At 37.9% G+C, this 72,089-nt stretch overlaps 3 protein-coding genes across 6 annotated transcripts in view; 2 read left to right on the forward strand and 1 right to left on the reverse strand.

The window, feature by feature from the left end:
- Positions 1–311: 311 nt before the first annotated feature.
- On the forward strand, positions 312–34,899 carry LOC117307387 (protein MON2 homolog). Of its 3 annotated transcripts, XM_033792123.1 has the most exons (34): positions 312–374; positions 1,789–1,914; positions 2,273–2,336; positions 2,850–2,977; positions 3,279–3,410; positions 3,717–3,846; positions 4,316–4,428; positions 5,207–5,332; positions 5,731–5,925; positions 6,452–6,576; positions 6,863–6,993; positions 7,721–7,868; positions 8,664–8,920; positions 9,727–9,808; positions 10,317–10,367; positions 11,749–11,939; positions 12,269–12,417; positions 13,043–13,390; positions 13,883–14,095; positions 14,205–14,380; positions 14,864–15,026; positions 15,306–15,578; positions 16,032–16,233; positions 17,921–18,552; positions 19,286–19,429; positions 21,211–21,237; positions 23,448–23,477; positions 25,898–25,930; positions 26,752–26,880; positions 27,373–27,563; positions 28,128–28,315; positions 28,970–29,180; positions 29,364–29,446; positions 30,726–34,899. In XM_033792123.1, the coding sequence occupies exons 2-34, from the start codon at positions 1,801–1,803 to the stop codon at positions 30,884–30,886; spliced, it is 5,340 nt and encodes a 1,779-aa protein (XP_033648014.1). In that variant the 5' UTR covers positions 312–374; positions 1,789–1,800; the 3' UTR covers positions 30,887–34,899. The 3 variants fall into 3 exon arrangements, with proteins under 3 accessions (XP_033648014.1, XP_033648017.1, XP_033648015.1); XM_033792126.1 differs by lacking the exons at positions 312–374; positions 1,789–1,914; positions 2,273–2,336; ... (4 more) ...; positions 5,207–5,332; positions 5,731–5,925 and adding an exon at positions 6,089–6,092; XM_033792124.1 differs by lacking the exons at positions 312–374; positions 1,789–1,914; positions 2,273–2,336; ... (4 more) ...; positions 5,207–5,332; positions 5,731–5,925 and adding an exon at positions 6,143–6,259.
- A 3,428-nt stretch (positions 34,900–38,327) lies between these two features.
- LOC117307353 (ras-like GTP-binding protein RHO) lies at positions 38,328–56,410 on the reverse strand. Its single transcript, XM_033792082.1, has 6 exons — positions 56,303–56,410; positions 54,953–55,115; positions 53,422–53,571; positions 51,131–51,359; positions 41,368–41,522; positions 38,328–38,727 (listed from the first exon to the last, which is right to left on the reverse strand). Exons 2-6 carry the CDS (start codon positions 55,106–55,108, stop codon positions 38,455–38,457), a joined length of 963 nt encoding a protein of 320 aa, XP_033647973.1. The 5' UTR covers positions 55,109–55,115; positions 56,303–56,410; the 3' UTR covers positions 38,328–38,454.
- A 3,017-nt stretch (positions 56,411–59,427) lies between these two features.
- Positions 59,428–72,089, forward strand: part of LOC117307073 — a 13,009-nt gene continuing 347 nt past the window's right edge. Inside the window, exons 1-13 of one of the 2 annotated variants that reach the window (XM_033791725.1) lie at positions 59,428–59,543; positions 60,113–60,396; positions 61,277–61,774; positions 62,265–62,949; positions 63,258–63,410; positions 63,837–63,975; positions 64,341–64,580; positions 65,643–65,961; positions 66,494–66,696; positions 67,104–67,235; positions 68,583–68,774; positions 70,090–70,209; positions 70,962–72,089. The exon at positions 70,962–72,089 is cut by the window's right edge and continues 347 nt beyond it. In XM_033791725.1, the coding sequence (XP_033647616.1) occupies positions 60,174–60,396; positions 61,277–61,774; positions 62,265–62,949; positions 63,258–63,410; positions 63,837–63,975; positions 64,341–64,580; positions 65,643–65,961; positions 66,494–66,696; positions 67,104–67,235; positions 68,583–68,774; positions 70,090–70,209; positions 70,962–71,102 (3,045 nt within the window). In that variant the 5' untranslated portion in view covers positions 59,428–59,543; positions 60,113–60,173 and the 3' untranslated portion in view covers positions 71,103–72,089. Of the gene's footprint in view, positions 59,544–59,611; positions 59,640–60,112; positions 60,397–61,276; positions 61,775–62,264; positions 62,950–63,257; positions 63,411–63,836; positions 63,976–64,340; positions 64,581–65,642; positions 65,962–66,493; positions 66,697–67,103; positions 67,236–68,582; positions 68,775–70,089; positions 70,210–70,961 lie in introns of those variants that run through there. The other variant, XM_033791726.1, reaches the window with a different exon arrangement.

Consider the following 72,089-nt stretch of genomic DNA (forward strand, 5'->3'; position numbering starts at 1 on the left):
GCGGATGTGGATTTTTGTTAAGGGAGCGAACTTTAGGGGGAGTTTGGGGGGGGGGCCCTGGTTACGGGCCTGGGTTAGTGACGGTATTGGGGTCTTGTATTTTTAGTCATTCCCCAACAACTCACAGCGCCATAGCCACGGGGCCAGGAAGTGAGGCGATATAACAAACAACTAGCACCGTAGGCCTATCCTAGCTACATAAGGCTGAGGCTATCTGCGTCATGTCATCGGCAAGACTGGGGGACTTGTGGCCAGTTTACTAAAATGGACTTTAAACCGCGCGGTGTTCTGGGTAATTGGTGAGAAAAATGGCCGCCCCTATGTGATGACGAGGGAGGAAGGTGGAAGGGCATGATAGTAACTCTTAATTAAAGGTAAATTTCGGCCCTGATTTAAGCTATTTTTCGGTTTGATGCCTTCGATTTTAACTGAGATCTTCAAGAGTATTTTTGTTATATTAAAAATGACTGCCGATCATTTTTATCGTAAAAATTGTAAACACGACGGCGGGCGACTGCAATGCAAACCGACATTCAATTGCATTTAATTTAAAGTTTGAACTTTTTAAGTTGAAGATACGATATGTAATGTAAGCATGATGACAAGTTAGGTACTGAATCACATAGTGTGTTGAAATGAAAGTCATTTAACGGTCTGTGGAAAAATCAAGGAGTCGCTGGCAACACAGTGTGAACGATTTCCCTGAATTAAAAATAACTTAACTAATTTAATAAGTTGTTGATGTTTGTTTTGTTGCATAGATTTTAAGGATTTGATCAATCAAAGATGACAACAAGTCAAAAGTTAGCTTCTAAAATTAAACAAAATCATCATTCAAGTAATTCAATTATTTGTTTGCTGTTCAATATTGTCTTCAAAAGGGAGATACTTAACACTTTATAGGGGCAGGGGACATAATTATTAATAATTATTAATAAAATGATAGTTTTCAATAAAAAAAAATAAAAAACTGGATTGTCAATTTGCCCATCATGTGGCAAAGCCAAAAGGACTTGTGTGTAGTGCATTAATAAATAATATATGCATTCATGACGAACAATTATGATAATGTTTATGCTAGGATAGAATCCATTGTTCCTCAATAGTTTACAAAATGCTTGTATTTTACAATTATTCACACACAATATAATTCAAACTTATGGTTTTCAGATGTGATCATTACTTCAAAGTCAAACATTGATACATGTTGAGTATGCCCATGGAGTTCTTATTCTACCTCCATAGTATGCCATACTGAGTTTCATCCAAGTGTGTTGCCACTGGGCAATAGCTTTGAAATGTCAAGTATGGCACTCTCAATTTGTGGCACATACTGAAATTCACATTTCCTTTATCCACCGCATCCCCAAATAATTACCAATGCCTTCAATACTGAACCATCCCGTCATTTTGCAGTCCAACCTCTGCTAATGTTCTACATTACACTTAGCAAATTAAATTTGTTCCTTGCCTAGGCAGCCTAAAGGATTTTTTACTGTGGGCATTTTTTATAAAAAGCCTTTATACAACCCTTGCTAAATAATTTAAAAGAGCTGTGCAATGTATGACCATAGACTATTCCATTAAAGTTCAAAGGTAAGTTGAACTTAGTCAAAGTTCAAAGTTGAGATAATTTTGCAAATAACACTGTTCCATTACAGTTAAAAGGTAAGTTGAACTTAGTATCGAATCATGTTGTACACAGGTAAATCAACACATGTAACTGTGACAAATTGAGACAAGTCTATTTGTTGAACCTGAAACCTATTAATTGAATTAATTTCACAGCAGATCTAAACAATGGCAGGCCGAGCCGGAGAGACAGTCGTGACTAAACGTCTCGTTGAGAACCTTCAAACCGATCTACGTGGTCTCTCCAATGAAAGCAAAAGAAAATTTCCGCCTGTGAAGGAGGTTTGTGTGTTTTGTGTTATGAAATATCATTGTTGTTTTAGATCCACTTCAAAGTCATTTTTGTGTAAGGTAGAATGATCTAAAGTTACCATAACTTATATAGTATGTACAGGTCATAGAAATTTGACTTACATCCTTTAAGCGTTGACCAATCACAACCATGAATGCATTGCAGAACAAGTGGGCGGGGCTTATATGACCAGTTTATTGACCCCTGGCACAAGCCCAACCTCGCTGAGGTCAAAGTAAGACCTAGCATTGGCTGAAAGTTGTGCATGGTGGCGTTGCACTGTACATGCAAGGGGTCTTATTGTACATATCACAAAACTCATTGGTATTTTTATTATGATTTAAACAGGCTGCAGAAGCGGGAATACTCAAGATTCGAACCATCGCTGCACGGAATAAAAACATTTTGCCCGGTAAGCTTGATTGGTAAATCATAGGGGGTGCTACCTGCACATAGTTCTTCCATGTGAGTTGTATAATTTGCAAATTCTAGACCTGGATTGTTCTAAGATACAAAATTGTCCTATCTACTTTTGAGGTAGTAAATATACAGCAGGACAATAAGTTAATTAACAGAACTAAGTAGTGTTCCAAATTATCTAAAACTACCCAGCAGAAGTAGGGCAAGTTCTAACTTGGTCATGGTACTCTCCTAAATTTTATAAACCTAATCAAATAAAAATAAAACAATACAACAAACAACAACAGTTGAAGTTCTTATTTGAACTGATTTTTAACCTACTCTTCAGCAGTAGATAAATATGTAGACAGTTCTAATATGAACGACCTACACTTAAATCTATTTCCTAATTAACCCCATGGGCAAGTTTTTTTCTTTACCAAGGCAATTCTTTTAAAATTTGACCAAAGTATTTTTGGTACAGCATAATTTTACAAAGACAATTTGTTAATTGTTTTTTTTTCAGCACTTGTAGCGTGCAGTGGTGAGATCCTTCAACCATTTCTTCTTGGATGTGACACCAAGAACCTCAAAATAGTCCAGCTATGTCTCGGTTCGGTTCAAAGGCTCATCACTCATGAAGCGCTATCTGTTGTAAGTATACATCCATCTAATAGATGCTAGTTTTGCATCAAGAATATAATTTGTATTAACCTATACACCGATACAGTGCTTATTAAAATAAGCACTGTATTCTCAGTATGTTCCTGCGTTGTTAAGGTCATGGGTTCAAATCCCATCCAAGTGATTTGCTTGTGGATTCGTTTTCACAGAACTCGGATAGTACAGTGCTAAATACATATCAGTGTATGGGTAATAAAGTACAAAGTATAATCCATCTAGTTTAATATTTGGTATACAATGTATGTGTATTGAATGAATCCGACTTTTACAGGGAGCTGCTAGCAATGTGATTAACATGTTGTGGAATCTAATGGAGGGAGGTATTGAGGATCTAAAAGTCCTACAAACAGCTGTAGTCATCCTAACCTCAAACACCATAGTCAGGGGACCTGCACTTGCTAGGGTGAGTCTGCTATTGTTTGTATAGCTCTGTTATGATTTCCTTATGGTATTTCCCCCATCGGTATACTCTCTAGCCCAACTGACAAATGATTCTTTGTGGATCCCACCCGAGTAATATGCCTGTGTTTTTTTCCACAGAGCTTGAGGAAAGTACTGAGTATTCAGTGCTAACACACATTGATGTATATGGGTAAAACCAAATTTAATATTCTTTATCCCCAATGCAAATAAATTCATCCATTGAAGATAATCAAAGCTGTACTTGGTAAGGGATCACTACAATAAAACCTGACTTGTTGTTTTGCAGGCAATCGTGGTGTGTTTCCGACTTCACTTTTCAAAAGACAATACAACAAGTAACACAGCATCAGCCATAGTACAACAAGTGATCTCAATTGTCATGGAGAGGGTATTGGCTGAAGACGATGCAAATGCAGGTAAAGATTTATGAATTCTGAATTCATGTGTGTTGCTTTGGTAGGCAGTTGCTACCTTAAACTACTGTCTGACTATGGTGAAACCGCAAAACACTTTGATACCTCACCATGCAATGCCTCAAATCCCAAATACGTATGCTTCACTAATGGACCTGCAGACAAGTTCTCAAATGAACATAATATACCCAGCAAGTAGATAGACACATTGTGTTACCGCAAACCAAATAGTGATACCTCACTATGCAATGCCTCAAATCCAATATCATCCACTGAGATGGATAAACTATGCCAGCCTGCAATATGATGGAATCTAGTGCCTGCATCTACACAATCCATGTACCCAATTGGTTCAGTGCACAGTTGTACCAACGAACACAACCTGTGCTGTTAAACGGTTTGAATGTGATTAATCAACTCCTTTGAGAATGGAACCAATAGTAGGACCGTTAATGTTGTCATTCTGTCTCAGATGGAGCTGAATCTGACGTTGATTTGGAGAAGTTGAAATCCAGCAGTACAAGCAGTAAGGCAGCACCCAAGTCACTCCGGCCATGTGCTACGGATGCTTACTTACTTTTTCAGGTAAAACAGGAAAACACAGACCTTTTAAAAAAAAACTCAATCCTGATCAGTTGGTTTTATGCTCCAGTAATTGTCATTTGTTTCAGGTGACAATCAGTAGATAAGATAATACCCTAATATCCATTAGCTATGTCATAAATCAAAAGGGCAGACTTTACCATGTATTTTTAAAACTTGAATGGGCTTGCATCAAAGGTAATGTCTTTCAGACAAGTTGAAAAGCTCTTGGTCAAAACAAGAACTTAATTTGGCAAAGTTTCCTATAATAAGTCAATGCTGAATTATTCGTTCTGATATAATAGGTACACAAACTGTACCACAGTCATTACTTTCTACTACTGGCATGACACTTCCATAATCCAGTATGCAATATATATCCCTGTGAAATTTCAATGTATGAAAAGGCTCACATCATACCAACCAAATAGTTATATTAGTGACACAACAACTTCTATAAACAACAATAAAGTAACATGAGGAAATTCACATTGGAAAGCAGGTTACTTAGTAATGCACTGTTGAACTTGTTTACAAGGAAGCACTAACAAGTGAATATCAAACCAAAGTGGACTCGACAGAATACTTGCCACAAGACATAGCTGGCAATGCTAGATGGAGGTAAACACCGTGGTGAGGATTTCCAAGTGATACTTGCAAAGCTGTCTGAAAACACTAATCCAAAGAGAAACGGAAGTGCCCATTGCAAAATGAAAATGGCCTTGCCCTCAAAGATGAATATCTATTGCTGATGTCAGAGTTGTGTTTTCTGTATTGACAGGATCTTTGCTATCTCCTGAATGGTGACCATCCATACTGGCTGTCTGGTATGACTGAAATGACAAGGACATTTGGTCTGGAACTCCTAGAGTCAGTCCTGAACAGCTTTCCACAGATATTCTTAAGGGTGAGTAATTCATTCAGATCATTACTCTCTGGGCTTGTCCTCAACCACTCCGTATACACACCCCCCTCATGGTTTGGCTTGAGTTTGATACATTCCAAATGACTGCACCCTAAAGGGCGCTATCTCTAAGCATGAGGCCAGGCAGACCAGTCTTATTGGTGCTGTCTCCTAAACCATTTAGAAACCAAAGCAGCTGCAAGATTTTACATCTAAGTACTAAACCAAAAGGACAAAGTAAACATTTGCCAACTTTGTACGTATGTAAACATAGTATCGACATTGAAATAACCTAACAATATCTACTGTTACAAACAACGATGCATACCTTTAAGAAGCCATTCTAATTATGATTACGTATGTATTGACTTGACATAAGTAGGTTATCTTATTCTTTTCAGCATAAGGAGTTTAGTTTCCTCTTGAAGGAGCGTGTGTGTCCTCTGGTGATCAAACTCTTCTCACCTAGTATTAAACATCGTCAGGGAATAGTTGCTCCTTCACCTCCTACTAGTCCTGAGAAACCCTCGTTCCCTATCAGTATGAGACTGCTTAGGGTGGTCTCAGTGCTTATTAACAAGTACTACACATTATTGGTAAGTACCATAATAAGACATCCTGCTTATAAGATGTTGTTATTAAACATCGTCAGGGAATAGTTGCTCCTTCACCTCCTACTAGTCCTGAGAAACCCTCGTTCCCTATCAGTATGAGACTGCTTAGGGTGGTCTCAGTGCTTATTAACAAGTACTACACATTATTGGTAAGTACCATAATAAGACATCCTGCTTATAAGATGTTGTTATTAAACATCGTCAGGGAATAGTTGCTCCTTCACCTCCTACTAGTCCTGAGAAACCCTCGTTCCCTATCAGTATGAGACTGCTTAGGGTGGTCTCAGTGCTTATTAACAAGTACTACACATTATTGGTAAGTACCGTAATTTCCAGTGTATAAGGCGCGTCTTATCTAACTTAGAAAGGGAAAAAAAAAAAACCTGCCTCCTATCTCCTGTAGCGCCATGTCTGATAACGCTTTGAGTTCATTTTGATGATCACTGCGTGCAATCTTATATTTATTATTGTTATTATTGCTATAATATGTTTTTATTTCTGTGTACAGGTGACAGAGTGTGAGATATTTCTGTCTCTCCTTGTCAAGTTTATGGAGAGTGATAAGTGTATGTGGCAGCGCATCCTAGCACTAGAAGTCATGTACAAGCTATGTTCTCAAGCTAAACTACTCAGGTATGTCATCAACCCTCATCTAGTACTCAGTCAGTAGAAAGACATAGACATTTTTTGCTTTTAATTATTTAAAACAAGCTTTGCAGTGCCTTCTTGTCTTTACTGGCACTACAAGCTGCAATATGCCAACCTGCAATATGATATGGTCAACTCAGTTCACTATAGTTATGTTGGTGATTGATTGCCATACACAACCCATGTAGTTGAATTGTTTCAAAAAAGTCTCTGGAAGTGTGTAGAGTAATTAGTAAACATAGTGTTTTGCATTTGTTATGTATTTTTGCAGGTGTTTTTGCCAGAGTTATGACATGAAGCCTCACTCAACCAAGATCTTTGCTAATATCGTCAACGCTCTTGGCTCATTCATCCAATCCTTGTTTGTTAACCCTGTAGTGGAGAGACAATCCTCTCTTATATGTAAGTGTTATCTACAACTCTAGTCATGGGGACTAAAAGTTCAAACCAGTAGACGGGGCAAATACGTGTAATAATGAAGGTTCAAGACAAGACCGAGACCCGACTGTTTGAAACCTTTTCTGAGACCTGAGGTGTCGACACTGATTAAATAATTAATATAAATAGATTCAAGATGAGATTGGTACGTCAAGATTTGAGACTCAAGACTAAGATCTGCAGGGTCACGACACTTACTACATGGTTATTAACATTACATATGACCACATGAGTTAAACATTGACCTTAACATTTACTCGTTTGTCAATCCTTCAGAGATATATTGTTTACTGAAATATTATAAGTAAACACAATGAACCGAGTTATATAGTTGTTGATGCACTGCATGGTGAGTTATCAATGAATGTTTAGTTTGTGGTAACACCATGTGTATCTAATTTGCTGGGGAGATTTTGTTTTTTGGGAACTAGGGACCTACAACAAAATCTACACCGCAAAGTAGATATACTTGTGGTTTTACCGCAAACTGAAAACACATGCATAGGATTGTTGATAAAACAATCATTAAAATTTTCTGTTTTCCCTCAAATATGATGAACTATTAGATATAATTATTTTTGGTAGGTCGTATGATTGGTTAATTGCAAACTCAACTTACTCTTTCAAAAACCACTTGTGAGTTTTTATTTTTGGATTAGAATGTAATGGTAAATTGTGTTTGATTTTGAAGCTGATAAACAGGGCAAAGAGATGGGAAGTACCTCCTCCATGCAAGCTGTCAATAATTTAGGCGGTAGCAGTGTAACACCACATACAGCATTCTCATACAAAGGAGTCTGGATACCACTTCTACCCGTTTCATACTCCAAACCAGTCTTGTAAGTTATTTATAGACTGCGTGTCTCGTACATGTTCAAATGCTGGAACCTGTTAAAAAGCGCAATTCTGTTTTCTTCAGACAATAAATATATGAAGGATTCCCACTCTCACTCACAATATTTTGCAACCAATAACTTTCCTATTTACAGAGTGGGTCACATTTGATAAGAACCTCGGGTATGGGGAAGTGATGAATGAAAAGGCATACATGATTCATACAGACATTAATCAAATTTAACATTCAATTCTAAATTACACTGGCCAAGCATCTCAAAGCACTCATTAACTTTTGAACAGATAGGCAGAGGAATTATGAGACCTATTTGTGTGCACAATATAAGTGTTTGCAAGGTGATGCAATGCAATCTGCTGCAATGCAATCTGCTGCAATGCAATCTGCAAGGGACTATGCCATAAACACTGGGGCAGGTCCGTTCTCTTAACACTACGTGAAGCCGGTTCTTTTACATCATTTCCTTGAACCTACAGCTTAATGTCCATATGGTTAAATGTCTATCTCAGAGACTCAAATGTGATGACTAGAATCCAACCCTACAATTTGACAAAGTCCTGTCTAACCCAAGTAACCTTCAAACTTTACATACAAATCAACCATAGATTTTGTTTTCAAAGTTAAGCTCTGACAGGAAAGCATTTTCACTTGAAACGCTGAGTCATTAACCACCGGTTCTTTTCAGAACCAACACTACTCTAAAGAGATTTTCACATGGTGCTATCGCAGACCTCCTTCAGTTAGATGTTTTCACTCAGTTCCCCTCATTTTATTTCCTCAGTCTTGAGATGTTAGATAAAGCTGATGCACCATTGATACCAGAGGGCTATGCCATCTCAGTAGCCTTTGCGAGTCTCTTGGATGTGGTTAAAGGCGTGACGACCATTGTGACTCAAGAGATGCAAGGAGAGGAACGTCGATTGCGCAATCAAGCTAGAGACAGGGAGCTTCATGTTGTCAACTCAGAAACCAAGGAGAAGGAATCTACTGAGGAGAAGGAGGAAGATGCTAATAGTTTCTTGTTGCAGGTTGATGAAGGTATAGCAAATGCATTTGTGTCTTACATTAGAACACCATGAAAGTTTCTTAATAAAAATAAAGTGGTCAATTATAGGACAAACAAACAGTTCAAACATAGCTTTGACAGATGCCAGAGTGAAAATGGATATGGGGTGTTAAAAGGCATAGCCTACAATACTAAAAATCCCATCAAACCTTAAGTGTAAGTGTATAATACCTGAGTCTTATGTAGCACACGTATCTACAAATAAGAAACTCAAGGCACTCTGAGAAAGTGAAACTATAGGAATAATGATTTGTTTAGAAGGAATGATTTAAAAGCATCAAAACACCCACTAGGGATGGTACAACTTGCTGCTAAACTAAACCAGAAACATCGAGGCAAGCCCCTTATCTTCAAGCCCCTTCTCTTTCACGATGAGTGGTCTGGGTTCACAACACCAGACACACATGCCATGACGGGATATGAACCAACACTTTGCTACAACATCAGAACTTTCTTTACCTCCTGACTAAAATGCTACATGATTATCATTAGACTACAACATCCCATTCCAATTGGTCAGACTAGTGCGTTTAGATTAGTATCCCACACCATTGGAACAAGCTCCTGGAAATTTACCAATCTGACTCAAGTTAAAGAAACCATTGAAGACTCGTTAGAGACATTAGAGACGATTAAAGCACTGAATTCGCAGACAGACTTTTGCCATCATGGTGTCTCTGCAAACCTCACAATATCTTGAGAGCATGACAGGTTTTTGCTGCTCTGTGTTTTGTGTCTTAATCTTTTTTATTGACTGAATGGTTCCTTTTACTTGAAGGTCTTCGTCTGCTGTGGGAGGAGATTGTGAATTCATCTTGGTGTGGTGTCCTTGCAGCTTTAACTCTACTCCTTGATGCATGGTAATCAACATCAACTAATTATGCAAAGTTGCTTTTCATATCCCAATCCCTTGTTTCGTTAGATGATCAACATTAGTAGGCCGATGCTTTCATCAAATTATATAGCATAGAGAGATGTGTTATTTTGTTTGTAGTTTGCTGTAGTTTGGGCACTAGATCTTGTCATTGTTTCTACAGTTTATTGGGATTAAAAGTCTTTGAACTGTTTTCCAACCAGAGAGGAAACTAAAATATTGCACTAACAACATTGTTAGTCGATTTTGTCCAGAGTCACAAACATTGAGTCTGAGTTACAAGTGACATGGAACTTGGACTCTGCAATTGTGACTCCAAGTCTGTATCATTGACCTTCGGGACCTCGAGCCCCAAGTCCAAGTTCTAAACAATGTGACTCAATTTCACTGGAGTCCGAGTCCTAAAAAATGTGACTCGATTTAAGCTTGAGTCCGATTCATGAGTTATATACTACACTGGATTTGGTATTAAGATTAATGATGCATTTTTACAGTGAGCCTTTTTGGAGTATGTACCTACGGTCTGCTATTGCTCATACAGACAGGTAAACCTGAGGTGCCAATTGACTAGCACTTAATCAATTAGCACTTAATTAACCACGAGGGAAGAGGTTTTTGGGTTCATCACTGTGGGGTTGTCATGGTTGAAATGTTCACCAACTTTATAAACATTTTTACAATGTCATGGTAGTTTTGGCTCTTGCATGTGAACATGTACAGTTTGCGGTGAATTTAGGGGTGTTTATTTTGTTTGTCTAGTCATCCAACTTGAAAATAAGCAGTTGCTATGGATTGAATGCTGTTTGTATGTAACCTTATAACGAGTTGTTTGTCAAATTTATAGTAAAATGGCATGGTTGTAAAAGTCAGCTTTTGGTCGAGAGATCAATGTTTGTGTTAACATGGTTTAGGTGGCTAATGTCAGGGCATGTTTGAGCACTATTGAATGGTTAGCAATGGGAGACTTTTGGGACGCTTGGTGCAGCAGACTTACCAGTTAAAATCCATTTTTCTTGGTAATGTGCGCATGCTCAGAACTATGTAAACAATGAAAATTGAGCTGGTAAGTCTGCTGCCACCTAGCGTTCCAAAGTCTCTCATGGTTCAGATGGTTAGTCTGGGGATGGTTCAAAGAGCCCTCTAAAGCACCATGGTATAGTCACTGATAAATCATTGTCATCAAGCTTCCCATACCATGGTGTGTAATGCACAAATTTATCTCATGTAATTCTCATACATTGAAATTCCATCCTATTCAAACCTCATTAGTGATCTTGAGTTTACTAAATCCCAAAATCACAATGGTGTTAATTTTACTTTTTTTTTCATCACCGCATTCTTTTGAATTAGTCATTTAATATATCAAGGTTATCCAATTTATAATTGCATGAGTTCATAAACTGTATTCCAAACACTTCATTTTCGTTTTCCGTCTATAAACCTACCAAGGTTATGCTCAACAACAAACATCAATAGAAAAACAAGAAAATTGTGTTACACTGTTTGGGGGGAGGGGACCAATGACTAAAAAACATAGTTTGAATTGACCTTTAGAATGATTCCTGTACAGTCTGCCCTCTGACATCTGGGCAATCAAAATAGACTTGTCCTTTCATTCTGAGATAGAGAGTATGAAGTCCATCACTGAAACTATAGCCCACAAAGGTTCAGAGGATTTGAGGACGAGACTTAAAGGAAACTGCTACCAAATTTTCAGAGTACTTTCACATCCAGCTGTCCTTAACCATATCCTCAACAGAGAGTTGGATTTCTAGAAGTACAAAGGGTTGATGTAAACCAACTCTAAAGGAAAATTGCTACCAAATGTTTGAATTAAACATACCCTCACCAGAAACTGATGTTTTGAATTTGAGAAGTAGAAAGGTTTGATGTAAACCAACCTTCGTTTCCTTTGACTCCATTCAGCATGGAGGAATCCGCTACTGAATCCATCTTGAAATCACAGGAGTTATACGCAAGCTTGTGTGGTAAACTGGGCCTTACAGTGCCTAGGGATGCCTTTGTGACGTCTCTGTGTAAGGCGTCTTTACCTCCTCACTACGCACTGACTGTACTCAATATAGCTGCACCACAGACACCATCTAATCAACCAAGAGGTAGGTTTTAGAAGTAGCAGCTATGGCTACGGCTGTTACTAAGGGTGTTGCCAATGACAACCTATACTTCAATGTACAGTGATGAGGTGACCAAGCCAAAGCCATAGCTGCTACCTTTGTTTAACAACCAACACTAATGCATTTTCTCATTGTATGATCCGAACCACCCTTTGAAGAGAAGAGCTTGCATTTGAAGATATTGTGTAAAGGAAGCCACGTCGTGAATACTACAGCTTTGGAACCGAGGCAGGAGTGGAACCAGTGTCCTCGGAGTTGAGGAAGAGAGATCGCTGACTAACTATTAAACAAAGTCCATCTTTCTCTTATAGGTCATATGCGATCACACAGCCGCGATAACTTCCTTCAAGGCAGCCAGGCAGCTGAAGGTGGATCTAATGAAACAGATGGTAGGAATCAAGTGGTAGCAGTAGGCACCCCTCTAGCAACGGTGGTCGGTACTCAACAAGGACCAGTTATGGTAAGGGTTATGATGCTCTCAAACAAACCCTCAAACAATGATAACATTTTTGTGTAACATTGTAAACATTTTTATTTACTTTTATGATTGATGCAAAGAATAACTTTCTTTGCATCAATCCTAAGACTGAGAGTAAATAAAAAGATTCAGATCCAGAAGCTCTTCTCCTACAATGAATTAGCCAATCTCAACCCTGACTCATCAATGTAAGACACAGTAGGTGTCTTATGTTGTACAGTAAAACAAGACATGATGTAGCTGGAACTAGGCACATGTTAACTTAGTACGGGGGATTGCTAGTCATCCTCACACAGTGTTACATAGGTTTCTGAGGTTCCCTAGTTAAAGTCAATCAATGATAATAAAACAAAATAAGCTGGCATTTATTGAGCCCCTTTTTTCATAGGATGCAAAGCGCTTGGATTTCTCCAACACAGATCAAATAAAAATCAAAGATGGCCCAATACAAATAAAAGTTACTGTCGACCAAACAAGTGAGTCTTCAACATATTCTTGAATGATTCAAGTGAGTTTGCATTTCTGATGATAATGATGGGATCCTAGAAACTGTAATCCTGTTGAATACACAACCAACCAGTTTCTCAATCTGTTATTACTGTTTCAGCTAACGGCCAAGAACATCCAGTGTATGCGTGCCATCTTGAGCTTAGCTCACTGCCATGGATCCATACTAGGCACTGCCTGGCATCTGGTCCTCACTACCCTCCAACATCTAGTCTGGATCTTGGGTCTCAAGCCAGCCGCTGGGGGTAGCTTGAAGGTTGGCAGTGCAGCCGAGGCTCCTAACACGGTCATCACGACGGCCGTCATGGCCGAGCTGCCAGTACTCTCTGCCATGTTGTCTCGTCTGTTTGAGAGCTCCCAGTACTTGGATGATGTGGCTCTACACCATCTGATTGATGCATTGTGTAAACTGTCTACTGAGGCAATGGATATGGCCTTCTCTAACAGAGTAAGGAAGACTGTGTGTAGACTTCAGAAGGGATTACAAAGTGGCTTTTTTGTTTTATCTTAACAGTTAAGTTTCTCCTAAATCCCTGAGGGGCTTAGCAAGAGACATTCCAATGCAATCACATTCTCAAAGTCAACATTTTTGAACTCACATGGTTTCACTACCTTCATCTCAAAATTTGCTTCATTTGAGTGAAATGTTATCTTAAATATCTTGTGTTATCCTTGCAGGGCATTCCTTCTGAATACAAAATGTAATATTTCTAAATGAGTCTTTGCATCGACTATGCCAAGAAGAAAAAAAACAGGGATTTTGTACCTTGTATAAATCCTGATAGAAAATCTGACTCATTGCATTTGAAATATGTTTCTTATGATGTCTTGTACCAAGTCTTCATTCCATTGGACAGTGTTCCTGATGGTACTGCATAACAATTACAGACTGGATCAAACCATTTTTATAAATCTGTAAACTGTTGCCATTGCTCCTAAGGAACCCTCATTGTTTGCGGTTGCAAAGCTGCTGGAGACGGGTTTGGTGAATATGTCAAGAATGGAGGTATTATGGCGCCCTGTAACGGCTCACCTCCTTGAGGTGTGTAGTCATCCTCATGTAAGGATGAGAGGTTGGGGTGCTGAGGCAGTTACAGCGTTAGTCAAGGCATCCCTGGGATTTAAACATGAACCTCCTGTACATCAGAATCTGGTGAGTGTTTCCTTTTAATCACTGTAGCTTGCAAGCCTGGGGAAACGAGATTGGTCTATACTTCCAGAATGTCATATTTATTGGTTGTTTTTCATTGTCCCCCTGTCAGAGACTGCAGACACTATTGTTGGGTCCATTGCAGGAGTTATCCTCCATCCCACATGCAGACATCAGACAGAAACAATTAGAATGTGTACATCAGTTACTTTCTAGTAATGGTGAGACCATGGTTCATGGATGGCCGCTGGTGTTAGGGGTGATCGGAGCTGTCACTGAAGATCAAGGGTAAGGCAGGGTTTAAGATCAAGGGTAAGGCAGGGTTTCTCCAAATACAAGGGTGTAAGAACAGTAAATACATTCAGCGCTCATAGTTATTACAACGTTTCTAAAGAGACCAAACAGCCCATGTAGTAACACACTTTTATACCTGATAATTGTTTTGTTCATAGGATCGGGGAAAGTACTAAGTATACACACCTCTGTAAGAGTTAACCAAATTATAACAATTATATGTTTTGAGAAAATCTTATTTGAAGTTGAACTGTGCAAGGCAGACATTTTCAAACATTCAAATTTGATAATTTGTTATGTATTTCTAAAAATAAATTACGCTTATTCCTTTGAGAAAGACTCTGCTAGGGTCGGAACCTAGGCCATTAACTATGCATACAATTTGGGTTTGTAGGCAGTTTGTAATAACTTATTCTTGATGTTTATTCCATTAAATGAAGTTTTTGACAGATTTCTAATTGTCTCCAAACATCTCAGGGAAAGTCTAATCAGGACGGCCTTCCAGAGTTTGCAATTAGTCGTCACAGACTTCCTTCCTATCATGCCTTGCTACTGCCTGCAAATCAGTGTCACAACGGCAGCTAAGTTTGGTCTCCAGCAAGAAGAGCTGAATATCAGTCTAACTGCTGTGGGACTCCTAGTAAGGACATTCTGTTGTTATATCTTTCTGGGTTTAGTAAAACAAAATTTACTGGAGCGTGACACGAACCAACGACTTCCAGATTAACGCACCATCTGAGTTATTCAGTCCTTTGTTAGGGGTCTCGCCAGTAGTCAATATCTTTGTTGAGACGTGCCAGTCAGAAGCCATACAATTGTTAGCTGCCATGTAGCCAGGGATCACACCCAAATTTACGATACAACCTTTTATCAAGAGAAGTATTGTGCGATTTTGACATTTGTCTTAATTCCTCCACAGTGGAACATCTCAGACTACCTCTACCAGAATAGAGACAAGATCCGTGAGGGTCTAGAGAAGGAATCTCAAGACATTGAGGCTCAGCCAGAGGGTTGTGAGCAACCAGTACCTCCCTTTGATGCTCTGTGGTTGACCCTGTATTCCCGACTGGCTGATCTTTGCGTTGACCCCCGACCCGCTGTCAGGAAGAGTGGTGGACAGACACTGTTCTCTACCATCAGTGCTCATGGAGCACTCCTCAAGCTATCAACATGGCAGATTGTTCTGTGGCAGGTAAGTGCTGCACTATGCAATAGAACTGTTAGAAATTTTATAAAAGCTATTGTAGGTACCATTTTTATAGCTACCCATTTATTCCTGGGAGAAGTAATTATAGTTCAGTGTTTTGCTCCAGGAAATAATTCCTATGACTGGGAATCCAACCGTACTGTAATGACTTGGCCACCAGAAATGACTCTGCTATTTTTGTTAATACCTTTCTGGCCATGAAACTAAGGGACCCTAAAAGCGACTAGCACTGTGACAAGATGACAAACAAATGTAGAAAAATTCACACAATAAGCTGGAGACTGAAAACCCAATCTACACAAAAGGCTTTGGTGCGGGATTCGAACTGGGTCGAAAGGCAGGAAAGAAACCACTGAGCCAACCTAAACGCTCCAAAATAGAATCTTCATATTATTGCTAATGGTTAGTTTAAAATCTCTGCTCCTTTACTCTCTGTAGGTGCTGTTCCCTTTACTGGACAAAGTGAAGAAGCTTTCAGGAACAGCGGGTCAGGATAAAGTGGAAGGTGTTGTGAGTGGTAACATTCTGATTCATCACTCTAGAGACACGGCTGAGAAACAATGGGCAGAAACTAAAGTGCTTACCCTCGCTGGGGTAGCTAGAGTCTTCAACACATGGAGGCATGCACTACTCGCATTAGGTCAGCACTCCTACTGTTATTCCCATTAATAAATACCTTTTCACTAAAAAAAATGCGGTCAAGATGTAACCTTTTGCTTTGCGTTTCTGTTGTACTTGTGTTCAAGGGCAACGTTTTACTGTTAACTGTAAGCTCTTCTGATGTAAACAAGACCATTTTGGACACACAGGTTTGTATGTGCGCACATGTTACATCAAAATTTATACAATTTTAGCGGGTACGTGCATGGGCGCAAGGTGCCAATGAAACATGAACAAACATACGATTCAATGCAAAACGAAAATACTTGTGGTATAGGATGCAATATAAGGCAAACTTAACTGCTCACACAAAATTAGGACAATTTTTTCAAACAAGTGTATCTTTATTATTTATTACTCTCTTTGTATATGTTATATTATCAATGCAAAGCTGAAGTGTTCCTCTTTAAAATGATACCACATTTGCAATGATTACATGATGCTGGACTTGACCACGTTAATGAGAATGAGACAAAGTCACAATTCAAATGTGCGAAAAATAGCAATTCTTTGTTACTGTGTGAACAAACAAGTTGGCACTAATTCAAACAAGTAAGAAATGTTACTGTTTTAATGCACTTAAATGAGACAAGAAGTTCAGTAAATACCCAAACAAGTTGTTTTTTTTCAAGAAAGTGATAATTTTGGCACATTTGATTTGTGACTTTACCTAATGGTTATTCATGTAGCCAAATTCAGTATCATGTAATCATTGCAAATGTGGTATCATTTTAAAGAGAACCACTTCAGCTTTGCATTGACAATATAACATATACAAATGGAGTAATAATTAATAAAGATATACTTGATTAAAAAAAGTTTCCAAACGTTTTGTGAGCAGTTTAGAATCATATGCTCTTTCTAATGGTATGCATTTTGTAAAGGTGTTTGTATTCACAGGACAGTGAATCATAAATGAATGTTAATTGTACGCGAGCAGCTGCGCGCAGGTGTTTGTATTCACAGGACAGTGAATCATAAATGAATGTTAATTGTACGCGAGCAGCTGCGCGCAGGTGTTTGTATTCGCAAGGCAGTGAATCATAAATGAATGTTAATTGTACGCGGGCAGCTGCGCGCAGGTGTTTGTATTCGCAGGGCAGTGAATCATAAATGAATGTTAATTGTACGCGAGCAGCTGCGCGCAGGTGTTTGTATTCGCAAGGCAGTGAACCATAAATGAATGTTAATTGTACGCGGGCAGTTGCGCGCAGGTGTTTGTATTCGCAGGGCAGTGAATCATAAATGAATGTTAATTGTACGCGAGCAGCTGCACGCAGGTGTTTGTATTCGTAAGGCAGTGAATCATAAATGAATGTTAATTGTACGCGGGCAGCTGCGCGCAGGTGTTTGTATTCGCAGGACAGTGAACCATTAATGAATATTAATTGTACGCGAGCAGCTGCGCGCAGGTGTTTGTATTCGCAAGGCAGTGAATCATAAAAGAATGTTCATTGTAACGCAGCATTGTGCTACATTGGCTTAATAGGCTGGAACAATGTAAATGGTATGGAATCTGTCGGACAGAAAAGAGTTATTCACAAATCTTGACATAAGTAACCAAGTGCAGTCAACATCCATTGAAATGAAATTCGTATTAAAGCTGGGTGATACAATCACCAACTGGATTTACAGCATGGTTACAAGTTTAATACTATCCTCCACAGGTGATTTTCCACGTGCCTGGGCGTTACTTCTTGAGCACATTGAAGCCTCGTCACTGAGTCAAAGCAGTGAAGTATCTCTAGCAGCCCTCAAGAGCTTTCAAGAAATCTTACAGATTCAACCAGCTAAGATGCCAAAGTCACTCAAGTCTTCTAATCAGGTTGCTACGGGCTTGGCTAATGACCTCCCCATCCCAGGAGATGAACACATCAAGAGGAACAACCATAAAGACTCTGTCCAAGACCACAAGAAGCAAGTTAATGGCGCCACAGCAACTCCGTCTTCAACAAGCAATAAAGACACGTTTGATGACACAGCGATGTGGGCGATTGCATGGCGTGTATGGCATAGCATAGGTATCACCAGCACAACACCACCAAGCTCTCGCACGGCCAACTCACTCCCAACTCAGCCGTTCTTAACAGCGCTAGTGCAGATATTCCCACCCTTGTTTGATCACATCAAGCCAAGGTTTATCGCAGCTGATCTGCAGAAGTTGTGTACAGTGTTGCAGTGTGCGGTGTCAGTCCCAGTACAGGCTGATGTATCTGTCTTCATTATTCCATCATTGTCTGATTCAGATCTCACTCCACTACAAGAGGCAGTACTACATTGTCTCTATGTTGTTCAACAGGTCAGATATTGTGTTTTGTTGTTTGTTTTCAACAAGCCCTGGTAGATCCCTTTAGTTAACAAGCGAGTTAATTAATCCTTGTACATAGGACCTCTGGCTTAATGTCCCATCCAAAGGACAAACAATTTTAGTAAAATATCTTGCTCAATGACACTAGTGCAGCAACTGGGACCCAACACCACGCTCTGTTGAGCAGAAACACCAGAGCTCAAGTCCAGTGCTCTTTACCTCTCAACCATGACAAGCCATTCAAACCAAATCAATCAAATTCAGGTCAACCACAAGATTCCTCAGCCTACCATGGTTTCATGTCACTTATTTATGAAGCACAACTTTCCACCTGTTTCATGCACACCTAGTCTTCACCTCAGCTTTTACATCCAGAAGTGGACTTTACTGAGTACCAGCGTAGAAAGAGATAGTTTTAGACCAATATGAATCTCATCATCATTATTATTGGGCACCAGAACAACTTAATACATGTAATAATGGCATCAATAATAAAGAATAATATTTTCCCTGATATGTGGTAAGCACTGTACACTTAGTGCTATCCAGAGTCCTACAGAAAGAAAACCCACATACATACTGTGGTAGGATTCGAACCCATGACCCCTGCCAATCTAGGGTAGATGTGTTGCTACTAAGCCATTGGGTGTGCTAGGTGACTAGTTGCCCGATTGAGTCTTGAGTTAATAAAATTGCATGTTTTTCTTCCTGCTAATTCATTCAGGCTATTGGCGGTGCGTCTGAGTCTATGCAGTCCATGTATCCAGCAGTATTTGATCAACTCCTGACCTTTGTTACATACTCATGTCAAGCGCCCTCGTTTGGCCAGATTGAGACCAAGGTTGTCACTAAAGCCTCGTCCAAACAGGTCAGTTATTCTTTATGTGTTAATAATCCCAATAATTCTCTGATTACATGTATAATCTCTTTGAGTCAAGATAAGGTACAGTACTGGAACTGTTTACTGAATAGTGTGCTACTGGGATGCCTACCATCTCTGAGTCAAGATAAGGTACAGTACTGGAACTGTTTACTGAATAGTGTGCTACTGGGATGCCTACCATCTCTGAGTCAAGATATGGTACAGTACTGGAACTGTTTACTGAATAGTGTGCTACTGGGATGCCTACCATCTCTGAGTCAATATAAGGTACAGTACTGGAACTGTTTACTGAATAGTGTGCTACTGGGATGCCTACCATCTCTGAGTCAATATAAGGTACAGTACTGGAACTGTTTACTGAATAGTGTGCTACTGGGATGCCTACCATCTCTGAGTCAATATAAGGTACAGTACTGGAACTGTTTACTGAATAGTGTGCTACTGGGATGCCTACCATCTCTGAGTCAATATATGGTACAGTACTGGAACTGTTTACTGAATAGTGTGCTACTGGGATGCCTACCATCTCTGAGTCAAGATATGGTACAGTACTGGAACTGTTTACTGAATAGTGTGCTACTGGGATGCCTACCATCTCTGAGTCAAGATATGGTACAGTACTGGAACTGTTTACTGAATAGTGTGCTACTGGGATGCCTACCATCTCTGAGTCAAGATATGGTACAGTACTGGAACTGTTTACTGAATAGTGTGCTACTGGGATGCCTACCATCTCTGAGTCAATATATGGTACAGTACTGGAACTGTTTACTGAATAGTGTGCTACTGGGATGCCTACCATCTCTGAGTTAATATATGGTTTAGTAACGCTTGAAGAAACGCTGCAACTGTAGGCCTGGAATTACACACCAGCCACGGAGGCCATGCCCCCCTGGTCTTGGCCTTTCAACAATTTTCCATTGACTTTATGATTATCCTATGGAAGTGTTTTTTGTAAAATAACGGCCTTGCCCTCTCAATGATGAAATTCAAGGCCTGAACTGTTATGCTATGGGACTAATATCTAGCACATCAATGCAAACAAATGTTTGTAAATTGTTAGTGTGGAATTGTGTCTTTAAAACCAGAGTCTCAATTTGTATTATAAGGTACATTCAGTGGATTCTATTATTGTATGTCTCTTCTCTAATCATTTCATTACAAATTAAAAACCTCTTCCTCTTTTTCAATCTCCTGAAATCTTTTCTATAACAAACTTCCACCAAACAACTAAAACATTTTTTTTTTTCAAAACTTCTTTTCTCCGTGTGTGTTTTCTGTCGTCTTTTCTGTAAGTTTTCTTGGTATTTGTTGGTGCCAGAAACATTTGTGTGGTTTGTTGTGGCCAAGTAGAAATGTACCATGGGCCCCATGCAACGTGAATTTGTTAAGAAATGAGTTGTTTAGTCCATTACTGTTAAAAACAAATCATATTTAACAAGGGTGATCCTTCCAGCACAGCTGATCATATAGGACCCTCACATTCAATTTAAAAACGTCAAAGACAAAATACTAACAATGACAAGACTTTGCATACAACAAAAATTGGTTACTCAAACTGGACGGTTACGTACCCTGTCAACCAATCACAAAATTACAAATCTGATTTTGGTTTTTATATAAAATAGTAAAAATGTACACCCAATAAGTCTGAGATTCAAAATATGAATTAAAAGGAATGAGTGTATTAGGAATTTTCTTTCCTAGGAGTAACAAACAATGGTTTTTCTTTTTGTCCCTCATTCCACCTACATGAATCTGTTTAGTTTGATCGAGCAATCTTTGAGTGGAAGGTATCGTACCCATTAAACCATTATACCATCCTGCTGTGTGTCATTCCACCTATAGACTTTCCATTACTCTCAGCTGCTTGCACCCACTGTAGCCTGGTTTCACACATTATGCATGTTTCTTTTTGCCTGCCTCTCGGTAAAATGGAATTGGTTTAACTTTTACTTCCAAACCTAAAGTAAAGACTACCTTGCCAGTGTGATTAGCTGCTTTCATTTGATCGTTGTTTTTGTACTTTTTGCAGTATTATTATAATTTTTGTTTTTATTTAGTAAAGAATTGATTTTCAAAACCCCAGAATCATACTTCAATGAATGTTGCTAGAACCATCACATCTTCTGAGATATTTCTACTTGAATCACTATGATGAAAATGATAACTGTAGGTGTTAACAATTAGGTCAAGCTAGATGCATGGAGCCTCATGTAAGGCTGCAGTACACGTATTAAACTTGTAAACAAGTCAGCTTTCATGCATGTGTGTAGTTTTTAACTACCATCCTATAGCCCCACCCCCCTCCCCATCCCAGGCTTTCCTCAAGGTAGATTTCTTTGTCTGTTGTAAACAGTTGCCTTGGGCTAATAAACATTTGTGCTCGTATAGAAATTGTTACATTTATGTGTATCTTCCAATTATTATGTTTTCTTTTGCAAGAGATGTGTTATTGTTACCCCCCCCCCTTCTCTCACCCTCCTTCAACAAGATACGATTGTTAGCGTGGTTTACATTTTGTTTTGGGCTGTTAGAATCTGTGCTAGTATAGACACAATAATGTGTATCTGCAAATTATTTGATTTCTTTGCAAGAGATGTGATGTTGTGATCATTTATTTGGATGTACATTTGGTGTACTGAAAGCACTGTGGCACTTGTTTATGTTGGAAATTGCTCATTTCTGTTGTTGATAGAGGTTGGGTGACTTGATTTATGTATTTCACTGAACATAGTTGTTACACTAATGGTCGTCACTCTGTTGTGCAGTGTGGAAACCCCAAAGTGAAGACTGTATCCATAAACAGTGTATCCAATAATTCCCATACACTCTGCATGTTCCTGCTATGTTAGGCCTGGCACTTCATGAAGGCAATCACCCTCTTGCACCTCGGCCCAATTTCATAGATCTGCTTTTAAAAGCAGAAAATATTGATTAACAATTTTCTGCTAAGCAAAAATGAGCAGGAAACCACTCACAAATTGTACAAATTTCTGGTAATCATAACTTTGCTACTTACTGTGCTTAAACATGGCTATGAAGTTGGACACTGGTCATTGCCTCTATAGGTGCCCCTGTTAATGTTCTAGTACAAATTTGCATGTCCCTTAAATAGATGCCCTTTATCAATGAGAAACTGCACAGCCCATACATTTAATTTATCATTGATCATTTATTACATGTAGCTTGTAGTTGGTTCAGCAAGTTGTTTGTGTTTTTTGTAGTATTCTGAATGATAAGCATGTTGGTAAATTTGTTAAATATTCCTTTATGATTGATGTGTTTCTGTGTATTCGATGTCAGGTTAGCTCTAAAAAGTATACCTAGGGGCTGGTTTTATCTGTAAGCAGGGTTGATTTCTGCTTGCTGAGCATCCCTATAAGCAGAGTGTCTATTCAATAATCACTGCTTACCGAAAGCAAAGCTAAAGGCTTGCTAACTTGCCATCGGTTCTCATACAATTGAAGACACAATGCAAATCCATTGAAGGGTGATTGTTATGAAATCATTTTTGCTCAGGCACATAGTTCTGTTTTAGTAAGCAACAAAGAAATTTGCTTACCGGAAAACAACTCAGTGAAAATGATATAGGCACATGTGCACAGTTTTTGTATGTTTTGTACATTATATTTCAGATTCCTATGACAACCCTTTCCCCAAAACATTATGATTTTGTTAATTGATTGGTTTGTGTTAGTTTCCATGGATTTGTTTCTCTATCTGATACGATGTGTATTTGAAAAACACAAACAAACAAAAATTCTGCACACTAAGTACAGTGCTTCAAACGTTTTGGTTAAATAATAAAAACCTGAATGGTTGACACCTGATGATTCGCCCTCAAACACCCCCCCCCCCCCCCCCCTAAATTCTCAACGAGAACTACTCTAAACGCCCTCTTATATTAAACCTTGGAAGGGATCACAAAGAAGGAGAACGTTCCTTCTAATTATCAAATCTTTAAATTAACCCATGACAATATCATCACATTACAATGTAGGTACCGATGTTCAGAAAACAGCAAACAACGGTAAAAACCTTTCCAAGTTCATAAGCTTTTGCATAATTATTAAGTTACCAAAATGAAGCTTTGAATTTCTTAAATATTGTGGTTGTGGAGAGTGAAGCTAAAATGGCTCTAATTATAACAAAAAGACAGAAATATTTCCCGGGGCAACTGGGACTTTTACTAATGCTGCATTATGATTGCTTGGGTTTACTAATTGGTTTAATACTAACTATTGGTCTTGCAAACACCAAATTCTCATAAACAAACGTACTGTGGCATCTTGGTAACTGAGGTTGTTTTGCTTGCACTGCGACAGACAATTCCTGCATGGTGAAGTATCAATATGTATTTGGTCTGAGGTAACACCATCTACTAGAGAACTGTCTTGCTATATTCTGCTACCAAACAATCTACTCTGCGGTAGTGGAATATATAGCAAGACAGTTCTCTCAAGAACAAACTTTACCGGGCAAGTACATATATATACACATGGAACCATCACGATTAAGAAGAAAATTTACTGTAAATTAGTGTAACACCAAAATGAGTTAGTTGTCATTTCTCCATAGTAGCATAAAAATTAAATAATTTTGAGTTTTCAGTACATATCTCAGAAAATGCTTAAATTATGAAGAGGGTATGGTTGAATCAAAATCTAATTACTTCAGCTATGACTATTTCCATGACCTGAAGTCACTGACAACATCAAAGAACCGGCTTCACCAGCCATAGCCGCATAGCTCTGCCAGCCATTCATTCCAACGAAACTTAAAGCCATTGGACACTTTCGTTAAACAGTATTATCCAAGGCCCACACTTCGTGTATCACAACTTATATATAAAATAACAAACCTGTGAAAATTTAGGCTCAATCGGTCATCGGAGTCGGGAGAAAATAACGGGAAAATCCACCCTTGTTTCCGCATGTTCGCCGTGTCATGACATGTGTTTTAAATAAATACGTAATTCTCGATAGCGAGAAATGATATTGTTTTAATGTTTTCTCAAAAAGTAAAGCATTTCATGGAATAATATTTAAAGGGAAGTCTTTCACCATTACCTTCTGTAAACCCTGAAAGTTATATGTAAATCTGTGAACTTTTTTTTTCTTTCTGTTCCGAAAGTGTCCAATGGCTTTAAGATGTCAACTTGCTCACATCAACAAAACATGCAATCTTTGCCATCATTTTGGGCTCCAAAAACTAATTTGTTTTTAATATTTCAACTACAACCCTATAGTTTCACAGCACTTAGTGATCAGGCAGAAAAACTTCATTGCACAATTAAGTGAAAATGTCCACGATTTGGTTTGCTTCATGTCATGCTGACACTGTACGTATGCACATGGGGTCATTCACGTTTTAAGCCACAAACATGACATTTTTCATTCACAAACAGTAGCCAGGACTGAATACATGTAGGTTTGAATCAAACACCATCAGTTTTGCTCATTTCATTTTTTCACAGGAAAAATAGACTTTCAAACAAATCCTTTGAAAGTACAATAAACCACAAGGGGAAATGACTGGGTGACTTTTATAACTTTTGGATTGAACAAAGACAAATTGACCAGATTGGGACTTGAACCGGCAACCTCCAGATTAACATGCCAAACTGTGTGACTAAGCAAGTCATTGTATCAGACACTGCTCAAAATGATACGGCTTATTGGCCCCAGTTGGTTGTACACAAAGCCTGGGTGATGGAATTGCATTGTACTTATTTGAATGCTGGTATGGTTCTTGCAGTGTCTTTCTTTGTACACAAAGCCTGGGTGATGGAATTGCATTGTACTTATTTGAATGCTGGTATGGTTCTTGCAGGTCTTTCTTTGTACACAAAGCCTGGGTGATAGAATTGCATTGTACTTATTTGAATGCTGGTATGGTTCTTGCAGTGTCTTTCTTTATAACTTGGTTTAAGTTTCCCTCTAATTTAAGCTTATGGGGAGAGCTGCTTGGTTTGAACTGTTATTTTTGATCAACTAATGCACCTGAGATCATCTTCCATAACAACGATGCCATAAATGCAATTTGTTCAATTGTTTAAAGGCAGTGTCATAGATTGGTAACTTCTCAAAAAATTAACTATGGTGGAAATTTACTTGATAGTATCAACTATTTTGAGAAAGTAGTCCCATGGAACTAATATGGTTTGGATATTTGTTGACTCAAAACATAGTTTCTGTGGGTTGGCGTCTGTTCGCAAATGATGCAGCCAGAGATGCGGTTGGTACCCGCTGCTCTTAAAACATGGATGGATTTTATACATGCTTGCAAAAGTAGAGTGACAGTTTGTTCTGTTTTCTGAAGTAGACACTGTATTCAGTAATAGTTGACATAAACCAATCTATAACTCTACCTTTATAGGAATCTATAAAAAATTATTATCTAACAATAGAATGTGTCTACTTTTCTTTTGTCCGCCTTGCTTCTGTACAGGAGAAATGGGATAATTATAGAGGCAATACCCAGGTATGTCAGAATAAACATCAGAGAAAAAGAACAAAATAGAGTTTCTAGTATGTGGAGAATCAATGTAGGAAACTTATGTTTCTCAGTGCAAGATACTGAGCTTTGTAAGTCTCTCTTGTGACAGCCTGAAGCCATCATATGTTTACTTGCATCTATTAACTGCAAATTGGCAAGCAAAATGTGATGTTTGTGTAGTTCAGAAACCAGTATGATGGTCTAAACTCAGTTTGTTTTATTTGTTTGACATTTAACACAACTTCATTATTACTTGTTTTTACAACATTGTTGTGGTCATTGAACTACACTGGTTGGTGTACTATACACTTCTTTCCACATAACTTCTTAACGTTACTTTATATTCTCACAAAATTACTTTGTTGTCTTTCCCTTCTTAAAATATTGTTATCATTCTTTTGCTATTTAACTTGTCCTTTTTCCTATTCTCTTATCAACCTGTATCACTCATCAGTTACTACTTGACTACCTGTATGTGTACAATGTGCCCACTTGAGAGAATTCAAAGTTTCTCAAGAACATGAATTCAGCAAAACAGATTGTGAAAACAAAGTTTTAACCACAAAATTTCCTAAGCGTCTTATTTTATTTCAATAATTTGCTGTCTAGATGAGAAGTTTCAAAGTTGTCAACCTCCTTCCAAGAAGGCCCCCGAACCCCAGCCGCTTAAAAAAATTTGCAAATCTGCTGTGTATGTTTATAATTATTTTTGTTCATAACAGGCATTGAGATTCATTACAGTAATGTCATGCAGTTATTAGGATGATTATTATTATTTAACTCTCTAGTGTTTTTTTTGTATTTAGTCTGATTGGGTCTCCATGAACTACGTACCATTTGCTGAGAAGGCCTTAGAGATGACGACTGCTTTGTATAAGACCACAGCCAGTCATCCCCAAGTAGTTAGACTTCATGTTCTTCAGAACATACTCAAGGTACGGACTCAATATAGACCCTATACACAACACGCAGCACACATTACACGCGCGTCTCCTGTCAGCCATTTTGGGTGTCAAAAATGCACTCAAAAGGATGGTACACGTGTTTACACACCTACACACCTCCTGGGAGTCCATTCCTTTTGTGCATGTTTTGACACCCAAAACGTCACACAGAAGACGTGTATGTGCGCTGCATGTTGTGCATGTAGTAGGGTATATATAATAGGCTACATCATCACAATAATCTTGGTTGCGCTAATTTGGGAGTCTATGTTCCAGTGTCTGCCTGTTTTAATAATCTTCCAGCCGAGGGAACTCGGCAAACGTCCTAACGATTGAACTCTGACAATAAGTGCCTTGCTTCATGCCAAGATTGGATGGTTTGGAGATCACCAAATCCATCAAACTCGAACACCACCATGACACATGGATTGTGTGGACGATTCAGAGCGATCAGTGTTAATACAATTGTGATTCACACTATAGGTTCTCCAACTACCACTTGGCCTGAAATATGCTTGCCCCTCCCCCACTACATGGAAGCTAGCCATCAGCTCACTCCTTGAGATCCTACCAGTGGGCCTACCAGTCGCTAGGCAACCATCAACAGCGAGTCACTTTACAGATATGTGGCTTGATCTCGCAGCTGCGTTTGAGTTATTCCTCTTCTCTGATCAGTGAGTATTCAGTTCAAGCATTCGATGAGTTTTGTTTGTTTGTTTGTTTGTTTGTTTGTTTTTTGTTAAGGTAATCTTTCCAACAAGGGAACTCTGCAAACTCCCACAAGGGGATATAAACACCAAGTTAGCAAAAGCAAGTCTCTCTCTCATGCAAAAGTTTGTTTATGATTTGGAGTTGAAAAAAGAAAAATTTATCAGAGTGGGACTCGAACCGTATACTCAGAACTTCTTCTGTGAAAAAAAATCACAGGCTTTACTCGGGTAGGATTTGAACCCAGGACCTTTGCAATTCTAGAGCAGTCTCTTACTGACTAGGCACAATGACATGGATTGGTAAGACACTGCTCTAGAATTGCAAAGGTCGTGGGTTTGAATCCAACCGGAGTAAATGCCTGTAATTTTTTTCACAGAGCTCAGGAGAGTACCAATTATACAGTGCTAACACACACATATCAGTGTATATGGATACAAAAACAACTATTCTTTATCGTTAATGCCAATTGCCATATATTAAATATTAAAAAAAAGAGATTTAAATCTTGTGATTGTTTTGTCCCTCAGTCCGGCCCCAACATCAACATCTGTTGAAGAGCAACAGCGTGTAGAAGCCATTGATGTACAGGTTGTACAAATGGTGCGTCAGACTATATTGCCCCACTCCACAAATACACCCGAGCTGTTTACTGCTAGGATAATGACTCTATTGAACAGGGGATCAATTCATTCAGCTAACACCGCCAGCTTCCTAGGTAGGTCTATCGCATTCATATATACTATTTATGTCAATTTATTTATTTAGTTTTGCCATAGGATTCAAAGCACTGTGAGTTATGATAGGTATGCTGTGTTTGAATCATGAGGTACTTTTTCTAATGAAATTTGCAGCCAATCATCATACCAGAATGGGCAAACTTTCTCTCTTAATCATTAGTGTACTGGGTTCGTTAAAATATGCATTACACAACACACAGAATCAACGGCTATAGTCATGTTCAACGGACAACACAACAATGGATAAGGGTCTCGTTTAAGGACACAGGTGTCAAGACTGGGACCCGAACCCACACTCTGCTGATCAGAACATTGGAACTTGAGTCTGGTGCGCTAGACCACTCGGGGACCACACCACACCAATATGCTTAACGTACTGTGTTTATAATAGTACAACAAAGAGCAGAGGACAGTAATTGTTGTAAAACAATGAATTGTGAATGTAATTTATTTCCCTGATGTTCTTGCTATAATTATGTAATTTACACACAAGTTGAGATCTCAGACTTTGTCAACATTCAAAGTGGCAACACTTGGCTTCAGGGGGTCCAGATCATTGTTATTAGGCAAGAGTCTTCCTGGGTTTCCACTTTAACACTAAACGCTAACATCTGTATCTTTCCAATTATTAGATGTTGACAACCGTCAATTGAGAGAAGAGTTTGCCAAGTCCTGTTTTGAGACGTTGCTACAGTTCTCGTTCATTGCGCATGACTTGAGTAAGATGACAGATGAGGGCGGTCTAACTAAGATGGCTTTGTCTGCGTTGCTACAACGTTGCCAAGAGGTATTACAGAAGTACGTAGAGGATGAACGACTCAGTGGAAAGTGCCCTCTTCCCAGGTGAGTTATCTGGGTCTTACTTCCAATCAACACATAGCGCTCAAACCCTCAGGTTCAGACGGTGTGAGTCAGCTTTACCTGAGGTGCAATTTAACGTCATACCCCAGGACCTAAAACACACTGTGACCATGTATACATTTGGTAGCCAATTTATGATATATTTTCTGTGGCCTTTGTTTTTAGATCTAGGATGGCCGAGATGTCGTTTGTTCTTCAAGCTATAACTACTTTGATACATTCCCTAAAGAAAGCTAATAGTGGCAATGGTAAGAGTTATCATTTCTCTTAAGGATAAGTCTACTTGGTTCTTTTACACTACACAACACACAGGACGTACTTCCTTTACATCCCATTCAAAAGACACAGCAATTATAGAGCCTTGCTCGCGGACACTCGAGTGCCATGACCGGGATGTGAACCCACTTTCTGACAACTTCAGAACTTGAGTCTGGTGCACTCGGCCAGGACAATCTTGTAAAACTAATGAGCCCTGATCATATTCATTTTTAAGAGTACAAGTTTGCTTAGCATGGACAATGTTCTCCAGCACAAACTGGACACCAGCCAAAACGCTATTAATGTTGTCTGTTTTCTATGATTGCAATTCACTGCAAATTATCGCACAAGACATAAACCTGCCTCATTGATAAGTGGCAGGTACTGATGGTGACTGAAAATACAAATTGTTTGTTGATTTATGATATTTATTTCATCACACCAGTTGCCAGTGCAAGGGTCAAACAGTATAGTGATTAGGAAATGAGAAGAAATGTTAAGTTTTAGATGTGGGAGGATCACTCTTATTGGGGGAAACCCATGCATGTAGGGAATCAAACTTTACACACGTGCAAGACTCCAGTCTGAAATGGGATTTGAATCGGGGTCCACAGAGGTGAAAGGCCGGGAACAAAACCACTCAGTCAACCTGACCAGTTGTTGACCAGTGAACAAAACCACTCAGTCAACCTGACCAGTTGTTGACCAGTGAACAAAACCACTCAGTCAACCTGACCAGTTGTTGACCAGTGAACAAAACCACTCAGTCAACCTGACCAGTTGTTGACCAGTGAACAAAACCACTCAGTCAACCTGACCAGTTGTTGACCAGTGAACAAAACCACTCAGTCAACCTGACCAGTTGTTGACCAGTGAAACCAATCACTCTCAGAAAAGCAAACTTCATTCACCAATGGAGAAAAGACAAAAGAAAAGCAAACTTCATCACTTTACTAGACAAAACCCAATGGCGAAAAGACAAAGGAAAAGCAAACTTCATCACTTTACTAGACAAAATCCAATGGAGAAAAGACAACGGAAGAATTATGTGAGGGAAAACCCAGGGAATGATTCCATGCAAAAACCCACACAGTCAGGTAGGGACTGAAAACCCAATCCTTGTAGTGCCCTTGGCATGATTCTAACCGGGTCCTAGCTGTGGAAGGTGAGGAAAGATACCACTTTGCCAATCCAACCACCCTCTGAATCAAGACCTCAATCACTGTCACCCTCATCACATTTTAATTTGAATCTACCCTCTTTTGACAGTGGACCATGCTACCTGGAGCCAAGTCATTGACCTGTACCCATACCTGGTGGACTGTACCACTTGCACCTCCTCACAGGTGTGTAATGCACTCAAGGAAGCGTTGAGTCAGTACCAAGACCTACTAGTTGCCCCCGTCACCAGACTCCTTAACGGAACGTGAGGTTTGGTTTAGTTTTTCTATAAAGTTGTGCAAGGCATATATATTTCTATTGTATAATATTAATATCAAAGTTTAAGTGGAATTTTATTTGGATTAATTGGTTTCTATAATAATGAAGTTAATATTGATTGATGGATGTTTCTTATAATCAATTCTGTACTAAGTTTTGTCGTGTACCGATAAAAAGTGAGTGGCAGTTGTTTTGATCCAGTTCACCTGGTATCCTCTCCTAATCCCAAATTGGGTATGCAGAGTTTATGTTTACCAGTTAATAAATTATTCAGTTGATGCAACAACTTGAGGTGGCCGAAGCCACAATCACTTTGGTAACTGTCCATGTGAAACGTTGGTAAAATTATAGAATACACATTAGCCTTTTATTGCGGAAGAGGTTATTTCCAATTTTAACTTCAGAAGAAAAGTCAACTGCCTAACCTATCCTCCAAGTAACTCAATTATTATTAATATTTGAATTCCTAAGAACAAGTCATGCTTGGGTTGATCAAGAGAACATGTTTTAGAGACTTGATTTAATCCATTTGTAACCCGCTGATAATTTATGCCATTGTAAGTTTACAATGTTAGAGGATAAACAAAGTTACCGGTACGACTCAAAAAACAGCTGGTGTGAGCGCTGCATGAAGTGAAAGTCAATTGAAATCTATAATTTGATGGACAAAGCCCCTATAGCCTAAAGTATATAACATCAACCCAAGTTAAAGTTGCATTTTGTAAATTCCATTTTGTATTCCTCTGTTAATTTATGCCACAGTTTAAATGACCTTAGTTATAAAGTTCATCTTAAATGTATTTTCTGATAGACCGAGCCCCCTATACCATAAAATGTATTACTTTAACCCATAATCATGCCTGATTTGAGGTAAATAACCATAGATCTCTCATTGCATTTCAACAAGGGTGTAAATTTGCAATCCTGTGATAAAGGATTACCCCCTCTTGTGACAATTTGTGGCCAATTCAGAATCTGTAATTATCTCTAAGTAAAATACTCCAAGTTGGAGGCGCTTGTTTTGAAACTCAAGAGGAATTCACTTGCCATTTTTTAAATGTTTTTTTTGTTTGTTTGTTCTTCAAGTAAACAATCCCCAATCTCAGAGTACATGTATATGGTCTGTGTTGTGAAACTCAATGTGTGGTGACCTGTGTAGGTACCCACACGATAATCTTATCAAAATAGCGACACTTTACTTTTCATCAATTGTTTGAGCAATTCAAAAGTTGACGAATGTGTAACCAACAACAACAAATGTTGTTTTGTATTACTTGGAAGTAGGCCCTTACAGAAGACTAGCAAGAGGCTGGTTGAATTAATGATAAAACCCTGAAACTCAAAATGGTCCACTTTGTGAAAAATTTATACGTTTTAATAATTGTTACAAGAAGTTCAAATGTTGTAATAGTTTACAAACATCAAGTCCAAGTCCAGATGACCGAGTCTAATTTTTGGTCATTGCCGATCTTGAGTCAAGTCGGAGCCTGTGACCGAATTATCAAAAATGCTTTTGTCTGCATACAGTAAGTATTCCAGACCTTTGCTGTTGTTTGAGTAATGCGTTATTAATATATGTTTGTTTTGTATGAGGAATTCAAAAGCATGTGCCATATATACAGCCTCAGTTTATGAAATTTTATACCTTGCTTTGAAACCTCTTATTTAACTAAACATTATAACTATTTTGTACTTGCAGTTTGCTGAAACTGTTGTTGCTTTTTGCAAGTAAAAACCACAAACACTTCCTGGTGACATGTTTTTTAGGAAGTTACTAACATTTTATTTACAAAGGCGCACATTTGTGCTAACCTCATTACGCAAACTATAATTTGCTTATTTTGGTGTTTTGCTGTGACTGTTTATTTTCAAGATCACCACTGACCAACATTTCCTGGAAACTATTTATTTAAAAACTAGGTAATAGCCTTGCCAGACTGGATTCAATATTGTGATTTAATTGATTTTCATTAAATAGAGTTGGTGTAAAATCTCATATTAGAGCCAGCATAGACCGAGTTCAAATTCAACTTCATTCCACATCTCAAAGTTCACTTTTTAAGAACCATAAGGAAGACAATTTCCTTCAATGGATGCTTCAACACTAATCGACCAATAAAGACAACAGTATCGCATAAAGACTTCTAAGGTCATTGGTGCAGTTGTGGATTTTACAAGATTGGTTTTGCGTATTTGGAGTTCCTGGGGTGGATTTCAGAAAGAGTTTAGACTTGTCTTATCTTGAGGAGTAACTTTAGGAGTAGCCTTGCCTCTAGTTGTTAATAACTCCTTACGAGTCCTAGAACTTGACCTAAGTTAGGACCATCTTTGTGAAATCAACCCCTGGTCTGGATCATGACTGGTCTCCAAAGTGTTTTTATATTGCGGATATGAAATTACAATTAACGAGCTTATACCACTGAGCTAATGATTTGTGATTTGATGCTGAGTTTGGCAGGGCATACCCACTGTCTGTGTGCTCAGCAGCTGTGTGAAATCTGTCACAATGTACAATGAGTCAGTGAAAAACAGTAGAGCGGACAGTCACTGTGCAAAGTAATGGACCTGCCACTAGTGGCGGAACCAATTATATTATACTGCACTTGAAGCATCCTACAGTAAATTACATTAGGAAAGAATAGGCAGTACCTGAGAGGAAACCGATAATAATCCATTATTGGTGGGCGGTTGTGCTGTGTTTGGTATTTATCTCGAAATGCACAATATACGGATGTGTATTCCTTGTATTGCAACTCCAGCCCAATTGTATAGAACTGCATAAGCAAAAAACGGTTTGCTGCAAAGTGAACATGAGCAGGATACCATCACAGGCTCCCTGCACTATAACCAATTGGGCTCAGCCCTGTTAGCAATTGGGCACAAGCCCTGTTGGAAATTGGGCTCCCTGCACTATATCAATTGGGCACAAGCCCTGTTGGAAATTGGGCTCCCTGCACTGTAATCAATTGGGCTCAGCCCTGTTAGCAATTGGGCTCCCTGCACTATAATCAATTGGGCACAAGCCCCGTTGGAAATTGGGCTCCCTGCACTATAATCAATTGGGCCCTGCCTGATAATCAATTGGGCTCGTATTCTTCCTGTAGGGCCTACCTATCAGTTTCTTTCCGCTAATTAGATACAATCCTATCTAAACACGCTGGTTAGGATTTTGGTTAATTTCCTTTTACAAGAGCTATCCATCCATCAAAAATGTCAAGTAGTTTTATTTAGTTCAAGCTACAGTCATATTTACATGTAAGGTGTCATTTTTAGAACCATTTCCAGCTTTGATACTCAAAGGTAGTATATGCTTTAGCAATTCTATTTGAAAAGTAATTTTTGATTACTGTTTTATTTCTAAGTGGTTATCTAAATATTTGTTTTGCATTGGGCAGATGTTTACGTCATACCTTTATTTTGTTAAGCAACAGGCTTTAATATAATCAGTTATTAATATATACATTGTAAATGTGCTATCCATTTTGCCTGCATTAAATTTCATTTCACAGTCATGAATAATATTTACTACAAGTTTGACATCAAACATATTCCCCCAAAAATGGAATACTTGATATCAACCACAAATAACTTTAATCAAACATTAAACTTATTAGCAATATTTACAAGTGTGGAACTGTATTGACCTCCAAATTGCAAACAAAAGACCTTAAATAACTACTCGTAGACTTGTAAAGGCCTTTACAAATTTGTTTCAAATAAGTTCTTAATAGGTTTTTATAATTACATTGGTGTTTGTGTCACTCCTTTTCTTTAAGAAAGATTTACTGGAAACTTTTTTAATTTGAATTTAATGTGGTGGGGAAAATATTAAAATATTAAAATTTATTATTATTTTAATGAAACATTGTGAGTAATAAATTAATTCCTTTGTTGAAGGTTGGTAAGTGCATGTAATGTTGGTGGTGAGACGTTAAAGGCAGTGGACACTATTGGTAATTGTCAAAGAATAGCCTTCACGGTTGGTGTATCTCAACAGATGCATAAAATAACAAACCTGTGAAAATTTGAGCTCAATCGGTCATCGAAAATAACCAAAAAAAAAAAACACCCTTGTCACACGAAGTTGTGTGCGTTTAGATGGTTGATTTCGAGACCTCAAGTTCTAAATCTGAGGTCTCGAAATCAAATTCGTGGAAAATTACTTCTTTCTCGAAAACTATGGCACTTCAGAGGGAGCTGTTTCTCTCAATGTTTGATACTATCAACCTCTCCCCATTACTCGTAATCAAGAAAGGTTTAATGATGATAATTGTTTTGAGTAAAAATTACCAATAGTGTCCACTGCCTTTAAGTCTAGTGTACAGATTAGAAATGTATATTAACAAAAAATAGTTAAGAAATAAATTATTTACAGAGTTTATCATGGGTTATTCTCTTTTATTTCATTGTCCATGCAAAATATTTGTTTTGATGGTAATCCAAGCACAACACCTCACAACTACCTGGTCCCAATTTCATCTGTAAGCATACAAACTTACAAAATATTGCTTAACAGAAACTGATTACCTGCTGTCAAGATTCCCTAAAGTGAACATTGTTGCAACTGGTGTCCCACTCATTATTTGCTTAGAAAAGACATTTGCTCAGCAGTATTTTCTGCAAGTATTGTAATATTGAGTGTTGTGGTAGGGCGGACAAGTGAATTGAACTTGGGTTTTGGTGTTGATCAGTGGGTTCGATTCATGGTATTTGTGTTTTTATGTTTGTTTGTTTGTTTGTTGGGGTGTTTATTTGTTTGTTGTGTAGGCGATCTTCCTGTCTAGGGAACTCAGCAAACTCCCATAAGGGGAACAGCCAATCTCTCTCATACAAACATTGGTTAACGTCTATCATTATGAATTGCACAAATCGTTGTTATTGAGAAGAGGCTTTATTATAATTGCTTTGATAAGCTGTAGGCCCCATAAATGCATTTAAGTAAACCCAGTCCATTTATCATCAAGGGAGGTGTCTACCCCAGTCTAGGCTGTTTGCAGATAGCACCACATCACGTTACAAATCCGTTACAAGGTGCTATTTATAAATGGGTATCATCATTCAAACAGCTCTGCGCACCTGTTGAATTAAAACCGACTGCTTTGGCACACACATTGGGTATTCTGAAGTGTAATTAAGAACTGCAAATTATTATTCACCATTAAAATGGACGATCATATTGCGATTGCCTAATGGCATACATCATTATTCCACCTAACCAGTTGAAAGAACTGTCATTTAAAAAATAAAGGTCTCTCCATGACTAAGACATTTTCAATTTACGGAAACTTTTAACGCACAATACGAAGCTCGCAAAGCCTTTTTCCTGCCATGGGTGCATAACATAGCACATGGTCACTACACAAGCTAAGTCTGCAATGTTTATCAAGCGCTGTGCAATGGTTTATAATTATCAAAACTTATAAGAGTTGACTGATGCAAAAGCTTACCAAATGGTCAGAAATATTGACCGTCTGGCACCACATTTGTATATTTGTCACAACAAACTGCACTAGTTTGTTAATTCTGTAAATAACTTGTTCTTATACTTGTTATATTGCATGGAATTGTATATTGCAGTTAGTAACAGAGTCAATAAAGCCACCTCTGTCAGGGATGGTGCAACAGTGATTCCAAACTTCTATTGTAAAAGTAAGAACAAATAACATGTATTATTATTTGTTTTCTTTTTAACACAGATGTGTTAAAAAACATTTCTATCTGAAAGCTCATTGATTCCTAAGTTCATAAAATGTGGCAATAAAATAACTCTCCCAAAAATAAACTGTTCACACAAGTTGAGCATAAATAAAGCTCTCGCAATCTTAAAACACTCTCGCAATCTTAATATGTGTTAGAGTTCAAACTTTTGAAGTTTGAATTGGAAAAAGACAAACGCAAGCAACACACTGCCCGATATTCTATAAACATTCCTTTTAAGTTGGATAAACGTGCAGCGCTCCTTAATATACCAACAACATAAAAATAATAATAATAATACCAAAACTTATACAGCGCCAGAGGGCGCTGAACACGGCAATATGGACAAATTAAAATCCACAATTATAACAAAGGCTCCTTGCTAAAACCAGGCACTACCTAGTTCAACGCAAGCTGCTTTCAAATGATTTCACAGGGCAGATATAGTCAACATTTTACAACAAAATAGAACGATTAATAAGGTATCTCATCACATTGAATAAAACGGATCATAAAATAGAACGATTAATAAGGTATCTCATCACATTGAATAAAACGGACAGGTATCTCATCACATTGAATAAAACGGATCATTGGTTTTCAATTTTAATGGCATACACAATTCATGTTTAACAGCCTGAATTTGCAAGATGGCATGACATATAAGTTACAAATTGCTTCTTGAGTCCTTGCTTGCACATTATTCAATAAATGCACAATAAAAGAAAACAGGAAGGATTCAAAATAAACTCTTGGTTATATACACAAACTATATTACAAGTTGTTTAAATATTTACATACAGATAATACATTATTGCATAGATTGGTGACTTGTTGTAAGGAATACATGTACATGTCATTATAAATGCATCAGTAATTATTTTAAAATTGTATATAAATTACGAATACTGAAACGTTTAACATAAATGTTAGCAGTTATCTTAAATGTCCGATACAATCTGGTATAGCTGTTTAAAAGAAAAATAGTAGTGTTGTCATGTGTTTCACATTGAGAGAAAACAATTAACGAGTGATAATTCTAATTATTACTTAAAACAAACTGGATGGGTATTGAGGGAAATGGAAACCCCTTTCAGACCATGACACATTCTAGCAGAGTTAACCAAATTAAGTAATTGCAAAGTAATTGTACTCAATTTCCATACTCAACTTTAAAATACTCGTATTTGAAGTCACAAATACGATACTCAATTAAAGGTTCTCATCAAAGAGTCTTTGATGCATCGATATTGAAAGACAATAAGCACTCATCTGCAAAAAACTTTCATCAACCAATAAATGAGTTTTAGAACTCCTAATTGCACTTGTACTTAGAAACCCTAGTACTTTGTACTCAGCCAAGTACTCCGATAACAGAGTACTTGGTACTCAAAACTCAGACTCGATGTCCAATGTTCTCAAAGTCACTTTCCCAAGTACTTGTACTTGAGTACTACTCAGATACCTTTGTACTTGGCCATTCTTAGAACAAGGCTTAAAAAGCACTCGACTACAATACTGAACGTATTTTGATGGGGATCGAAAAAGTTACAAGCTTTCATTTGAGCCATTGCTTGAAAAAGTCTGCAAATTATTAGTAGCAGTGAAATAAAGTGCTCAAAATACGCTTTTGTCAGGATCCCGACAATTTATCACGTGACCAATTCTTATGTGTTTTATAAGAAACGTTTTAAATTTTTGTCATGGTTCCTGACCATTAAAAGTAAAAGTAATGTTTAATTGGCAGTTGAGGCAGAATAGAATAACTAATGTTAAATTAATTATTGGCACTAATGTGAGTAAGCCCTGCCGAAACAGCGCCCTCACAGGTGGAAAATAATTCATTGTCTCTACTCTGCGTTTAGAAGAGTCTACATCTTCTTTTCTTGGGTTTCTTGGTCATGAGAGCTGCCCTCGTTGCTGTGTCAAACACTTCCCTCACTCCATCCATGGTCTTTGCTGAGCATTCTAGATAAACGCAGGCATTTATCTTATCTTTCATTTGTCTGCCTTCCTCGGTCTTGACCGGCTCTTGTTTCATCCGGGCGAGCTCTAGCCTTGTTGCCTCATCGTTTCTTAGATCTTTCTTATTGCCCACTAGGATGACAGGAACATTCGGACAAAAATGTCTCACCTGAAAAGAGTTAATAAAAGTCCATATTTAGCATCAAAATAAATCAAAATTCAAATATAGAATTCTATATATAAAGCTGCAAACTTTTGCAGTTAGTCATAAAAGTCATGTTTTTCTATTAATATCTAAATCGTTAATCATAGGCCTACATTCCTCAAACCACATAAACACATTTAAGACAACAACCAAACAGTAAACCCACACTATAAAAAACACAAACGTAACGCAAAGAATGAAAACAAGAACCATTCCTGAGGTTGTTGTATTCAGTGATGCTTGCCTATTTTCACAACCTCCTTCACATTGTTCAACAACAAATTGTTTGCCAATTGTTATATTTACAATGAATGGTATGTGGGATGGATCTTGTATAGCTATATAGAGCCAACCTACGCATTCCTAACATTCTCAACCCTTTGTTATCTCACATACAGACAACCTGCCAATGTTTACAACTGTGCTGGTTTTTTACCTCCAAGGTTCAGTTTTACCATAGAGAAATACCACACTTCACTCTGATTTTGTTAACAAATTGTGTACAAACATAATCTACTGCTATTTGTGTAATACATTGAATAGTTGTTGTATTATTTGGTTTGTGGTTTGGATAGTTGTGTTAATTAAATTGCTAAAACTTTTGCTGATGGTCCATTTATCAAGCCATTTTATTCTGTGGTTATTGACTAAAATCAGACTTCCAAAAGTAAGCCTCACTTGGGGCCATATCAGTCTATTCATTGGAGGATGGTATTTTTATCTCTTAAAACAACTACGTGATGTTGTTGAGCATCAAAAGTGATAACTCTTGTTAATAATAATACTAATAATAGTCATTTATTCATATATATTGCGCCAACTAAACTTGAGTATGTTCAAATGCGCATCAGATACACTATACTTTTAAAATGCTGAGAGAGGGCACATTATGTGGCCGACCCAGAAACACTGCGGCAAATTCTTGCTCTTTCACAATAAGTGTGCTTGTGTTTTATGTGCATTATTAAACAAGAGCAAGGCTGGGACATACTGACTTTTAAAGTTTGGTTTTTAATCAACTTTTTATGCTTGTCAGCCGCACATGTATTGTAAGCTGAAAAGCTTTAAAATGAATTTTGTACGTACAAAAGAAAAACAGCTGATCAAAAATCTAGATGTGAAGTTTCTTGAATAAAGTGAATCAACTAACAGTTAGAAAGAGACCTGGGAGTTCTGCCTATGTCTTTTATTCCACGTTCAGCAAATTAGCCTAGCCTAAGGGTGATTCAGGTCACTATTACATGTACTACAATCCAATAGATTGTCAGGGCACGGGTTTAACCAGACACGCCTAACCAAGATCCACAACCCCGCCCATCCCCAGAGAACGTCTCAACGAGGGGTCACGTTGACAGCTGCTAATCCCTGCTTTAAATCTTAATCTCATCCTTGGAGGGTGGTATGGTCAGACTCTACATAAACACAGGGACTTTCCTCTCAACTTTACGAGACCAAACCATGGGATTTGATGGTGAGTGACTCATTCTGCTACAAATGTTTATTCTTTAATCTGATCCAATAGCAGACAGTTATTTCCGTACTGTATTCCCAAGAGTTTTGCACTCACATTTATGCAACACATGCTAAGCTCAGCCACACCTTAAATTAGGAATTTTTTCCCCATCCCCCTTAAAATGAATAGTAAAACATTAACAGTAAAGCCTGGTTCATACTTGCGAATGCGAATGCAAAGCCAATTTTGAGGTCTGTTTCTGCAGCGGAATGTTTTGCAGGAAATTAACAGCACAGTTCAACTGTTACAAATTTGTGATGTCAAATTTGGTATCACATTCGCATTTGCAGGAAGTATAACCCAAGCTTTACAATGTCCCTGCAATATTGTGAGGTGGGGAGGGGTTGTTTGAATGTAACTCTTCTACAGTATAGGGGTGTTGGTTTTAAGTCATTGTAGTTATTGTTTTGTTTCAGATAAATGTATAAGTGACTTTTTAGAGGTATAGTATGAGTGAAATCAGAACCACCTTAAGATGGCGTCTGTATCTGGATATGACGGAGCATAACACGATCAAAATCTTCCTGACCTCCTGTATCCCAAAATGCTATGCCAGGAATTTCTCTTTTCATAAGTACACATCTATATATATATTTTTTTTTTTCCATTCATAATTCACTTTTCAATTTCTAGACAATCTAGGTGACTGATCATTAAGTCTCACATGATAGGCCAGCTATAATGCCAAGTGAGGACCCCATTTGGGCGTAACTGGGTTGTCTGAATATAGTTGACTATTGTCCTGTCGTGGGTACAATCTAATTCAATCAAACCATAACCCACTACGGAGGATGGGTTACTCCCTTTTGGATTAACAATAAAACCCCAGGTGCCAAAGGTGGATTTATTGGCAAATACAGTAGGATCATGACCTTGTGCTTAGATAAAACTAACATCATGGGTGCAGTGCATACAATTGGATATGACCTGAATTGGTTTTAATATTGTCATCTGCAAATCATCAATAATTCTTTGATTTTATTGTTGCAGATTTGCCCCCTTCGATGTATCAAGGCACATGTGTTTTCCTGCTGAGCAGGAATTTAACTAAGTTCCTATGGTAGTACAAGTACAAAGCAATTGAATCTTACCTCTGGTGTCCATTTCTCAGAGATGTTCTCTAAACTGTCTGGATTATCAATGGAGAAGCACATTAGGATGACGTCTGTATCTGGATATGACAGAGGACGAAGACGATCGTAATCTTCTTGCCCTGCTGTATCCCATAATGCTAATTCAACCTGTATAACAACAAAGTATAAGTCACTCAGTTATAACTCATAAGCAGGTCATAATCTTGAAGACAAGTTGAAAAGTTGCAGAAGTGTTTGTAAATATTTTGGAGCTGTATTTAGGGCTTAGGCCTACCTGATTTTCTAGGCCTACATAACAACTTCAAAATAATGTTTTAGATAAAATACATACAAAATTGAGCATTTCAAATAATAGAATTAATAATATTCATAAATGACTTGGTTTAAAATTAAGATATTGTGTCAGATAGTTTTTCTACCATTGGAGACAGAAAATACAACACGCAATAAATATCTTTTGGATTTAAAAAAATATTCCATGTCATTTAGGGAGTACTTTACACACAATGATGCAAGCCTGGGACATTTTAGGTAAGTATCAACTTATGTATCTTCAGACATAATTTAGAAATAATAAAGTTGATCAGCAGAAATGGATTACGTGCAAAACTTGACATCTGGGTTGACTGTTTACACACAGAACAACAACATCTTGGTTTCACTTTTACTATAAAACCAGCTTGGTCTGTTTTCACTAGCTTCTTTCCAAGGTTTCTTTGTCAACAATTCTATTCTAGAATCAGTGACTCTCTCAACTCTCTCCACAGGGAGTGTGAGTCTCCATACACAGGGGATGACGTGTTGATTTAGCTTTTGGATTTACACAAATCTCTTGACCCCTACTGTCTGATCAAAGTCTGGTAACAATAGGTGTAAGGAGTGACTCATGTTGAAATATACAAGGACACCCTCCCTCTATTCTTAACAAACCCTCTTTGGTAAAGTCAAACTTGTGTCAGTTGTACCCCTGTTTGCTGGATCAATGCATGGTATCAATTTGAACTTTATTCAACAAACAAATATCACATATGATGTCCTCGGGATAAGTCGCACATTTTTAATGACATCTGGTACAAGAAGTTGCTAGGTTACAATTAAATGCACCCTCGGTTTGATTCCCTGAGAATCAAAACTTAAGATTACGATGTTTTTAAATGACAACAAGTACATTTTTAAAACCTTCAATTACATAATTAAAAACCAACTATAGTAGAGATAGGCATTGTACAATATTTCTGTTGTATGGTGCCCAACTTATGCAATAAATGTCGGCAAAGCATAATTCAGAAAACAATTCATGAAATCAGCGGCTGGGATCAAATTTGAGGGGAAAATGCACAAGCCTGCAATATTTGTTAATGAACAAAATTAAACAACATTTGTCAGAATCAAAGTCACCAATCGAACATAATTTTGTTTAAAGGCACTGTACAAGTTTGGTCATTGCTCAAAATATATATAAGCATAAAACCTTACTTGGTGACGAGCAACGGAGAGCTGTTGATGGTGTAAAACATTGCAACAAACGACTCCCTCTGAAGTAACGTAGTTTTTGCGAAAGAGGTAATTTCTCATATTAACTATGGTTTTTACCCACTAAAATTATAAAAATATTGAAATAAAAGACTTCTGGCCAGAAGCCTTTTATTCCTATCTGAAAACACACTATTTGGTACAAACAAGGGTGTTTTTTCCTTTCATCATTTTCTTGCAATTTCAATGACCAATTGAGTCCAATAACAGGCTTGTTATTTTATGCATATGTTGGGATACACCAAGTGAGAAGACTGGTCTTTGACAATAACCAATAGTGTCCAGTGCCTTTAAAAGGATTTTCCACAAAAAAAGTATGAATATTAGGCTATTCAATTGACAAACACAAAAGCTTAAAGGCAGTGGACACTATTGGTAATTGTCAAAGACTAGCCTTCACTGTTGGTGCATCTGATAAAACAACAAACCTGTGAAAATTCGAGCTCAATCGGTCATCAAAGTTGCGAGATAATAATGAAAGAAAACACCCTTGTCACACAAAGTTGTGTGCGTTTAGATGGTTGATTTCGAGACCTCACGTTCTAAACTTGAGGTCTCAAAATCAAATTCGTGGAAAATTACTTCTTTCTCGAAAACTATGGCACTTCAGAGGGAGCCGTTTCTCACAATGTTTTATACCACCAACCTCTCTCCATTACTTGTCACCAAGAAAGGTTTTATGCTAATAATTATTTTGAGTAATTACCAATAGTGTCCACTACCTTTAAATATCTGGCCTATGGCCTGTGGTGCAATACTAATTTCGAGCCTGAATTGGGTACAAAGCTTGTTTTTCACAAACGTTTGCATATTTTGAAGGATTTTGCAAGGTTTTCTTCGAAAGAAAAAGGTAATGTGCTGTCTATCTGAACCGTCTTTGCCAAAAAAATACCAGATAAGCAACAAACCCCCCCCCAAAAAAAAAAATATAAAAAAAACCACTGTTTCGGTTCATTCCTTCTTGATAAGGTTTTGTTTTTCTATCAGACTTTGGATATTGCAACTTGGACTACACCTTATTGTCAGCATAAATTTAATATTAACTTACACATTTTCCGTCGACTTCAATGTCTGCTACGTATGTCTCAAATACTGTTGGTACGTACACTTCAGGGAAGTGGTCCTTGCTAAACACGATGAGGAGACATGTTTTACCACACGCCCCATCTCCTACTATCACCAACTTCTTCCGTATGGTCGCCATTTTGTTCATAGAGTAAACCGGTTTGATAAACGGCTTAAGAAACGACTGAAAACAAAAATAAATAAATGTGTCAGTAATGAATTGTGATGAAAAACAACTATTTGTTGTTTTAAAATTATTAAGAAAGGAAAAGCATGCCTCATATATTTTGGTGTCTTAAGGTTTGTGATTTGATTTAAAATAAACTTAAACGGTAGGCCTAACTAATTTATTTAATTTTACTTGTTTAATGTTAATTACATTTAGAGTAAAGCAACTAACATAAAACTTAACAAGTTAAAAACTAATACAGTAGTGATTAAACAATTAGAGATCACATGAAAAGTCAAAAACTCAGAGAAGATTCAAGTTATACACAGTAAGAATAGTTCTGTTATCTGATAAAACATTAACTTTTAAAAACCTATACACAATAAAACACATTCACAATGAAACAAAAATATAGAGCAAGGAGATCTCACAATAAAAAGTCACACATTAAAATCATAGTTAATTTTCTGATAAAATTATACAGTTTATTTTGTTAATGACAGTGGATAGGAACTGTTTAATCTGTTGATAAAGAAAAGAGACATGCAAATAAAAAGTACACATTATTATAGTCATAAAAAGAACATATCAAACACAGAGCTAATTAATATTTCTGACAACAATATTAAAAATACAACAACCAATGGCACCATTGGGGGTTCACAATAAACAAGAGAGTTGACAAGAAAAATGTGACAAAATAGAATAAGATGTTCCAAACAGCTTAGCAAACAATATAGCATGTTATAAATGCAAACAATACAATAGTTCATGGCCTGACATTTCGACCTAGCTATCACTTTGCAGAGTCTTTCTCGAAGGCTAAAATGACAATTCACAACACACACAATTGCCATTTATAGCCTTCGAGAAAACTCTGCTTGGGTCGAAACGTAAGGCCAAATTTCTTCCTTTTTTTACGATAGAAAGTCACAAATTTAAGAATAGCCTCAGGTTTTATAAACACAAGTGTGAAATAAATGTTCAAGACATTTATTAAAGGCATAGTTTGCGAGTACATATCAATTATATATTTCATACCTCCACACAAAAAGCACATGTCACTGTCGGGCCACATGTGTCACAATTACAGGCCAAGCACATTATGTCGTCTGGTTTACACAATTTGGTTTAATTGGTTGGTAATTTCAGAATTGTACTAGAAATGACAGTAGTCCAACCACAATAATTATAAATTGACAGCATTAATTCAGGCATATGAATTGAACCACAAGAGTTTTATGACTTAACTTACCTCGTAAACTGGTGAAGAAAATGAGTCCGATGTAATCCTCGCTGCCACCACACAAGCAGCCACACGCCTACAGTTCAATTGCAATGAACAAGTGTGTGCACAACTTCGCCTCTTATACCACTCAGCGGACTGTGCTAAAAATAGACTGGAACTCCTGGCGATGATTGCATATGCAAGTTGACTGATGACGCGTCATCATTTAAATTAGCCTGTTACTGAATGATACGCCCACTGCTGAAGTATAAAAGAGACACTTTCTTTTTTCGGTTGCTATTGTTGGAAAGGCAAATCGGTAAATTGTTATTCCAAACTGGAATAATTTGTGGTTTTCTTGCTATTGTGTTGGTTTATATTAATTGTTTGTTTAGTTGTGGCTTTTTTTTAATCATGGAGGCCTATACTGCCTACTGATAATTTGTAGAACAAGTTTTAGAAAGAACTCATATCCTCAGTGACTATGGACCTAATTAATATTGGGAAATAATCAAACAATCCCAACATGACTGTATAACACAGAAGTACATGGCATATATTGGGGGGGGGGGGGGACCCCATATGAAATGTTGACTTTTGAGATAAAAGGGTTAAATTGTATAACCTAAAACCAAAGTTTTTTAATTGTTTCCCCCATTTACAGAGAGACAATGTTTTTGTATACACCAAATAATAGTTTATATGGCATAATTAATAAGCGCTGAAAATGGAAAAAGAAAATTTGTCCAAAAGTGCCCCTAGCAAAATGGTAAACCCTTACCCTAGTTTCAGCGCTGACCAGACCCCCTACCCTAATAATTCCTCTTAAATAATTCCGAGACCCACACAATATAGCCACAAGGAGTTGGGGGGGGGGGGGCGGGGGGGCTGGGGTACACCGTGCCACAAATCCAGCACCAGATATCACCATCATCAAGCAATTGTCTAAAGATGCACCCACAACTTGGTTATTTCTTAATTCCAGATTTTATGTATTCATTTAATATGTATTATTTGATTTACAACCATCTTCTTTTCCATGGCAACTACATAGGGTCATTGATACAAGCCCTATGTTTCCAGATGGTCATCCGCTCAATATTTATTCAAAGCCACTGTTTTGCGACTTGCTGTGAATACTTGAGTGGAATCAATAAACAAATAAACAATCAATCAAACAAACAAACAAAATACCACAATGATTTACAGATTTGGCAAGTTGTTTGAATTCAGCAGGGGGAGGGGGGCCGGGTAGACTTGATGACAAGGCGTTAAGCGCTGCCTAGCTGTTACAAACACACATTATGCTATTCATGCAACAGTCACAGTGCGATTATAGGTAGCGCGTGCAGCTCCACTGAATCACACACATACTGGGATCGAGGATGTGTGTACCGTCCCCGTAACTACACCACGCTTAACAATTACCAACTTGATTTCAACACTTGGGGGGGGGGGGGGCAGCCATATTTTTCTGAACTTTTCAGAATGTTCCTGCGTCCTATAAGCTATTTAATCACTTCTTAGCATTGCCATGTAATAATCCGATCATTATAAAATAAGGGACTTTCCCATACTGTTTCCCCCAAGGGAAATTAGTAGAAATTAGTACCACCTTGGGCGGTCACCATTTGCAGTTGTTCTCAGCTGCGGTTTGTTTTAGAGATTTAGGCCAAGTTAGTTTAGAGCTTGAAAAATAAGTGAAAAACTGTTTACCAATTTAAGCTTACTAATTTGTACCAGTATTGGTATGTCAAGAGAGATGGTGCCAATAGGGTGCTCCATAGACCCTAGCACGGTAGTTTAAACCGCTAGTTTTAATTCTTAACACATTTATTTATCTAAAGACAATGTATTTTATGTATGTTAAGTTTTGTACTAGTGAAGAACTCTTGAAGATAGATGTCGTTAGAATTTTGAGATTGGTGTTGATTGTATATTTAAAACCAAAATGTATTTATTTACCCAGCACAAAAAGTTACCAATAACAGGATAAGCATAATAATAACAACTGAAGAGTCAGTCTTGAAACTTGAGATAGTGTAGCTTGTTTGATGTGTAGAGGGAGATTGTTCCGTTAATGAGGTGAAGCAAACTGAAACTACGTTGACCATACGCTTTGGTGGCAACATTAGGGACAACAAGGGTGTCTTTGTAAGCAGAACAGAGGTTTCTAGAAGGAGTGTATGGAGTCAGGCCTGTGATGAATATGAATTACTAAGAAGTCGTTTAAAATGTTCGCGGAAAAACCTGATGAAAAGAAAGACCATGCAATCAATTACAGGGCTGCAAACCAAATACAATTCACATACAAGACTCTGGGTCTAAGGTGGGATTTGAACCCGGGTCCACCAAGGTGAAAAGCAGGGAAAGAAACCATTGAGCCAACCTGATCCCCAGCAGGTCCAAGTCCTAGAAAAAGGTACATAAGTTTCTTTACAAAACTAATAAGGGCATCTCTTAAACAATGGGAGATCAAAGAGAAGACATTCACACACACATGTTGGTCCCTGTTGCAATAACCAGGTAGGATACTTCACAGAGGTAACAAAGATGATTGCCTCCATTCCCCCTGCCCATTCTCTTCGTGACCTTGTAAGCTACAGTAGAAGGGTGCCCTTCACCAAGGAGAAAATGCCTTGGTGCCCTTGCCCTTTCAAAAACGAGGCAAACGGAGCTAAATCAATGACTGGTAATAAACTCTTAAAGGGAATGTATATGTTGGGTAAAGACTCCATTTGGTATAGAAGCCTACAGCAGCGTTTGATAGAATTAAGCATTGTGAACAAATATAACTTTGAAGTAATGTAGTTATGTAAAAAGATAACAGTTTCATGCCCAAACATTTCAAGCATTACCGCACAATGTTTCTTAGACTGTGTATTCCTATTTCAAGCATTACCACACAATGTTTCTCAGACTGTGTATTCCTATTTCAAGCATTACCACACAATGTTTCTCAGACTGTGTATTCCTATTAGGGTTTATTCTTCCTGCGTGGACTTACTCGTTCCGGAATTTTTTGGCTATATCTACAAAATGCAACCATTTGAAATTAAATTTTCAGATATTAGTTTTATTGTGTATATCAACATTTATTAAGAATTAAAACAATCAACGGTTCAAAAAAAAAGGTATATTTTGCCTTTAAGGAAATAAAGGACATCATTTGGGAGAGAAAGTTTTCCTATTTAAGAGCTCTATTTTTCTGGAAGCATCATTTGTAAAAGCCAAGTAATAATCCTGTCAAGATAAACATGGAATTGTCATCAAGTGCTAAGTTTCTTGAATTGCCTGACCATTGGATCAAATGCAACTTCATGATTGTAAAGATGTTGAATTGGAAGGACAAAACTTGAACAAACTGTGCACAAAATCCATTCTTTTTCCATTAAGAATAGCTTTACTTTACACTAACACACAAAACACGTTCAATCTCTCTTTCTCAGTTGGTTTTATATGATAATTATGATAACAAGTGCGACTTAAAAAGCAGAATTATGGTATTTCAAATTAAAACAGAAATGACTATCTAAAGGGTTAACTTATGTTTTATACAATATTTGATGACAAAAACTGACCAGTGCATATTGTATTTCAATCTATAGGAATATACAATTTGATTGTTAACATGTTCTCTAATCAATCATTTTACACACAGAAAAAGTTTGCTTGCATAATTTTGATTTCAAAGGACTATGTACTTGTGTTTTACTTTGTTTCGTTCTCATTATTATTTGCCACACAAAAAATAGACTACTGGACAAGTAGACTGTTAGATTAATTGAAACCCCGATGACTTTACCCAATACTTAAATTTGCAACAAAATGGTTAAGTAAATCAAGCTTTATTTATGAAACAAAAAAAAACAGAGAACAGTTGACAAAATATCCTACATAAAGAGTATCCTACATACTGTGATGAAATGTAGAAAAGCTCAAAAAAGTTAACTTGGTCAAACTCTTAAGTCAGCATAGAGGTTAGCCGTATATTGACCGTAAATATACAGTGAAAAATGCTCAACAACTAGTCAACTATAGCACAGAAATTACAGATAAAGGAGATACAGTTTTGTCATGCATGACATTTCTAGCCTTTCCAGCCAATCAGGTGGCTTGTATGTTACAAGTGTTATTAACACAATCATAGCTTTGTCAATTTCCATAAAGCCGGTGGCATTCAAATGTCAACACTACCCAAATACTTAGTTGAGTTTAAACATGTTGGCATAAGTTGGGGGCCTTTTCGGGTTTACACTTACCACATGAACCAACGTGCCATTAATATTAGTGTATGTACATGACCTAATTCTACTATGTTAAAATGCGACTTCTAAGGAATGGCAGATACTTGTCAATGACAGATGAGTTAAAACCCCCTAAAACAAGGCACCGTCTGTCTCAATACCTCAACACACAGCTGGGTCAAACTGCAAAGACTAGTTCATACTTTACATGTGTCTGCAGAGCAAAAAGTTGTTTCAAAAGCCAACCACTCACCCAAATTCACATTAGATTCAGTTTTAGAAATCTTTTGTATAAATGGGTATATGTCAACATCAAACAGCCGTTTCTCTTTTTTAAACATGTGATTTATGAACTGTCTTTAAACCTGGAAACTTCTTGAAAGGCTCAAAGTCGCTTTCTGGCCAGGCAACATAGTTTCATACAGCATTATGAGGCTTACAATTTTACAAATGAGCAAAATTTGATCGCTTATTCTACCTTTTATTACCTATGCCAATCATCAAATCAATATGCAAATTCACATTTGCTGCAAATTCACATTTGCATCAGCTATAATAATAAACAAACTTAAGCCTTCCAGTTTAAAATTAATCCGAGTATTTAAGTCATTGCATTTTACCATTTTTTTGTTTTCATTTTGTAACAGGTTTACTATGTCCTACCGAGCTTTAATTGCTACCTATTATTTCTTCCCACTTTTACCTGTACCACAAGTGAGGCTAGTTTCTTTGTTAATTTTCTCCACACTTTTAAATATTCACAAATATTGATACAAAAAAATGCTGCAAGTGGATAAAGTCAGGCGAATGCCATCTTGCTGTTTAACAACAACAATGGTAAGGAAAGCCTGCTCACCACTTTCTAAAGTTAACAGGCAATATCTGTTCATATAAGTTACATGTTGTTCCTGTTGTTAAATTCAGGATGACCAGCCCAACAAGCAATATGTAATCTGATCATTAAGAACAGATACATTGCAGCTTATGAGGGTAGTGCTGCGGACTTGGCCACTTTGAACCCAAACCTTTGGTTCTATAGTTTAAAGTGGTGTTTTGTTCGCACCTGTAGTACATGTTAGGATCAAAAAGTACAAGTGGGTTTGAGTACAAAGACAATGAGCGCTGGCAACTCATACCAAATAACAAAGCTCCATGTATTGTTTAAACCTGTATCAGCACCCTGGAGTACCCATGGTATTACAATAAAGCTGTGCTTGTTAGCATCCCTATAAGGTTACACAAAACAAGGTACAAAAAAAGGCCAAAAGCCGTGTTCAGCTGATGCTACTCTCTGCGTTCTTCATACACTACAAAAAACAAATTAGCCAACTTTGAATAGATTAAATGGCTCGTCAATATCTCAGACATCACCAAGCATTACTCAAATTGCAATCAGCTGAACTCAGCTTTCAATAAAGAAATATTGTATAATGAAACCCTTATCCCTGGGCAGGGACTGCGTAACATCCTTGCTCTACAACAAACTACACTTTCCTTTCTTCTTCTTCTTCGTTTGCAGAGCTGCCCTCGTGGCTGTTTCAAAGACTTCCCTTACACCCTCGTTGGATTTGGCTGAGCACTCAAGGTAGCCAAAAGCACCAATCTTCTCTGACATTGCTCGGCCTTCATCAAATTTAACTGGTTCTTGCTTCATTTTCTGTAGTTCCCGCTTTGTTGCCTCATCATTTCTCAAATCCTTCTTGTTGCCGACTAAGATCACTGGTACATTGGGGCAGAAATGCTTCACCTACAAATACAAGGACACAGAAATAGTTAGAAACAAAACTTTTTGTGCTTGATTAACACGTTATACAATCCTTTAAGACACTTAAACTAAGTACCATAATGAAAGTAAAAAATTAACGATAATAATAATACAAGTAATGATAATAAAAACATTTATATAGTGCATAATGTAGGGGCCTCTATGTGAAACACATAACATAAATACAATGACATGAAATATATAAAGCAATAGTTACAAAAATAAAGATTCAAACAATTATTAAGTCACTTGACAAATAAACAGTAGAATGTCACGCTGCATACAAAGAATCATACATTGACAAATATAAAGAATCATACATTGACAAATATAATGAATCATACATTACAATAAAACTTATTTATTTATGTATTGGTCTTATGTATTGGTCTTATTTATTTAGTGGTCCATCAGCAATATAGATTGATCCATTAAGCTCCGCCCCATTGCATATTGACAAATAACAACCCATTACGCAACCAAAACGCTGACAAAATAAGGTCCAACATGCGTTGCGCACGCAGCAGAGTTGTGCAGAATGGCATTGGAGAGGCTCACGTGTTCTTGAGTCACATGAGCGCCGTGGCGGGAGCCTAATGAATCTGTCTATTCCACTGATGGGATCCCGAGAAATACAAAATCACACCAAAGACCAATACAAGAGAAAATAAACAAGTACACGTACATCAAAAGCAAACATTTTGATAAACACCTTGAATATGATATCATAAACATATCAAAAAGCACACTCACTAAGAACAAAGCAAGACCTATCATTAATAAGACCTATCGTGCAATCACAAAAGCAATTTCATTCTTTGACACTGATCATGTCAGCCCTGGTTCATACTTCCTGCAAATGCAAATTTGATGTGAATTTGACGTCACAATCCCTCTTTCGCTGCGATGCTAATTTGTGACGTCAACATTCGTATCGCATTCGCGAGAAGTATGAATCGGGCTTTAAGCAAAAGTTTCACTGGTCCTTGATGAATTAGGGGTTAGGCTTAAAAATTCACATGTCCATCTAGAAACACAGCCCAAATTTATAAAGCCTGTAAGCATTCAAATTTGCCAAGCACAGACAAATTTTGCTTAACAGAAACTGCTAACCAGCCAAAAATGCCATTAAGTTAACATTGTTGCAAGTGGTGCTCCACTCATTTTATGCTTAGCAAAGTATTATGCGAAGCAGCATTTTCTGCTTAAAGGAACACGTTGCCTTGGATCGGACGAGTTGGTCTATTAAAAGCGTTTGAAACCGTTTGTTGTGAAATGCATATGGTTAGAAAGATGTTTTAAAAGTAGAACATAATGATCCACATATTTACTCGAAACTGCACGGTTTCCCTTTTACGTCGCGAACTATCACGGTCGGCCATTTATGGGAGTCAAAATTTTGACTCCCATAAATGGCCGACCGTGTTAGTCGACAGGGTAAAAAGAAAACCACGCAATTTCGAGGCACACTTGTGTAGATCATTGTATTTTACTTTTACAATATCTTTCTATCAATATACATTTTGCAAAAAACGGTTACAGAACGATTTTCAAAGACCAACTTGACCGATCCAAGGCAACGTGTTCCTCTAACAGTTTATGAAGTTGGACCTTGCCCCCTCAGTCCATAATAACAATAGTGTGTGGCAAACTTGGGTGGCTTGGCTGTGCCAATGGGCCATATTTTTGACCGCGTGAGGGCGCTCTCAATCACTTCCGGGGGTATATTCATTCATACCCAAAACAATTTTTAAAGATTGGAACACATTATAACCACAGACATCTAATCCATCACAGACAATAAGACTTTTAAAGGAGCCGTTATAATCCACCTCTAAAGCAAATTGAAACTACGGCGCAACAAAAGTGACAGAACGCCTATTAATTTGTGCAGGGCGAATCGCGTGTACCCCCGGAAGTGATCAAAATACTATTTATAGCGCCCTCGCGCGGTCAAAAATAAGGGGCATTCATTAAATGTTTCTTTTAGTAACGAAAAACAACTATTTAGATTAAGTAGCATATGACCAAAACAAGTTCTTACCTCTGGCGTCCATTTCTCTGGGATATTCTCTAAACTGTCTGGATTATCAATGGAGAAGCACATTAGGATGACGTCTGTATCTGGATATGACAGAGGACGAAGACGATCGTAATCTTCTTGCCCTGCTGTATCCCATAATGCTAATTCAACCTGTAATGACAACAAAAGCAACAACAGTGAGAAATCAACAATAAGAAGAAACAGCAGAGGGGTCTCAAATCTTGTTTCTAAAATGGACCATTACACGTAAAACAAAATTGTTTACACATTTACAAAAATAACCATAAATGCACAGGCTTAGAGTTTAGGTGCTGAAGTCCTACACACAAAATATATTGTAATAATCTTAACTACTCCAGTAGTAAATTGATACAATGCCAAGTGGTCACCAAATCCTTTAAAGGAAATACAACAAGTACTCCTTTTCATGACCCCACAAACTCTCCTTATGATTTGTCATAATGCAGTTTCAATGACCTGTATGACATCCCACTTCTTATTAAACAACCCTTCCTTAAAACCCCCAAACCCAATCAAAATCAAAGTGTACATTTGGCGATTCTTTTGGACCGAGGGCTGCACTAATGAACTTGTAATGCTTTCCATAATCAGTGTCCAACAGTTTTAATTTACAACATGGTATTGGGTTCTGAGAGAGAGGAAGGGCCTTGGAAATAATCCAACAGAATTCAAGCCAAGAACAGGGCAAAAATAAAACTCTTAACTTCCTTGTTCTCTCTAAGTCGATGTCAGATGTCAAAACTTAACACATATCAGGATTTATCCTCAATTTTGTTCAGTGACTGGCCAAATGGACCATCAGGCTTTTCATTTCACTAGTCAGTCAGCTTATTGAACTTAATTCCTATAAAATAGGGATGCTTTTCAACAGTGGTAGAACAATTTGACTGGTCTTCAGGTGTTTTAGCAGACCACCGTTTACTAGAGAAACCTACACGATGCTATTACCTAAAAACAGTGCAGCTTGATTTGTGAGAAATCCATTAGCATTGCTGTTCCACATACTTTAATGCTTATGAAAGACACTGGACACTATTGGTAATTGTCAACATATGCATAAAGTAACAAACCTTCAAAATTTGAGCTCAATTGGTCGTCGAAAGTGAGAGAGATTAATGGAAGAAAAAAACACCCTTGTCGAACAAGTTGTGTGCTTTCAGATGCTTGATTTCAAGACCTCAGCTGAGGTATCAAATTCAATTCAAGTATTTGATTGAGAAATTACTTCTTTCTAAAAAAAACTACGTTACTTCCGAGGGAGCCGTTTCTCACAGTTTTGTATACTATCTTTCCGTTGCTCGTTACCTCGTTTTTAGTAATTACCAATATTGTCCATGATGTCTTTTAAGGCAACAGATCCCAATTTTTTCTAGCATGTATGCACAAAAATTTGCTTAGCACAACACATATTTTGCTTAGTCAAATAGTTTACCAGCCAGAACACCATACAGTTGCCGTGACTGGCGACGATATTTTTTGCAAACCATGACAGCAGTAAATATTTACTTACACATTTTCCATCCACTTCAATGTCTGCTACGTAGTTTTCAAATACTGTGGGTACATATACTTCAGGGAATTGGTCTTTGCTAAAGACAATAAGAAGACAAGTCTTTCCGCAAGCTCCATCACCAACAATCACCAATTTCTTTCGTATAGCTGCCATTATGGTTCTGAAAAGAAGAATAAATTTGGAATATTATAAACATGTAGATACAAATATGTTTATTTTTTTAGATTCTGAATTTTTTTTTCTTCAAATGTTCAATACACCATGTCAATATTGTCAATAATGCCCATGGCGTAGCAAGGTTACAACTGGTGTAAATGGTTGTTCCATGTATGCAGAGGTTTGCTCCCCATTAGGCCAAAAAACTGAAGGTGCACTCGCTACAGTTGTATACAAAAGATACTTTGCTAGTGTGTATACGATAGAAAGCACTCAGACAGCATGTGGGATTTCTAATCGACGGAGTCGCAGGAGTCCAACTTGGGCCTAGGCCAAGATTGGGTGGAACTCTAGCTAGAGGAACTCTAGCTCATTGAATTGGGGGGTCAATGACATACATCAAACCACCATTAACATTAAACTAAACTAAACTAAGAAGTTTGTTTACTTCATGAGCAAACCAGGGTAAAAACTTTATTTATGCATCCATTCCGAACTCAAAAATATGGTTAACATAAATGAAATTAAATGGTGGTGCACCGTTTAATTTTAATTCCTTTAATTTCACTAATGACATGTCATTGTCGATGTCAAGCAATTCACTTGTCATGCGATCATGTTTACCAAATTTTATAAGGAATAGTTTAATTTGTTTAGTAAATAAGATTAATGGTGTTTCATAAAAAATGCAAAAGTGGTAAAGACTGGCATTGTAGCAAACAACGGAAACTTTTCCTGGATTCAATTTAGCAATTATTTATTAAGTTAGGCCCCTTTTTTTTTTTTTTTTTTAAATAAAACTTGTGTTTGTGCACATTTCTGTTTCTCACAGGACAGTGTTACTGAATACGTGTAAAGTCCAAGACAATTTACAGTTTTATTTCTGATTTAACTACAAAAAGAACAATATATTAAACTTTAAAGGAGAATTAAACAAGAAATTCATAAACACCAAGCAAAAACGGCCCACCACAATGGATGTGTACGTAAACCTATTCCAATCTTCGTAAACGACAGTAACATAACATCAACTAACAAACAAGCTTGACAAAACCAAACGATAATGAATTGGAAAAACGCTAGTTTTCCACCTTTCATGATAACATTTTAGAAAATCTATCATCCTACCAAATACTGAACGTTGTCTGTTGATTAGAAAATACTTTTGGTGTAACGTAAATCACTACTTACCCTTACAAATTACCTAAATTTACCAGGAAGCGTTAGATTCAGTCCCTTTTTATCAGACAAAATTCACAGTCAAACAGCAAAAAAAAGATGGCCACACCTCAATAGCTCCTATAGGGGCTACCACAATTGAGCAATGCTCAGTACCCAGTGAGACATCACAGATGCATCTTGGGTAAAACTGTGAGACTTTTTCTTGTTACTGGCCACCTCTAAATGACGTCATCCGTAAAAGGTAAACGCACACTATTGTATGCTGATGGTCCGATTTTTGACAACATAAATTTGTTTTTTTGAATTTTGTCAGCTACTATTGTTTCTTAACACATAGGCCTACATACACCCCGCATAAAATAAAACGGCCCGTATTATGCACAACATGCATGCATGTATGACATTAATTACCCCCCCCCCCCCGCCTTATATGTAAAGCTTAGGGCCTAGGCGCCGGCCTGTTATAAATTTCCTGAAAATACAAGTAGCTATTCACATTTTTACTTTTCTGATCGAAACAAACTAACAATAACAAAAATCCAAACATGGAAATAGCACTTCAAACTAAGCTGTACTAAAAAATAAATAAAAGAAAAAGTTGACAACTTTTAATTTATTCATACAAAAATCCACGGCACGTGTGCTGTGGATGATTGATGGTGAATGAAATAAATTGAAGTAGTTAATTAATTTAACAAAATGATAGAGACTCAAATCAATGTTCACATAAAAACGTTTTATTGAATTTTAGTTTGAAATCTAACTAGTATGAATGTGATAAGTAGTACAATTTGCATAATTTCAATTTTCACAATATATAGAATTTTCCAATGGTACTGATGAAAGTAATAATACATGTACTATTATTATTATTTTTTTTTCCGGGTAGGCTTACTTGAAAAGGACTGCTTTTGTGACGACACATGCAAAAAGTACCCGCCCTTTATTGTGACTCTTATCAATAACAAGTGGACAGTGTCACAACAACAAAGTAACCTCAAAGTATTTTCTTTAGCTCAATAGAAACAATGATGACTCACTTGGTTGCTTCACCTGACGACAGTACACCACCAGGGGGTTGATGTGGACGCCGGACCTCTGTAGAGCGCTCCTCAATTGCCTGATTAGTCTTCCACACACAGAGAGGGCGTTCCCGATCTCTCTCTGTGAAACTGAAACTACTCCGGCGATCGGCGCGCTGACTTTTATAGGGGTGTGTGCGCTGATCTATAAATAGACACCGTAGGTGTAACGACCTGATCGGCTGCAAAGACTTTTTTACACAAAAATAATTTAGGAAGCTTTTTCTGTGGCATGACATAGGTGTCTAACGAATGAGGACATTATTAGAACTATGCCCCCCCCCCCCACGATCTCCCTCGGTGGGTACAGGGACCGTATTGCCCCTTTAAAGTAAAACAACACAAAATGCCGACAAAGTGAGTTGCATTTGTGAATTATCAGGAATTGGAATAATTACAAGAGTATACTAATCAACGTTTTTGGGAAGTGATCTTTGGATTCATACAGGTTTGACATTGAATTCTCAGTTCTCATCACACCTGCAACTTGTATGCCTGTGAGTTTATTGCAGTATTCTACATTATACATATACAAACAATTATCGGTTATTCACAAAAACCATTCTTCTCATTTGATGTGTCTCAGCATGCAGACCTGTGGAAAATAGAGCTCAAAATAAGTATTGGTCGTCGAAGTTGCGAGAGAATAATGGAAGAAAAAACATTTGTATCTAATTCTGAGGTCTCAAAATCAAAGTCAAATATTTTGGTGAGAAATTACTTCTTTCTAAAAAACTACGCCCTACTTCAGAGGGTCTAGGGAGCCGTTATTTCTCACGTTTTATCAACAGCTCTCTCCATAGACAAGTAAGTTTTTATGCTAACAATTATTTTGAGTGATTACCGACAGTGTCCAGAGCCTTTACCAGACTTTGCTTTAACAATCGACATGGAACCATATAATTACATTCTCTTTGCTTACATTGGCCATGGAGGAAGAAATATACGAAGGGATAAGATCCATTTGAGAAAATTCCACTCCATAATTGTCATGTGATTTGCTTGCAAAGGAAGGCAGGCAGTGATTTGATATGCGGCACGTTTGTATCAGGTAAACAAAAAAACATTCATATCTCGTGGCTTTTTGAAAAATAAAACATAAACGTTCCATAGACAAATTTATCTCAAAGAGCAAAGTTAATGTTTTTTTCAGGATGGTTCGTACAATTTAATTGTTATTTAAAGTCTGTATTGTAAGTTTGCTACACCGTAAGTGATTCATTATTACCATAGGTCCATGTTATTACAGATTCAACTCCCTCCATAGGGGTAGGGCCGATTATCTTTCTCTAATTATATCGTTTTTCGATAATAACGTGGTAGTTTATAGATTGATGGGACCTTTAGAAAGCGACCAAACCATTTCAAAAAATAAAAGCACCAACACATCTCCCTGGAGAGAACCCTAAGTAACCAGTAGACTAACGTGCACCATTGTACCATAGAGCAATGACAGCTCCGAGTGGAATCATGGCTAATTACCATCAAATTCCAGTATCGTGTATCAGGTAACAAATCATTTAAAACTGAGTTTCACAAGGGTACATTCATTGCTGTCTCGAAGATCGTGCTGTCTATATCAAATGAGCAAAACAAAACTAATACAAATGTTGCACCATGATTTTGGTTTTACCAACATACAATTATTATAGTATGGTTAGCCGTGTTGTGTCGTGACATACTGTTGCAAAACAAACTATAGAGGGCAGTGTAACGTTTACATGGTTGATATAAATAGAATGATGTAGTGTTTTATTTACAGCATCGACTGATTGATTGATCATTATATAGGGGTCAATATCGTTGCACGTAAAATATGTACACACTTCTTTTTATAAAGATGTGCATTTAATACTTTAAAAAGAATTGTAATCACAGAGAAAAGTTATTAAATGAATGATATAAATATAACGATTCTGTTCTGAAAGTTATTTAGTTTACCAAAATAATATATGTTACCCCTTGAAAAAATGAACTATGCCGGTCAAGGGTCAACATAACCATAACAAACAACTCGCATTGCACAACGTGCATGTAATCCTGATCGTGCGTTTTAGTATAAAAGCAACATAATTTGTCAAGAATTCCTTATCGTACAGTACCAGAAGAGGGATTTTATGCCCGGAAGGCTTCATCTTGGAAAGAGTCACATTGTTCAGCAAGTACAGGTAGATATTGCTTGAAAATAAGACGTAAAACAGTCCAATGAGGCACTATTTTATACCCATGATCTTGGAAAGAGTCACATTGTTCAGCAAGTACAGGTAGATATTGCTTGAAAATAAGACGTAAAACAGTCCAATGAGGCACTATTTTATACCCATGATCATCATCATGTAGTGTTCCGGTTCTTCTTCTTTTTTAGTTTATTAGAGTTGGATTATCTACAATATAATTTGGTTTAGAACTTTGTACTTAATACTAACAATTGCCAAAAAAAACATTAAGAAATTCAGTCTTTTCTTTTAAAAATAAAACGCTGCTTGCCATATAATTTATGATAACTATGGCTGGGGGATAACTTGTCATTCCTGAGTTTGGAAATCTTCAAATGTTCATTACAGGGATACGATGACAAACCAAATGATTAAGTTGTGACAATTGTCCCCCCCCCCCCCCAGGGCCCCCGGGTTGGAAGAAGAGTGCCCTAATCATAGTAAACCTGCATCCACTCTCTGTATCCATGGCAAGATTGTTTGTGTGATTAATTCCCGTTTCCTTTTGACTTTCCTAAAAGCATCCTGGCAGAGACGGGGGACTTGGTTCATCAACCCAGTTTCAACAACACAGTAAACAAAATGGCGTACAACAGACAAGAGGAACGATTTGGTCGTGTGACGGGAAACACCCTAAGACGAAACACTTTCCCAAGCTACTACGCCGATCAATTTATCTCTAAGAAGAGAAACACTGCAAGAACTCATGTTGCCCCCCAGCCACTACCAGGAGTGAACGTTGATGCAGATTTAATGGATGTACAGCTGGAGGAGCTGATTAATGATGGAGACTTGCAAGGTTCAGGTGGGTTAAAAAATGACAAGTTGAAACGTGGCATACTATTTGTTATTGTGAAAATAGAATTAGCTGTTACAAACTGCTTACCAACCAAAGAACCCATGGTTGGTATAAATGCAAAAAATAGTTAATGGCCTGACGTTTTGACTCTAGCACCAGCAGAGTCGCTCTCAAAAAGGCTAAAACATTTGTCCTCAAAGCTTACCAGATAAAAATATCAGCAATGATACCTATCTATCTTTCAGAGGTTTACTTCAGTCTTTAAAATCTTGTCTTCGTGGACATTGTTTGTTATTTTTTACACAATTTCATTAATCTTGTGAGGCCTTATCATACTATAGGGGGCAATGAATTATTATGGCCAACATAAAAAGGGTTATACCATGTTTGGCTTGATTTCATCCTAAAATCTTTTGGCAAATTAAGGCTAAATTTGTAGGTTTTTTTTGTGCTTACTTGAAGAACCTTAAATTATTTGGTATGTGGTGAAATGTCTTAACAGTATTCCTGATTTCTGTGTGACCTGTTCCGGTACAGGTACAGGCTATCTTTCAAACTTAAAATTGTCTCAACACGTCAATACAGATATTGGTTGGCTCCGTGCTATGGTCATTAATTGTAGTTTCATAAATCCATAATGGTCAAAAGGGATTTCATTGAAAAGTATGTAAATATTTGAAGAAAAGAAACTCCACACTAGTGATCAATAAAGTAGATTTTTCAGGATCTTCAAAATATGCAATTTTTTGCAATTTGTTGAACCACCTCCATGGTTGAACACCATACAAATCACACTAACGACTTTATAAATATAGTGGGACCAAGTGGATGTTTCGTTGGGTTTTTGTTTCTGATTGTCTGAACTGATATCTATTTAAATCAACAGGGTTTCTTTATTCGCTTAATAAGCGTCGACGCTGGGAACTACCAGATCTTCTAAAGGAGACCATCTGTAATGATGACCTCCATGAAGATCTCAACTTCAAAGTCATGCTTGTTGAGCAACACCTCGACGGCCAGAATGTCTTCAAGCCTGCTTGTACTGGCCTGTATGAGACGCAGACCTCACAAGCTGAGAGGCTACCGAAGAGGAAGTATGCTCGGGAGCAGGATCTCCATAAGCGCAACAACGGAGGCAAGGCCAAGGAGGAGGCGTTGCGTCAACACGTCAATAAGATGCGCTGTATGAAGAACCGAGGAGGAAAGAAGGTAGACTGGAGGAGTTTGATGGATGCAATGAGGGAAGAGGTACGCAGAGAGGAGCAGGTTGATGATGAGGTTCAAGATACTATGTCTCAGGTTCGCTATGAGATAAGTTATCATCGACCAGAAAATAAATACCACTGGAAACCGGAGATGAAGAATAATGTGTGTACATCAAAAGGTAGGTTTTTAATTTGATATTGAATACCAAAACAGATGTTTGAAGAATCAAAGAATTATGAATCCATGAGGCCCTCAAAGTTAAAGATGACATCAAATTGCCCTAGTGATTGATAAACAGCCAATAAAAGTAAAATAATTTTAAAGTTGCAATTAGGAAATTTCTTTATCCTGACAAAGTGGCAAAGGAATCCTTTCAAAGCTGAGATTGTTACACAACTTGAATCAACAACTTAAACGTAAAAGCACTTAATATGTAGCAGCATTTGATTAACGAAGTTAACTCAGGTTCTTGTTTAGACGTTAAAGGAAGCTTTGTTTAGTTTTTTTGATAAACTGTTGGTGAAATACTTGTTATTTTTGAAAGAGTTACAACAATGAACCATATTCAACAGTCCACAAGGTTTCAAAACAAAATTCCTTTCAGATTAAAACTGTCTCGTTCATAAAAATGTCAGTTCATTAAAACTGTAATCGTTTGAATGTTTAAGGTCCAAGAGCCAGCCAGAAACGTCAGAAACTCAGTACAACATCCTTCTTAGAAGAGGTTTATGAACCGAACGACATTGAGAATGACATCATGATGGATGTCATTGACTACTCAGAGAAAGAGAACTCTGACTGTAGTCAAATCAACAAGCCAAACCGCCCTATGTCCACGCTAGAAGATGCTTTCCTCGGTCTCACCAAGAAACCAAAGAGGAGCAAGAAACGGGCTTCTAAGTCAACTCCAGGCAACCTTGCAAAGAAGACTGGTACTAACCAAGCCTCATCTACCTTCGTAAAGAAGCATGACAAGGGTAGCTATGTTTATGACCCGACCGCTGTTTCTTATAAGTATCAGGCAATGCCAAGTTCTCGACCTAAAGCTACCACAGCTGCTCCCACTGATGCACAGGAGACTCGAGCATCACTGAATCTTCTTGTCGACCATGAAACGCTGAACCCATCAAGGCTTGAGGCAGACTTTGGCAAGGCATATGCTCAGGCCCAGTCCATCCCGCAGAAGTTTGCAATCGAAGTACTTAACTATTCTAAAGAGTCAGTTGAGGACCCTCTGAAGAGCGTGTACGCTTTGTTTGAAGTGGAGAGGGAGGACTGTGTGATGGTGGAGAGCAAACAGCCGAAGGAAACCCACGAGGATTGGCAGATGGTGAAGAAAGGCAGGACTACGAGGTATGTACAATTGGCAAACCAATTAAACTGAATAAAAAAGTATTTAATGGTTATCAAGAGCATGTTTATTATAAACCCCTTGCAGGTGACATCAGTCGCTCAAAAAGCGCACTCACTGGGATCAAAATGCGACCTCCCTGTGGTCAAAGAAGGCAAATGATTTGACAGCTGTACTTTGTGCGTAAAAACGTACGCATGAGCTCAGCGTCCCTGTAGCATTTCGTTATGCAAGGGGTCTGTTATCATTTCAAGTCACAAAGTCAGGTTCAATTGTTTTTTTCTCTTACTTACGTTTTCTGTTTGATTAGAATGACTGTGTATGGTGACGTTGATGGATTGAACACAAACCGCCTGATTGAGAACATGGCCGCCCTATTTCCATCAACTAGTATCTTCTCCATTCAAGAGGTTATGATATATCTCAAGGATGAAATCAAGATGGCCACCAGCTGCAACAGAGTGTAAGTTTGACTCAAACTGTTTCAATCTGATTTGGGCCCAATAAAGTTCTTATCTTATCTTATTCGAAAAGCCTGCTTATCACAGAAAAATCTTGCTTAGCAGAAACAGATACCAGCAAACATTCCATAAAGTTTTCTTTGATGTGACTGGTACCCCACTCAAATTTTGCTTAGCAGAGAAATGTGCTAAGCAGTAGTATTTCTTGCTTATCAACTTTATGAAACTGGGCCTTGGTTAGGATTTGGATCCAGTTTGGTTTGATATCAGTTTGTTTCGTGTAGTTCAAGATGTCATCGTGAAATTGATGGACAGTTAGAATGTTTTCCAATGGAAGACTTTCCGATAGCCTTGATGGCTGCAGACTTACAAACCAGGTTCATTGTTCCCAGAAGTTGAATTTATATGATTCCTGTTTTTTATTCCAGTCAAATCCAAGAAATCAGAGCAAATTCAAAACTGATCTCTTTCGACATACCAACTGTGAGGGCAGCATTTGGCTGGGATTACAGCTTCAGCTCAGCTGATGAAGCGTATAGAGACATAAAGAGCTCTCAAGAGAACAAGGTAAACTTTGATCCACTAAGCAAAAGTAGTATTCTCGGCCGATTCCCTACCTTCCGTTAATAAGCAAGACAGTTCATTTCAGAACTATAGAAAGACAAGTTCTCATAAGAACATAATCTATCAAGCAAGGAAAATACACATGTTGTTATCGCACACCAATATACATTAATTCCTCACCATGCAATGCCTCAAATCCCACCAAGGTAAAACTTCAGTAGACGTTCTGTAGACATTCTAAAATTAACATCTATTAAACTCTAAAATTAGTCATGAAAAGTTTCCTTTCTGGAATGATGTTCCTGCAGCTGTTGTGTCTTTTTGTACTTCTTTGATGAAATAAGATTTTGAATTGATGTTGTTTCTAGTCCTGTGCTAACACCACTCTCGGAGTGATACCAGCAGTGTGGTCAGACAACTGTGGGATCTGCTGCGAGAGTCTAGCGCCCTCTACATCTGCCAGCAGAGAGGATGGAGAAGCATGCAGAGTGGATGATCTAATGGAAGGCACATCTCTTTTGGCATGTGGTCACAGTTTCTGTAATGTTTGTTGGAGGCGTTACCTTTCATCAGGTGTCCACCAGGGAGTGAAGGACATCACATGCCCAGTAAGTTTCAACAGGTTTTTTTATATGATAAAGAATGTGTACATCAACTTCACATTGAGAGACAGAGTCGGACAATATTAGGCTGTGTCTGCTTAAGCCACTTCGGCTAAGGCTATGGCCACTGGCCAGTGGCTGCAATGGATAGCCACTGCCAAAGCCAACTATTTTGACACAGTCAAAGTTACATGGAAGAGATGGTGTAAGTTCAAAGTTATAAGCACCATTGATGACTGGTCAGTAGTTGGATGGGAGACCATTCTGTGTATTGTGATGGGTGGTTGGTTGTTGTGATATGGAGACCATTCTGTGTATTGTCATGGGTGGTTGCTTGTTGTGATATGATACATGTAGTGCTTCTAACATCAAAGCTTTGCTTTAGAATAGGATGTCAAACTGCAGGTTTTGTGCCCAGTGCAGTGCACACCAAAGATTATAGAGCGCCGCAAGGCGCAAGATGCAGAACTCGAGCTGAAAATGAGAAATCCCACTGGATGCCATTTCGGCAAGTAACTCTTTTGATACGACAATAGATCAGTACAGACAATGACCATTCCTATCAATGGGAAACAACACATTCACTTGCTGAAATGACGCCCATGCGTATTTCACGTTCCAACAATAGATAAAGCTTCAGTTCCGCATCTTGCACCTTGTGGCGCTCTATAATCTTTGGTGCACACCTAAAACAGGCTGGATTGTTCTGGGTCCAGTCAAATAAATGACCCCTCTCTGCACATTGAGCAGGTCAAGCTCTGAATAATAAAAACTTGTTTAGAGACATCAACACTTGCGTCAATTGTCCAGTTATTTATGGGCGCGGTGGCCATTCCCAAAAAGGACCCATGAGAAATCATGCACAGGCTTAAGACAGTACATTACAAAAGAAAGTTGCCATTCCAAAGGTTTGACATTACAAATCAATGTAAAAACTGTTGATTTATTTCCATTCATCTGTGACCAAGATCCTACAACAATCTGGAAATATTGTAATATTTATTGGCCTTCATTGATCTCAAACTATCCAGAAATACTAAAATTATATTATTGTTGATTTCTTGTCAGGAGTACAACTGCAGGATTCCAGTGGATGCAGTCACAGCTATGGCATTCCTCAGCCCCGCCCAGTACCACACCCATTACAGACGATTAAGGGACACTACCCTTGCAAGCTCCACCAAATGGCACAGGTGCCCCAATCCACAGTGTGGTCGCATTGCTCTGGTTCAGTCCAGCCAATCGGAGTCCATGTTAGATAATGGTCAGGCTGTTGCAGTGAGGTGCGGGTGTGGATGGCTGTGGTGCACTCAATGTAAAGAGCCTGCTCATTGGCCCGCTTCATGCAAACAAGCTGAAACATACAGGCCCCTCATCAAAAAGACAGGTAAATGGTCATCTCCACACTTCCAACCACACTACTCCTGGCACTTCTTGCTTAGAAATGTTTGTTTAAAGCCAAAGGTTTGTCATTAATTTGACCTCTATCCTGGAAAAGATTTTAAAACAATGTTGTGGTGGGTTTTGATGAAATAATGACTTTTATTACTGCCATACACATTGGATCATTGTAGAAAAAGGTGCAAATTACTGTCCTGACCATTTAGATTACTGCAAACCTTTCCATATCATTCAGATTATATCATACTGAGTTTATTTTAATATGATTACACATCCAACGTAAATAGCGCCAATAATGGGATGACTGGGAAACAAGAAGAAACAAAACCCATGGGGAGAACCCATGCAATAAAGCAGGGACTGAAAACCCAATCCACATGTAAGGCTCTGGTCTAGACCGAGGTGGGATTCGAACCATGTGCCACAGAGGTGAAGGCAGGGAAAGAAACCACTAAGCCAATCCCCAACCTGTATTTACCAACCTGTCCTAATGTTGCTTGTTTGTTTTATACACACAGTGAAAATGACTTCAGATAAGAGGCCACTTATAACTCACGTAGAGGTTAGAAAGTGCCCAGGATGTGGCACTCGATGGGAAAAGAATGGCGGCTGTCCCCATATGGTATGTGGGAACTGTGGTCTTGCTTTCTGTTGGGGATGTCTTCAACCATTCCACAGTCATGACTATAATCTATGTCAAAAGACTGTCACTACGAGTAAGGTATGTATCACTAAACCAATCTGTTCAATTCTTTCAGTACCCTCTGCCAACAGGTGATCTACCTAATCCAATAAGCCGTTTGTGAGTTGGATTTGAACAAAGTCTGGTACAATGACTTGTTTAGTCACAATGTAATGCTTACATTTGAATTCCTCAGACTATAGAGACGATTGCTATGTCAAATGGTTCGGGCAAGCTTTTGTATAGCACTCTCTTGATGAGCAAACCCTAGTACTATTGTGCCATACACATCCATTCAGAATTGTGTATGGGTTCGCTGTCTCTTATATCTATTAGCAAAAGCATGCCCCTAATCATGTGACATAGCAACTGCCATGTTGATTTTGTTATGCATTTTGGGAGCAAAGGTCCTTACTTGTGTTTGTGATGTTTGTTTAAATCTCCAGGTGATCCATTTGAATTTCTCATTAACCCAAAAAGACTTCATGATCAAGCTGGCCGTGGAACATCACAAGAAAGGATGCCTTAAGATTCTTAAAAAACACTTGCTGGGTGCAGCCAAACTTGCTTCAAGATCAGTAAGTGATCCAGAAAAGAGTGTATACAGGAATCAGATAAAGTAGGGTCTGCACGTCTACCATTAGTTTCCTTATCAGTCAAACAAAGGGAAATCAACAATTGTACAAAGTAAATAGATATGTTTTCATCTGGGTTTTGAATTGTTCTGATGTCTTTAAAGGGATGCTGCAGTGAATTCAAATAAAACAGTTAAGTTTGCTGTCATTTATTTCTGATATATGAATTGAACATCAATAAAATGTGTTTTGTTTATTCCCGACATATCTGACTTGCGTAATTAGCGAATAAGTCATGCCCCGCCTTTTGTGGATTGTTACCCCCCCCCCCTACCATTGACGTCACGTCGGGAATTCAAACATATCGTCAGCAAAAAGAGTCTGGTCCCTAACTACTCCCGCCTAGGTACCAGGCCACACAGTTCACACGTCTCTATATGCACAGAGCCAGGGGGCCCGGCGGCTCGGGTTACTGACATGACGTCACGTTTATGCAAATGAAGGCTCCCTTTTAGGGGCGGGGTGGGTTCCCCCAACCTAGTGAAAACCATTTTTAAAATACTTGCGCATTTAATAAAAAATATAAAAAAATATTTCAGGTTGAAAAAGTCACGTTTAATCGTTTAAATGAATAAATAAAAAACACTGGCGCCACCCTTTAACAACCTGTGGAAGACTGTTTGATAACTTAACTGAGTGTTAAGCACTGTACACTCGCTACTTTTCGCATCCTTCTGCAGACACAAATAAAAACCCACAGGCATAATACTCCGGTTTGATTCAAACCTTTGAGATGTCTAACCACTAGACCACCGGAAGTGCCTGACCATTATGCAAATGACTCTATTAGAAACCTTGATTATTCTAGAGGCAATTTGGTTCAACGCAACAAAGTATACATCATTCATAAGCGGAAAGCTCACTTTAATTCAGCTTGACATATTCCTCACCAACTATCGGCCTTTTCCCTTAACAGTGGTCTGCTGGCCAAATACCAGTTAAAACATGTGAGGACCAGTCAAACTTCTTTCTAAGTGGTCCTGCTGGTTAGTTCAGTGTTGGGAAGCATCCCTATTTAATATGAATGATGGACAAGTGCAAAAGCTGACGGACTAGTGAAATGAAAAGCTGAATGGTCATACTAACCAACTGGCCATGTTAATGTGTATGTAGTTGCTGGGCACCTCTGAAAAACAGTGTCTCACTGAGAGGTTTCCCCAGGGTAAAGAAGAAATAAATAAATAACCAGTATTGGAAACAATTTAGGGCAAACTCCGACTATGATTGTTATGAATGTAGGCAATGATGTACCATCCTTTGAAATAATTTTGACACCTTGTATTTCTGCAGATCATGCTTTATTTATCCACACAAGAAGGCAAGTTTAACTTCCAAACATCCTTGTTACCAAGTGGTGCTATGGGAACAGTAACCCAAAGCAACAAGCTCATCCCATTGACATGGGCAAAGACTCGGAAAGACCTAGAGATCATGAGTAGGAGAGAAACACAATGTCTTGATATTGTTGTCTTCTGTCAAGAGGTAAATAAATAAACATCTTGTAGAAAGTAAATCTACCATACTTGCACCAATCGGTTGCCTCTTCTAGAAAGTAAATCTACCATACTTGCACCAATCGGTTGCCTCTTCAAGAAAGTAAATCTACCATACTTGCACCAATCGGTTGCCTCTTCTAGAAAGTAAATCTACCATACTTGCACCAATCGGTTGCCTCTTCTAGAAAGTAAATCTACCATACTTGCACCAATCGGTTGCCTCTTCTAGAAAGTAAATCTACCATACTTGCACCAATCGGTTGCCTCTTCAAGAAAGTAAATCTACCATACTTGCACCAATCGGTTGCCTCTTCTAGAAAGTAAATCTACCATACTTGCACCAATCGGTTGCCTCTTCTAGAAAGTAAATCTACCATACTTGCACCAATCGGTTGCCTCTTCTAGAAAGTAAATCTACCATACTTGCACCAATCGGTTGCCTCTTCAAGAAAGTAAATCTACCATACTTGCACCAATCGGTTGCCTCTTCTAGAAAGTAAATCTACCATACTTGCACCAATCGGTTGCCTCGTCAATTGGTTGTCATTTAAAAAAGCTCCAAAGCTGACACACAAACATTTTGCTTTTGACAACGAAATGCTGATTTATAGACAAAACTATCAAGAAAGAGACAATAAAAGTCACTTGAGACACTTTCAGTTAAATACACAGTGTCTACTTCTTAGAAAACAGCAACAAACTACCACATTAATTTCATCAAGACAGTAGGAATCCATCCATGTTTAGGGAGGTGATGGGTACCAACCTCATATGTAGCTGTATTGAGAGCAACGCTCATACAGACACCATGGACATTTCCAAACGATGTACACTAGCAATCTTTGGAGAGTCAATTCTGTCGACATTTTATTGCATTTTCCATCACTGGGGGCACTAAAGACGAAATGATTTTTGTAAGATGCGTACTACCACAACCATCTTAATTACAAGGAGGTTTTTAGATAACAAAGACTTTAAGAATGACCACACCTTTAAATTTGATAATCAACAACACTTGACATGACAAAACCTTGAATCTTGAGAGTCTAGAACTTAACAATATCTTGAGTGAATCTTAAATGAACAACTAACTTGGTGCATTTCAACAAACACTGAAGGCAAACTCTGTAAGGTGGTGTTGGTTTAAGGTAAAAGTTTTAACAACCAGTGTTCAATTTCTGCTGTTGTGCGCATACCAGGCATGTTTTAATAGAGGGCGGTTTGTAAACAAGATTTAACCAAACAGCTATGAATATTCGTGTGACTTTTCTTTCTCTAATGAATATTCATTGTTTCAACAGACTAATTTTGTTTTGGAGCACCTAACATTCTTCCTTTGGGGGAAGACACGTCGACAACGGAAAGCCAAATGGTGGAACGCTATGTTCAGATTACAATTCATTACTGGATATCTTGAAGAGGTATGAGAGATTAAGTCACGTCTTAAAGATTAAACTGAACCCCTCAGAATACTTTAAATAATAATAACATTATCATGCGCCATGTCTGTCAATGATGACACTCCTGGCGCAAAAAAACAAGAACTCGGCTTACACACAAGACAACCAAAACTTTGTTTTGAGATGTGTCTTGATGTGTCTTGAATCGTGATCAAGTATCTGCTTTGTAGTCTTGATACTTCAGTTTTGTAAGGGCATGGCAGTTTTTCCTTGGGCAAGGGCGCCTCTATGATGAAGGAAAATAGGGGCACGGAGTTTGCCTCTGTGAAATATCAGGCCTATTGTCTATCACAAGAGACACTTCCATATCCCCAAAATACTCCACTCTATGACAATTCAACACCCACATGTATGGACTTGGATAACATTCATAAGCATTTATGCCAGTTTCAATGGTAAGCAGATTTGTTATTGGGTTTAAGTACAGTGTCCTACAAATTTAACAAGTGGTTAACATGCAAGGTATGTCCCTAACAAGTATGTGGCTAAAATCACCCACCCCCATGAACAAGTAATGAATACACAGACAAAAATTTAACTTCCGAAATTAGTCAGATCATAATGATTTCAACCATCTAACATTATCAAGATTAAGTACAAGTTTCAAGTTGATGTGGTCTCCCAACATTATCAAGTTAATGTTCATGTACCAAGATTATGTGGTCGTCATAAGAATCATGTTGTGATTGTTCTGGATTTTTTTTTTCATGCAGACTTTAACGAATCTACAAACTGTAAAGAAGTCCGAGACGTTAGCCACTTTGGACAGACTTTGTAACATGATGTATGCTGGGAAGAAATGCCTCAAGCAACTAGCACACAGCATCAACACGGACTCACACAAGACGCAGTGAATTAGAGATTAGACTTGGACAAGAAATGCTTAAGACAACTAGCACACAGCATCAACACGGACTCAAACAAGACGCAGTGAATTTGAGATTAGACTCGCACAACAAATGCTTAAGACAACTAGCACACAGCATCAACACAGACTCAAACAAGACTCGGTGAATTAGAGATTAGACTCGGACAAGAAAGTCCCTACCAGTGAATCCAAACAAGACAGAGTAAATTAAATTTGACATTTTGTGGGTCTTACACAGAGTATGGCTAAAGGTCAAAGACCAAAGCCAAACTTATTATGACACTCGTAAATAGAGAAGATCTTCATTAGAAGTCTCCCATACACTTTACTCGGCAGATCCTCTGAAGTTGTATATAAAGCTAGTTTACTGAGTGCTTACTGTAGCATAAAAACATGCGTAAGCACAAGTATTTCATAAAACAATCAGAGAGATTTGTTGAGATTCAAAAGCGCGTGCGTGCATTCACAATGGATTTGCATTGGTGCATCACTCATCTGCGTATGCTTACAGAACCGCTGGCAAGCTACCTTTGTTATTTTCCTTACATATTAGCAGTGAACATGAAACTGATATTATGCTTATGGCTTCTCCGTTAGCAGAATACATCAGCTTACAGGTTTTATGAAATTCAGTTCTTATCAGGGACAAATTTCATTAAGCTGCTTATCACAAAAATATGCTAAGCATAACCAAATAATGCTCAGCAGAATAAGAATACCAGTCAAAAGAATATGTCACATGAACCATCTGTGACTGCTATAAAGCAGAACATGTAAAGCAATACTCCCTGCTAAAGCAGCACTGTGAGATTGGGCCTAGAACAGTTAAGTAGACAAACCTAATGCACAGCACCGTGAGATTGGGCCAATGCACCAACCCTTTTATACTTGATGATCATCAAAACTTTCAAGGAAGTCAACGATGATGGTTACGTTATGATAATTGGTGTATATTAGTAACTTGAATATGAGG

This window comes from Asterias rubens, chromosome 2 (genome assembly GCF_902459465.1).
Source record: "Asterias rubens chromosome 2, eAstRub1.3, whole genome shotgun sequence".
NCBI classification, from domain to species: Eukaryota; Metazoa; Echinodermata; class Asteroidea; order Forcipulatida; family Asteriidae; genus Asterias; species Asterias rubens.

Excerpts from the sequence above, each read along its gene's own strand:
- LOC117307387 (XM_033792123.1), top strand. The coding sequence starts at position 1,801 with ATGGCAGGCCGAGCCGGAGAGACAGTCGTGACTAAACGTCTCGTTGAG. Across the intron at positions 2,978-3,278 it reads CTCATGAAGCGCTATCTGTT|GGAGCTGCTAGCAATGTGAT; the intron begins GTAAGTATACAT and ends CGACTTTTACAG. Across the intron at positions 7,869-8,663 it reads TCATACTCCAAACCAGTCTT|TCTTGAGATGTTAGATAAAG; the intron begins GTAAGTTATTTA and ends TTATTTCCTCAG.
- LOC117307353 (XM_033792082.1), bottom strand. The coding sequence starts at position 55,108 with ATGGCAGCTATACGAAAGAAATTGGTGATTGTTGGTGATGGAGCTTGC. Across the intron at positions 53,572-54,952 it reads TTGAAGTGGATGGAAAATGT|GTTGAATTAGCATTATGGGA; the intron begins GTAAGTAAATAT and ends TTGTCATTACAG. Across the intron at positions 51,360-53,421 it reads CAGAGAAATGGACGCCAGAG|GTGAAGCATTTCTGCCCCAA; the intron begins GTAAGAACTTGT and ends TTGTATTTGTAG.